The sequence below is a fragment of the Saccostrea cucullata genome, unplaced genomic scaffold (assembly GCF_032062105.1).
Source record: "Saccostrea cucullata isolate Sc308-1 unplaced genomic scaffold, CSIRO_AGI_Scuc_v1 ctg1381, whole genome shotgun sequence".
NCBI lineage: Eukaryota > Metazoa > Mollusca > Bivalvia > Ostreida > Ostreidae > Saccostrea > Saccostrea cuccullata.
This window is the reverse complement of record NW_026923903.1, coordinates 47,675-119,763: the sequence shown is the minus strand read 5'-3', so window position 1 is coordinate 119,763 and position 72,089 is coordinate 47,675. Positions and strand designations below refer to the sequence as shown.

The 72,089-nt window shown below is 34.1% G+C and overlaps 1 protein-coding gene and 1 long non-coding RNA gene across 2 annotated transcripts; one reads left to right on the top strand and one right to left on the bottom strand.

Moving 5' to 3' along the window:
* The first annotated feature begins 31,728 nt into the window (after positions 1-31,728).
* On the top strand, positions 31,729-38,822 carry LOC134265223 (uncharacterized). The gene is made up of 3 exons (XM_062747474.1): positions 31,729-31,938; positions 36,459-36,678; positions 36,765-38,822. Exon 3 carries the CDS (start codon positions 36,840-36,842, stop codon positions 37,893-37,895), a length of 1,056 nt encoding a protein of 351 aa, XP_062603458.1. The 5' UTR covers positions 31,729-31,938; positions 36,459-36,678; positions 36,765-36,839; the 3' UTR covers positions 37,896-38,822.
* Positions 32,944-33,680, bottom strand: LOC134265221 (uncharacterized). Its single transcript, XR_009991701.1, has 3 exons — positions 33,528-33,680; positions 33,120-33,221; positions 32,944-32,990 (listed from the first exon to the last, which is right to left on the bottom strand). It is a non-coding gene; the product is annotated as an uncharacterized LOC134265221 (long non-coding RNA).
* Positions 38,823-72,089: the final 33,267 nt, after the last annotated feature.

The following is a 72,089-nucleotide window of genomic DNA, read 5'->3' as shown; positions in this document are numbered from 1 at the left end:
GTACCAAAGTTTTCGACAAAGTTCCAAAGTTTTCGCCATAGTAAATCAAAGTTCCAAAGTTTTCGCCAAAGTAAATCAAAGTTCTAAAGTTTTCGCCATAGTAAATCAAAGTACCAAAGTTTTCGACAAAGTTCCAAAGTTTTCGCCATAGTTAATCAAAGTTCCAAAGTTTTCGCCAAAGTAAATCAAAGATACAAAGTTTTTACTTTGGTACTATAGTAAACTATAGTTAACTATAGTTAACTTCAGTTTACTATAGTATTTTTTTGTAAGGGACAATGGAATCAAAAATTTAACGAAGTGTATAGTGTTAAGTATGACTGCGTTTCATAATCGGGAAAAGGTATGTTTTATGCCAAGTGTATGGCTTGTGGGATCGACTTCAATATTTCCCATGGGGGAGAAAACGACATAAAGAAACATTTAAAGACTAATAAACATCAACAGGCATGTAAAAGCGCATGTTCATCTAAAAAAAATGGACATTTTTTTCGTTAAAAAATTGGATTCTTCTGCAACATTGAAATCGGAATGTTTATTTACGTCCTTTATTAATGAACACATCTTCCAATAAATATTGCAGACCATGCTACAAAACGTTTTCCCAAGATGTTTCCCGACTCTGATATGGCGAAAAAGTACAGTTGCGGCCGCACACAAACAACATCAATCATAAACGAAATTGCAACAGATGTCAGGCAAGGCATGGTATTAGATTTACAGGAAAAACCTACACTGTATCAACAGACGGGAGTAACGATGTTGACATGAAACTATATCCAATCGTGTTAACTTATTTAGATGAAGAGCTTTCATAAATAGTTAATTGCCTTTTATCTGTTTCAAAATTGGAAGGGAAATATACTGGTGAAAATATAGCGAATTTGTTGTGTAGTGAACTTGAATTAAATGGACTTGATATAAAAAAAACTGTGTTTCACTTGGAGTGGACAATGCCAATGTTATGATTGGAAAGAAAAAAGGAGTAACAGGATGTTTGCTTAAAAAATACAGCAAAATGATTAATCGTGGTTGCCCATGTCATCTAATTCATCTGGCAGCTGAAAAAGCTGCAAAAACTTTGCCATATCAATTCGATGAAATTTTGGTTGTTTTATTTTATTATCTTGAAAAATCAGCAAATAGGAAACAAGAACTTACTCAATTTCAAAGCATGAATGATACAGAAACACAAAGAATATTAAAACGTGTGCACAAGATGGTTGTCAATGGGTCTAAGTCTAATTAGACTTATTGAACAATGGGTTCCATTGAGAAAATAATTTGAATCCAAAATGAAGGAGGACGACAAACCCAAAATGAAAGAGGACGAAAAACAAAAAGGTGGTACACAACCAAAAAGGACAAAAAAAAGTTAAGTGAACCAGATGTAGTTGGCAAACAAAATGGTGATGGCAAACAGAAGACTTGTACTAAACAAAAAAAGTCAGAAAGTAAAGAAAAATCTTCAGTGCTTAAACAACAGACTGTTCTCAGTTTTGCTAGTCAAACAAGCTCAACATCTGTTAAAAAACAGATAAAACAATTCCCAAATCTGATGTTGGTAAAGGAACTGGATTACCAGAAGAAAATAAATCTTATATACGGGAACAAAGGCTATACAAACTATTGACCTTTAGACGTTGTGCCGTGTATGCTGTGTTTTTGCAGAATTGCGTACAGATGTTCGACAAATTTAATACCATGCTTCAGATTGAGGAGCCTCTAATACACAAATTGCAGCGGATACTATTGTCTCTTTACAAAGAAATATTGCAAAGACTAGTTTAGCCTTGCTGTATTGCTAAAGAAGAAAATATCTTACGGGTAGATTACAAGAATATAAGGATGAACAATTTCAAAATGAAAGCCTAGTAGTAGGATATGAGGTGAAACGTTTCCTTGAAAAACTTAAACAAATTGGAAAAGATGAATTTTATGAACATGTTCGCGATTTTACCATTGAAATCAATTTAATTTTACACCGTTGATATTATTATTTATCAGTTCTTAAATTACTAATTATTCGGAACTGGTCAAAATCCGGAACTGGGCAAACGACTGTATAACTAATCTTGTTGATATTTTGTGGTTTGCCATCGTTCAACATCAAACACCGATCTTGGTTGTCGAGCACAATCAATAAGTAGTTTTCAAGAAAGAGACAGCAATTTCTTTGAAATGTACGACATTTGTTTGTAGGAAAGTGGCAAATAGGTTGCCCCTGCTTTAAAAAGCAAATTATTTTTTTTGACAACTCAGGTCATACAATTTTTTTTACACACCGATTATCATAAGCAACCAACGAAAACACTGCATCTGTCCTTTAAGAACATTCATCCTTTGAATACAAGATATTTCGGTTATTTTTCCAGAATCTTTTAACAGGTCGGAGAGAAAACTCGAAATCGGGTATTATCCGTGAAATCACGTATAATACCCGATATTAGGGCATCGTTGAATCCGCGAAATCGGGTATAGGAGGTGAAATTGCCTATTGAATCTTAATCAATGGGATGGCGCATGTTGCCGAGTTAAATTTCATCAAGATACACATGTTTTCTAAAGGTATCACTAGCCAAGTAAGAATTTCGGCGTCAAAATTAATGCGCTCAGGACAAAAAATATCTGTGGAGCTCAGTTTACTTCATGATCTGTGTACAAAAAGGCGTTCGATTTGCTTTATATTTTTCATAATATTGTAAGTATATGAATCTTTTTCATGTTTATTCTCAAAACAACAGAATTGTAAAGTATCAGAATTCGGGAATTTATAATTCCACATCTACACAACAAACATGAACAATTTGTTAATAAATCAAATTATACGGAAACACATTTCACACACAAGATATGATGCCATGTATAAACAAGGGATTGTCTATCGTATTTAATTACTTTTACATTCATCTTGTGCATAAAATCTTTATTTATGAATGTATAAATAATAATCAAATTTCGGCTAAAAACCTCTCTTTTTTGAAAATCTTTTTTTTATCATTCATCCATATTTGCAGAATATGTCCTCTATGAGAACAACCTGTTATTTTCTAACACAATATGAAAATACAAGTAACTAGAAACTCTTGTTGCTACAGCAACAAATAAGGTCTTCCGTTCTTCTCTATTTATCTATAAGAAGGATATTTTGTCTATTTGATAAAAATAAAAACAAAATGCAAAAAAAAAAATTCCTCCATCTGGGCTCGATCCCAAAACCATTAGAATGATAGTCGGACACGCTAACCACTGAGCCACCACATTCCACAACATTAAAGGTATTTTGTAAGCTTATTATTTTAAGGTTGAAGGAAATAGTTTCGAAGTGAAAGAAATAGTTTTGTAGTAAAGTCCCGGTCAAATTTCTTAAAAAACTGAGATATTGGCTGTTTCTTGTGATATTGTGTGTACGAAAATGATTAGAATAATTATGGGACACATTTGCAGTGAAGCAATGACACTTATATATACAGAGCATATACAGAGTTGTAAAAGCGAAAGTAATACACGTGGTCAGTTGCACAAGAAATTCAAAATCCCGGGAAAACAGTGACTGAGTCATGGGCATTTTTTCAACACCAAAAACACCGTATAAGCGGGGTAACTGCAATTGACCTATCTCAATTGCGTGGAAATTTGATTGATATGAAAAATCGTCATTTCCGAGTTTCAGCCGATTCATATTTAAATCTAAATAAAATTAAAATTAATTCCATACACTTAAGAAAGCAAGAATACTTGGTATTAAAATGTCGTAATAGAGCAGGAGAATCGAATGATATTAACAATAATTGCAGAAATAGCCAATACGAGTTTTAATTAATTTTTATGCTCAGCAACAACTAAATTTCAGACAGAAAAAAATTGCAGATTTTTCCGATATTCACTAGAATTTCAAAATACTTCAGAGACTCACCTTAAAACTTTCAGGACACTTTCTTTCAGGTCTTTTCTTTCTTTTATTCCGAATCTTATGCCGATATTTCGTTTCGTTTGACTTGTAGACATTTTCTCTAAGTTGGTGTTGATTTTTTTTTTTAGAGAAGGGAGGGGATATTTTATAAGCATTTGTTAGAGTAAGAGTTGCAAATACCTCCACGACCTTCAGCTTGATTGTAACCTTTGGGTCAATGGGGCCAAAGGACAAGGTCATTTATCAAGGTCAAAGGTCAAGGTCATCAAAGAGAGAGAGAGGTAAACTTGAGATAAACACTTGAAGCTGAATCTAGATAAAGGTTATGAATATTTCTTTATTACTTTTTGAGTAAGGGTCAAAGGTCTCATTCTGAGGTTTCTCTAGACATTAGCAGTCTGAATAACATGTCCCAAAATCATTTCAAATACTCTTTTTATAAAAGATATTTATGGGATAGTAAGAAACTCAATTTATGAAGTTTATCTCATAACCGGAATTCGTCGTTTTTGTTTCCAATGGGACCGGCATATTTCTAAACTACTAGTAAGATGCTATAAGGTAATACTAAGAAAGATTCCATAAAGAAAAGTTTAAATTTTTGATTTATTTGATCACTTCCTGTGACAACCGGAAGTAACGGTGGATGATCTTAAACTCAAAGGATTTGTCTATTCATCAAGGTCTACTACTCCTAGTAGTTTGGTTTCTTAATCTCTTGCCGTTAACGAGATCTAGCAATGATAACTTCTGATTTTGAGGACAGAAAGTCACGCGACCGGAAGTGAATTTTACTGAGATATTAAATATTACTGTAGACTTTTGCAGTCTGAATAACATATCCAAATATCATTACAAATACTTTAACAACAAAACGTATTTATGGGAAAGAAAAATACTCAAATTACCGGGCATGTAGTTTTTCTCTTTTAACCGGAATTTGTCGATTTTGTTTCCGGTGATACTATCATATTTCAAAACTACAAATAAGATGCTATAATGTGATGCAAAAAGTTTCTATAAAGAAAACTTGAATTTTCCGATTACTTTGATCACTTCCTGTGACAACCGGAAGTGACGACGGACAATGTTATCCCAACTGGTTTTGCCTACTCATCAAGATCTACCACTTGAAACAGTTTGGTGTCTTAATCTCTTATCGTTTACGAGATCTAGCTATGATAACTTCTTAATTTGAGGACAGAAAATCACGCGACCGGAAGTGAATTTAACAAAGATATTTGACGTTACTGTAGACAGTTGCAGTCTAAATAACATATCAAAAAATCATTACAAATACTTTATCTATAAAAAATATTTATGGGAAAGAATATAATACTGAAAATATGCAGTTTTTCTATCATAACCGAAAGTTGTCGTTTTTGCTTCCGGTGAGACTGATATATTTCGAAACTACAAATAAGATGTTGTTATCTGATGCAAAAAAAAGTTTCATAAAAGAAAAGTTGAAATTTTCGAATTCTTTGATCACTTCCTGTGACGACCGGAAGTGACTGCGGACAATGTTAACCCAAATGGACTTGCCTACTAATCAAGATCTATCACTTCTATAAGTTTGGTGTCTTAATCTTTTACCGTTTCTGAGATATGACTCAGACAAAATTATTTTGAAAAAAGCGAAAATCGGACATAACTGACGACCGGAAGTGAATTTTGAAAAAATGAAAAAAAAACGCCTGGGCGTATTCTTATTCTCTACCATCCCTGAAGATTTCAAGAAAATCCGTCCAGCCATCTCTGAGAAATCTGATTTACAAGAAAAGGGTAAAAAAAAATAATAAAAAGAAACAGTAGAATCACTATAAGGTCTTCCGTCTGAAACGGAAGACCTTAACTAGAATTAATGTTTATTTTTAACACTTTTTTATTATACATGACTATTAAGAAAAGTTATTGCCATGGGTAACAAGTATAAGATAAATAAGTAAAAGAAAATTGTGACATATTGTCTAGAACCAATCAGATAGTGCGTTTTTTTAGCATATTATAATGAGGTTAGGAATAAGGTAAAGAAGTCTATCTTTTTAAAAAGTATAGTAAAGAAAGGAAGTGGCTACAAGATTTTTTGAAATTTTCATGTCCGATGAAGAATTATATTCCCTAAGTGTAAAATAAGAGTTTCTAAGGCAATTGAACACTCCATTTTTTCGGTTTGTTCATTAACATTTTGATAAACGTAAAACTATGAGAAATGTGAAAACATGACTATGAAATTCATATATCAATATGACTGTACCTCGATCTTTATTGTGAAATTCAATGTATCATAAGCTCATGAAAAGATGTACACATTTGACTTTTATTAACCCCCCACAAGAAACAAGAATATCCTGTTCATATGTCTTTTCGCTCTCAATTTTTAAACAAATGCATAAAAAAAGGTAAAATAGCATTTATTGTATCGATTTAAATGCAACCAAAAAATGTACGCGGTGTCTTTAATTAAAATTTTCCATGCTTAATTGACATAAAAAAGATACCCCCCTTCAATTAGCCATTTTCAACCTGTTTTCCCGTGGGAATTTAATCTTATTTTATTTTCTTCTTTATAATAAAGTTGGTATTCTACTTTGGCAGAGATATACAATTATGACTCACTTATACTGTGTTGTCTGTTAGGAATGATTTATGATTCGCGTAAAAGGGACGCCATCCATTTTTCATCAAAAATACATAAGACGGGGTTTATTATTTTTTTAATACAAAGTTGCTCGGAATACCCGATTTCGCGGATACAACAATACCCATATCGGGTATTGTAAGCGATTTCACAGATAATACCCGATTTCGAGTATTCTTTCCTGTTTAACTGTGCATCTTTCACAAGCATAATAACAAACGTGCCCGTTGATCCCTTTTAATAAGGCTTTAGCTGGTACATCACAAATACATGCTTTAATATAAAGTTTGATATGAACTCTAGGCTCATCAAGCTGTAATCCATTTTTGTAATTCATATTCCTCTAAAGAAGAGCCCGTACAAGACGGTAATCACAATATACATCTAAAAGACGTGTTAACTACATCGGACCGGTTAGTCCGAAAAATCTGAAGTTTTCCTGGCTATTTACGATTTTGATATTTTACATGCCAGGAAAAGTTTCCTGGCATGTAAAATATCAAAATCGTAAAAAAAGCCAGGAAAACGTCAGATTTTTCGGACTACGGACCGGTGTAATCATTAATTAATTAAATTGACCAAGTTATAAATCGCCACATCAATTAATGTACATACATTCTAATTCACGTTCGTAAATGTTCGAACACAGAAAAAAATTACTTTAAAGAAATAAAGACGTTGATAAGACGTGAATCAACGTTGGATTTTTTGACACTGGAAAGGGCAACAAAAAATGTTTCAACCACCCTCCTCCCTTACATACGTCTTTTAAACGTCATCATGTCTGATAAATATATGTAATCTTTGTTTGAAATTACGTCTTTTACGTTTTTATGTATATTAAGGTAACTGAAAGGTTCCATCTCAAGTAAGCGTCCACACAAGGTCACCCACGACCTTATTAAATATCTTTGTTTGAGAGATTAACAATCTTAAACTTTTGAAAAATTTAAAGGAAGGAATGCTTTGTTTCATGTTTCAATGATTTTTTTTTTTCAATAAACGAGAGAGATTGATACTTAAGTTTCAGCTAGTCAGAGTGGTTCGTACGTTCATGCGCGTTAGATCTTGCTGTTTTGAACATGTCATCATGTCTATACAAGTAATATATCCTTATAATATGAGTTTTCAAAGCATTCCATGAAACAAATATAAAAAAGTTCCGGCTATGTCAATTGTATTGGTCATGTCGGGCAATCAAGTGCGCACAAAATGACCTTCGTTCCGCAAATATACATATGTCTATTGACCCTAAAGAGGTTTTACTTAAATCAGATTAGTAGTTTACGAGATCACTAGCGGACTAAAAAGAAGGAAAATCAGAAGAAATTAAAATCAATGTGTTCCCAAACTTTAATAACTGAATAAAATTCCATCTAACATCATGATATACATGTATACAGGTGTCTCATTATATCGCGGTACTTAAATCTTTTGCATAAAAAAGTGTTATTTGATTTTTTAAATTTAACTTTCATCAAATGATATTCCTTAAAAAAACTATGGCCTAACTTTTAAGCATCAAATTATTTTTCAAGCTTGCATCGTCTAAGTTTTAGTCTATTTTTAAAACAGAAAGTCTCATTTACCTCCTAAATTGGAGAGTTTCATTGTATCGCGGTATGGGAAAACATTGAACCTTGACGTTGACATGGACTTCAATTCTTATTTTTTATTTTACCATGTAATTTTACATAAGGAATAAACAATTAGACAAACTAAAGACTTTCAAAACATGAACTTATATGGATTTTACTAGATTATAAACTCAGTGGGCTAAAAATAATAAAAACGGAGATCGATTTCTATAAAATTACGTTTTATTTGAATTTCTTTTCTGACGCATTTTTCATACTATTTAATCATCACAAAGATTTACATTTAGATGACAGACTGATATTTTTTCAACAAAAAGCATATGAGTTATGTATCTGATTTTTTGGAATATACCGCGATACAATGAAACCCGCGATATAATGAGAATCGAGAATACTTTCACAAATAACTTCAGTTGTCTGTCATCTTTAGTGTTCGATGGAACTTCTATTGAGAACAATTCCTCAATTAAATTCTTTGACTGCAATAAGCTCCAGTAGGTTGAAGGCAATATCCTTCGCCATCTGTTTATAATATTTTTGTGTCCTTTGAGATGCTTCTTGGAAGGATGTTGTTATTTGAGACCAGAAAAAGATTATAAGAATCAGTTATATTTACTCAAGATGAATACACACTATATATATTGTAATCTTCATCTGTGACTAACTGAACATGTCCATAATGTTAACAATGAAGTGGCTCAGGCCCTTCTTTCTTAAAATTATTTTGTGAACCCCAAATTAAGCCATATTATAACTCATATTTTTAAAAGCTAAAAAGAGCTTATATTGTCATACGGAAACCACTTCATGCAAATGATGTATTCAAATAGCTCAGTAGAGCACTTCAGAGAATAAGATAGCCCCGGGGTGTGTGTGAAATTTTTATTACTTGCGAATGTCACTATATCAATAAAGCATACATGTATAATGTTGCCATAATTGAAAGAAAAGTTTTTAAAAAATCCTATACATTCTTAAGTAAAGATTTGACTGCCTATTATGACCCAAACTCACCCCAAGGGGTCATGATATGAACATAGTTGAATAAACTCTAATTGAGGATGTTTTCATATCAATATCACCAATCATAGCTTTGCTGATATTGAGAAGATTTTGCAAAGATTTTCCTATGTAAAACTTGGACTAGCCATTGAGGCCCAACCCTACCCCACTGGGGTCATGATATGAACAAACTTGAATCTACACTACCTGAGGATGCTACCACGTTAATTTCATCTTTCCGTACAGCGTCTCCATATGAGTGAAAAATTCTCGTTAAACAATATACTATCAATCAAACTTTCCGCACACAGTGGTTCTTGAGAATAAGATTTTTTTAATTATATCCCCTTGAATACGGGCGTGGCCCTTAATTTGAACAAACCTTGAATCCCCTTCACCCAAAAATATTTTTTGGCAATTTTGGTTAAAATCGGCCCAGTGGTTTTTTTATGATCTCAAAGCTAATAATGAGGTATATTAAAGTGCTAGGCTTAAAAAGGAAAACAACAGGAAATTGATTTACTCATTTTTCTTTAATATTGACTAGCATTTGCAGTGGAAGGAATAAAGGAAACTTTTTGTTGCAGAATATTGAAATTAAGGTATTTCCATCCTCATCATTTTAATGATTCAAAGAAGAAATATTTACTGTGTGCAGAATAAAAACTTTTTAAATATTTTTCTAAAAGTTCTTCAGTAACCAAAAGTACAGATTTTGCATGTAATAAATGATTGCCATGGCGGGCAAAAGAACATGCATCCATCGATCATTTCCGAATAAACTTCGACCGATTACTTGTGTTCGATTTGCATCTTTTCAATGTTATTCTTTCCGACCGTTCACGGTAGCGCAGTCGGTAGAGCACTTGCTCAGTGTTCGGGAGGTCGCGAGTTCGTATCTCGGTGGCGACTGACCTAGTCGTTAAAATGGGTAGCAACTGTTCCTTCGCCATGCGCTCGGCACTTTGAAGTGAAAGTTGCGGATCCTTCGGATGAGAGCTTAGAAACCGATCCCCGTGTCAGCGGCAGGCGCTGGCACGATAAAGATCTTTCATTGCTCAATGGCCCTGAATGCCGAGTATAGGTCAAAATTTGAAGCCCTTCAACGACTTAAGTTGACTTCTCCATATGAGGGAAAATTCTCGAGAGGGATGTTAAACAATATACAATCCAAATCTGACAGAGATCTGTTGTTGGTTAAGTAGGAAATTAAGTCTAGTGCCAAGTCTTCTTAGTTGTTAACAATGAGGAATTTCACGATTTCAAAATGTACCATGAAGAGCTTTCTTTTTTTTTTTACATCAAAAGGTTGCCGAAAAGTGAACTACGTATATCCAAAGGTTGCAGAAAAGTGAACTAAGTGTATCCGTAATCTTCTGTGTTATGCTGCAAGATGGACATCTGAAAACTGAATCCGATGAATTTCTTTTTTGTAGCTGCCACAGGCAATGTTTCTTGTAATCGCTACTTGCGTTACTCTTCCGTTAAGTTTGGATAATGTTTCACTATGAGGCAAGGTAGGAACAGATTCCATTGCAGTTGTTTTCATGATTTGTGATGTGTTGGTAGCTGTTAGCAATTTTATTTCGGTAAAGATTCTGGTGGACACATTTTGAAAGTGATATGTGATATCTTTGTTCGATGTGTTTTCTAGACTATCCCAAAGGGTAACTTTAATTGTTCCGGTGGAATCTTTAACGACGACATCTTGTTTGCTTATAAGCTGCCCTCTTATTTCAGCACTTGCAGCATGGTCAACTTGCAACACTTTTGCAACTACATTCACCTGTAAAATATTTAAATATATTTAAGGGCACTATTTTTGTAAAATGATTGCGATTTTGATGATTACCGGCCGCCAGGAGGCGGTCGGTTATATGATATGAAAGTTCTAAGTGGCCGTGCGTTTCTGCGGAGTTAGAACAATTTGAATGAAAAATATTTTACATTCATGTAATAGAATATTAAGAAAGATTTTTTAAATGTTAAACAAATAACGCACAATAATTATAAAATTAAAATTGTATAAACAAGTTTATTCTGCATTATGAGAACCAAGTCTAAGAATAATTTATCAAGTTGCAATGCTTGACGATGTTCAATAGAAAATTTAATCCATAAAGACATTACTGCAAAGGATGAGATAATTTTGAGATAAATACAAGAAATCTGTGAGCCAATGCTCACTAGTAATACCCCCGCTCTGATGTAAATAAGCACTTTCATGTTAATATACACAAGTTCAGTTACAGGCAGATGCACAGAAAAATATGAAGTTGACATCAGATTCATATCAAAACTAATCCACCATATGGCATGCCTAAACAAAGAAAGTAATAAAATTTGAAGAATCCGCTATGAATAGCTAATGAGAAAACTGCGACAAAAATTTGTTAATTGTGAAACAGACAGATGCACAAACAAACAGGAAGTTGATATCCGATTTGAAAAAAATGTATCCTAATATATGGCATGCCATAGAGAAGATTGTGTCAAAATTTCAAGCATCTACAATGAGTAGTTGCAGATAAAACTGCGACAAAATTTGTTGTGTATGAAACAGACAGATGCACAGACAAACAGGAAGTTGATATCAGATTTGAACGAAAATGTATCTCACCACATGGCATGCCTCAGAGAAGATTGTGTTAAAACTTAAGCATCTACGATGAATAGTTGCTGAGTAAACTGCGACAAAAATTTGTGATGTATGAAACGTACAGCTGCACAGACAAACAGGAAGTTGACATCAGATTAAAATGAAAATGTATCCCACCATATGGCATGTCTCAGAAAAAATTGTGTTAAAATTTCGAGCATCTACAATGAGTAGCTGCTGAGAAAACTGCGACGAAAATTTGTGATGTATGAAACGCACAGACAAACATGAAGTTGATATCGGATTTAAACGAAAATGTATCCCACCATATGGCATGCCTCAGAGAAGATTGTGTTAAAATTTCAAGCATCTACCATGAGTGGTTGCTGTGAAAACTGCGATGAAAATTTGTTTCGGACGGACACACAGACAGACAGACGGACGGACAGACACACAAGGGTAAAACAGTATACCCCCCTCTCCTTCGGAGCGGGGGTATAATAATGGGTTAAATGTTTCATCCAATCCTGATTGACAAACTCCGACGTAACCGTAGTGCGGAGAAATAAGCACACATGTTGGGCATATTCTAAAGCAAGGGCCGCGTTATATACATGTATAAACAAATTTACTTTCTTTACTTCAGCAGGATTTGTTGTATATATAATTTAAAATGACGTGTAAATATGAATAAACAATGTACTTTTAAGTTTTCAAAAATATGACTTAATCTTATAGTTTATTATCAGACAGAATATTTGGAGATATTTATACAACAGACAAGGACAAAGCGCGTTTTACAATATGCCAAGCGTGTTCTCGCCACGTCTCACACCAAAACAAGATAGAGAAAAAAATGTAGTGGCGGATCTTGAGGGAATTTGGGGGTTTCAACATCTTCTGAGCGAGCGAGGAGTCCCACATAGTTGTTACGTTTTATTTAAAATTAAACTATTCTATAGTTAGATAAGTTTAAACGTTATTATTGATGGTTAAGTGTTAAAACATCAATCTTCTGTCAGATCAAGTTCGTTTGTACAAATGAAACTGAGTGCGGGGAAGCAGAGTACTATGAGTAATTTGCTTAAATACATTGTACATGTAGCAATGTACCGGTATTGTGTACTGAAGAAAACCCTCGAATGTTGCATTCAAATGTTTAATGTCAAAGGGATATAAATTAACAGATAAATATAAGAATTAAGCTTCTTATTGTATTATGAAAGAATTAATTGGATTGCCTCCGATTTTTGACGCTTGCGTCAATATGTTTCTTGTTCATATTGTCATAGAACGATTGATTGATTGTATACTGTTTAATCTCCCTCTCCAAAATATTTTACTGATATGGAGACGTTACCGTTGCCGGTGAAGGGCTGCAAATTTAGGCGTATGCTCGCGTACGCTTACGGCTTTTGAGCAGGGAGGTATCCTTATTGTGCCACACCTGCTGTGACTTGGAACCTGGGTTTATATTGTCATATAAAAAAATAACCAAGAATCCATGTGGAGTAAACTTTATCTTTCGCTTTGCAATATTTAGGTTTAAAGTCTCAAATTGCTAAGAAATTAAGAATTTTCCCACAGGCAGCACTTTTTTAAATTGGAAACTGCACATATAAAGGAAAGATAATGATAAGAATTTGTTAACTATTGGATCTTTTTGAGGTTGACAACTGTTCAAAATCACTGGACCAGGATCAAATTCAAACTTAACCTTTACTGTATACAGGGTTATTTTCGTCCAGTGTTTTTTTCACATACGGAAACAAGTTTGCCCCGTTTTAAATTCGCCCAGAGAGAGTTTTTATTAAGCTGGATGTTATACGGTTTACTTTGAATTCGCCCTGTTTTAAACTCGCCCACTTCCAACAAGGGCAAAAGGGGCGAAAATTAAACGGGGATGAAAATTTCCCAGTATACAAGTATTTTCTGATAATATACCTGCATATTATGTATTATACATTTCTGCAAAAGTGAAAAGTAAGCAAAAAATTAAAAATGAGAATTCTCTAAATTCAAGAGGGACAATCGTCAAAAATCATCGAACCATGCAAAAAATTTCAAGATGACATGCGTATTCATGCATGATTTGCCAAATCTGATCTACGGCCCTTATTTTCTACAATGACTTAATAAAATTATTTATTTAAAAAGATAATAATAAACTAAAAAACTGAACAGTCAGCAAGGGCCCCGCTGAGGGGTATGAATATAAGGGTAAAGCTCATGAAAGAGGATTTTACATGTTTACATTAAAAAAATACATGTATGAAGAATATAAGCAACTAATGTATTTTTAAAATTTCAACGTAATTCTTAAATATCAAAAAAAAAACCTAAAAAAAAAAATAACTTGTATTTGCAAAATAAGAGAAAACCTCATTTCTATATAAAAACGCAATTAAGGCTTTTCGTGCTACTTTGAGACGCCAACAAATTTGAGGCGCTGACGATAGATCACGGAAGTGTATTATACCAAGAGAACAAGTTCAGGAAGTCAAAGTCGGATATGAATAGACGATAAGGTCAAGGTCATGACACACCATAACGTCATAGGCAATCCCACCAAGTTTATCCATAAGAAAGATAAGGACCGGACACAAATTATAACAATTTTTTCTTCCAGTGACCTTGAAGTTCCCTAAATGACCTTGAGTCAAGGTCCTGACATACCCTTAGGTCAGGGGCAATCTTTGTGTGGAGAAGTAAATTCCAATGTCCCTCCGTAAGAAAGATATGGACCAGACATATTTGAACAGACAGAGAGAAGGACGGACAGTAAGACAGACGGACAAGGTGATTCCCCAACTTCGTTTGCGGGGGGTATGAATATCCAACAATGGAAAACTTTAAACTTAGTGTTTTGCATATAATTAACAATTAGGTTTGCAATGGATCTTTTGTATTCTGTAAAGTCAGTTTAAACAATGCCCCCCCCCCCCCCCCCCCAAGAGACACTGTCCCCCACAAGTATCATTTTAAGGAAGTTCTTCCTTTCATTTCACTAGGTTCCTGCCAACTTCTCATCACACCAACTATATTTATCTCCTTTTATTTCACATGTAAATATAAATTCTGATAAAAAAGAACTTTTCGCTCTTTTTATTTTTTTATATATGCAACATTTAGAGTACATGTATTCTCAACTACGGTGCAAATCATTAGATTTACGTGACAAATTCTACTGTTTCTGCTGCTCTGAAAAACTTGTCTCTGATTTTTCAATTTTAGAGTTTTTGTTGGTCAGGCATGTACCAGTAATGCCCTACATTGACATACGCAAGTAACACTGATAATTAGTTAATGAGAATTATGCTGAGTTGAGTTTTTTAGCACGGTACAGGATAAAGCTTGATAAGTTCTAAAACATATTGTTATACAGCATAAGATTTGAGGATGCCATCACATAATATGATATACATGTTCCTATTATATTTGAACTTGGACATCTCAAACACTGATATCTTGAAGACAGTGGGTACAAGATGTTGGAAAAGGTTGGAATTCAGCTTTCAATTGCCTGGTTTCAAACCTAAAATACGGCATCCCTTCTCAGCCTGCAATGGTAAATCCTGAACTTTCCAATGTACACTGATTTCAAGCTAATTAAATGTGTATGTAATCCTTTAGAAAGTTGTCACCTTTATTCTAGTATAATAATTCATCTGTTACTGGACAGTTATTAAATTTTGTAAAAAAAAAAAAAAAAAAAAAAAAAATAAAGAAATTTATATACAAGATTTAAATTTAGATATAAAACTGAATTTTTTTTTTACAATTTAAGGACAGATGATACAAACAAACTTTTGTCAAAGAATTTGAAAATAACAATTGGGGTCATGTTTAAATCAGTAAAACTAATAACTTTCTTCAAGTACTTTTTAATTCATATTTGCATAAAAATGGAAATTGAAGTGAAAAATATTTGTAAAGATTAATAAGGATAGTTTCAAGAGGGCAGACTTTTGAACATCACACAGGAGGTTTACAATTTCTTAATACCGGTATTCTAGAAATTTATTAATAGCATGATAATAACATCATTAATTTGCAATTAAATTATGCCAAAAAATATATACCAATCCAGGCATCCATTTTTTGTTTGTATCATCTGTCTTTCATTTACTTTCATATTTTAAGAATGGTTACCTTGAAAAGAACAAAATCTAGGCTGTCCACTTTCTTGCAGAATGCACTTGAACTTCAGTCATGGCCTATTTAGTCCTGTTTTGGTTTACTGGTCTTACTTTTTAGCTCTACTGGTCAGAGACCAGAAGAGCTTATGCGATAGTAATGCGTCCGGCGTCCGTCCGTCTGTCCGTCTGTCTGTCCGTCTGTCTGTAAACAATTTTTCAAAATGCTACTCCTCCTACAGTTTTGGTCTAATTTCAATATAACTTGGCACACAAGTAGACTACACTAAGATACATAATTCTGTGTATCGGTTTTTGATTTCGATGAACGGTGTTGCCGTGGTTACTAAAAATAGAAATTTCTGTGATATTCTTTCAAAATGCTACTCCTCCTACAGTTTTGGTCTGATTTCAGTATAACTTGGCACACAAGTAGACTACACTAAGATACATAATTCTGTGTATCGGTTTTTGATTTCGATGAACGGTGTTGCCATGGTTACTAAAAATAGAAATTTCTGTAAAATTGTTTCAAAATGCTACTCCTCCTACAGTTTTGGTCTGATTTCAGTATAACTTGGCACACAAGTAGACTACACTAAGATACATAATTCTGTGTATCGGTTTTTGATTTCAATGAACGGTGTTGCCATGGTTACTAAAAATAGAAATTTCTGTAAAATTGTTTCAAAATGCTACTCCTCCTACAGTTTTGGTCTGATTTCAGTATAACTTGGCACACAAGTAGACTACACTAAGATACATAATTCTGTGTATCGGTTTTTGATTTCGATGAACGGTGTTGCAGTGGTTACTAAAAATAGAAATTTCTGTGAAATTGTTTCAAAATGCTACTCCTCCTACAGTTTTGGTCTGATTTCAGTATAACTTGGCACACAAGTAGACTACACTAAGATACATAATTCTGTGTATCGGTTTTTGATTTCGATGAACGGTGTTGCCGTGGTTACTAAAAATAGAAATTTCTGTGAAATTTTTTCAAAATGCTACTCCTCCTACAGTTTTGATCTGATTTCAGTATAAGTTGGCAAACAAGTAGAATACACTAAGATACATAATTCTGTGTATTGGTTTTTTATTTCGATGAACGGTGTTCCCGTGGTTACTAAAAATAGAAATTTCTGTGAAATTCTTTCAAAATGCTACTCCTCCTACAGTTTTGGTCTGATTTCAGTATAACTTGGCACACATGTAGACTACACTAAGATACATAATTCTGTGTATCGGTTTTTGATTTCGATGAACGGTGTTGCCATGGTTACTAAAAATAGAAATTTCTGTAAAATTGTTTCAAAATGCTACTCCTCCTACAGTTTTGGTCTGATTTCAGTATAACTTGGCACACAAGTAGAATACACTAAGATACATAACACTTTGTATCGGTTTTTGATTTCGATGAATGGTGTTACAGTGGTTACTAAAAATAGAAATATCTGTAAAATTGTTTCAAAATGCTACTCCTCCTACAGTTTTGGTCTGATTTCAATATAACTTGGCACACAAGTAGAATACACTAAGATACATAATTCTGTTTATCGAATTTTAATTTTGATGAACGGTGTTGCCGTGGTTACTAAAAATAGAAATGTCTGTAAAATTGTTTCAAAATGCTACTCCTCCTACAGTTTTGGTCTGATTTCAGTATAACTTGGCACACAAGTAGACTACACTAAGAACATAAAGAGACTTTATCAACGATCATTATTCTATTTAATGCTGTTTATAAAGTTTCAAATCCCAGCTGCTTAAGTACTTTCTCTTCCTTTGCTATAAGTTCAAACCAGTAAAGCTTCAGTCTCGACAGAGACTTCTGGTTCTTTATTCATCTTATATGGTTAATCCTTTGATGAAAAAATGATGAAAATAATTATTTTCCTAGGAACATGATCAAAAGAAAAATTCATTTCATTCATAAACAGACATGTTCATGTGTGTTATCGTCTTACCAGTAGTGAATATTTGCCTGAGTATCAAGTAAATTGTTTAGAATATTACAAAACATGGTCAGTGTGTATAAAACAAATATCATTATAAATCAGAGGTGAACATTCTACATGTACATATATATACTGTAGACGTACTTTTTTCACGGGGTCATAATCCCGCGGAATCTCGATTTATGTTTAATCCATGGGTAGAAAATTACGCGGATTTCTTAGACTGTCACTATATGCCTTACATTTAAATTAAATACGCACTTGGACAAATTTCCGCGGAAAATTTGTGACCGTGTACGTAGCATAAAATAATACCACGCGGAAAAAAGTACTTCTACAGTAGTTTTATTATACCCTCTGCTTTAAAAGTGGTAGGGTATACTGTAATCAGGCATGTCCGTCTAGCTGTGCATCCATCTGTCCGTCTGTCTGTTACGCTTTAGGGTACCCATCTCTTAATAATCCGCTACTCCTCTTATACCACTGCAGTGAATGAAATTTACTGAACCTTTCACAGAATCTTTATTACATATTGCCATTGTGCACCTCCTATTTTACCTTTTGATTCGACACATATTTTGGGTTTCCCGGCCACAGTAAAACATGGATTTGTCATCAGTTATAACCATATAGGAGGCAGGGGGTATCACTTAGTGAGCAATGAGCTCCTTGCTTACAGTACCTCTAGTTAAATTTGGTTTAACACTAATACATATGTACAAGTGTACATATATATTTTTTTATGTTTGCTATTTGAAAAGATTATTATTATTCACACAAAATTGAACTATAGATTATACAGTACTGGTACTCAACAGGCGAATAAGAGTCTATATAAACAAAAATAACTCAATATTTCCAGTGCATTCTTAACCTAGATCTACTTTGTAAATACATATAGTACAGTTTTTGGATATATATAATAAATTTAAAGTTTAAAAGATAGAAGCTATTAGATAAAACAATGACATCAGAACAAACATGCTGTTTTCCTATTTTCTGCTTATGAACTTCACATGACTATATTTGGCTGATATATATAATACTATTTTAAAAAAAAACTTAGCTACTTTATGCTTGTGCTCACACATTATAAACGTTTGATGCTCTTTTTTTTATAGAAACAAACTTGCTCTGGTTAAATATTTTAACAACACAAGTCTGTAAAATATGTGCCTAATGCCAATAAAGATTTGAAATATTAGGATAAACAATGAATGAAAACTGACAGAAGTGAAAATTTATATTACAAAGATTAATGATGTTCACTTAAAAGTCTCTCTCTGCTCATCATCAAAAGTAAACCCACTGAAGGCACAGATTTTATCAGTTATACAATCTCTATACAAAGATTTATATTTCAGGGAAGGGGATGGGGGTTCAGCTGTATCAGCAAGTGATGTTTTTATGCTTCAAATTCACATTTAATAATAAAAATAATTAATTCATTGGCCAGAAAGTCAAACTGTCATTGGTCAGAAAGTCAAACTGTCAAAAGGTATAGTTCGCTTGATCTGATAAGGACCACTGACCACTACTGGTAAAACAACTGTGTATTGTAAGGCAAATATGCATGTGTTAATCATGATATTTTCGTAAAGCTCAGTATATACATGAATTTACCTTCTGTCTTCATTGTTTAAGATGTCTAGCCTTCTTTTCTTCTTCCATACTGTAAAACTTTGATGAGATTTTTCGCCAGAAATGTTCATTGCTGTTTACTAAATACACATTGTACCTCCAAACGCTAGAGAGTAGTACAAGGCAAGTAATTAGGAAACAAAAAATGCTTCAAAATGTAGAAAAAAGTAATCTTTACCTTTGAATTCCTTTTACAACCTCTGAGTCTCCCACCAATATTTTACATATTTTGATATTATCAAATATCAGCCTTTCATAATTAACTAGAAAAATGACCAGTCAGCAAGGGCCCTGCCATAAGGTAGAATTAAAAGGGTGCAGCTTACGGAATGATTAAAAAAATGTACGAAGAATAAGCAACAGCAACTGTATTCTTAAAATTTCAAGATAATTAATTCCTGGATATTCAAAAACCTGAAAATATTTACATTAGGCAGTAAAGAACAATTTAACATTGAATGTATTAAACAATTATGAAGCTTGTGTTATATAGAATGCCAGCCTTCAATGAATGCAAATATCATAAAGGCTTGACCTTAACTTCAAACAAACAGCAGTTGCAGACAATCTTAAAGATAAAGAAAAACCTACTAAATTTTTGCAGCAGGCTAGATAATTGATCCCAAAGGATTAATTGTACCTCTGTCATCATTTTCTTCTAAAGTTACAATAAGAACTTTTTCAGTATTAATGATAGAATGGGGTTTTTAAATAACTACCTTAAAAATTAATTCACATAAAGTGAAAAAAGTAATTCAAAAAATCTTCTTTAATCTATTTCTTGTTTTTAGAATTCAATGAAATAACTTTTAAACAAAAATAAATTAAAAAATTTATATCTAAATCCACATTTTACAGTGTTTATAGCATTCCAAATTGACTTAACTTCAAAACAAACTTCATTTGCAAACAGAGGTGGTATTTCATCTAAATGTGACAGATAAAGATAATGCTCTGGATTTTCCTCAGGAGGAAACTTAATTAATCCCAAGGGACTCATAGCCAGCATTCATTTTACAATGGGAACATCTTCAGCAGTTATCTCTCTTTGCCAATGCATTCTAAAGTTAAGGAATCTACCCCACCACCCCAGCTCCAAACCAGGGGACATAGAGAACCAAACTTAGCATCAAAATATGTATTTCTGCCTACTGAACTACCATACCAAATTTGAACTTGATTGGGCAACCATAAAAAAAGTTATTAGAAAAAAACAGAAAATTTGTGGACGGAAGAGAGACAGACGGACAGACAGAGTGATTACTATAGGGCACCCGCAAATCCTTGCGGGGCCCTAATTATTACTAAATTTGTAATCAGCGTGCCTTATCTGTTTTAAGCCTCCAAAAACTCCACTAAACCAATCACATATCTGATATGTTATAATATTAAAATTGACCGTTTACTATTGAGAGATTAAATTAAAACTACAGATGTAATTACTTTAATCTGTAGTATCAAATTTAAGTAATGAAAACATATTAAGTTATCCCTTATAAATTCTGGACACAGTTTTTCTTGATAAGTTCACGTATTTCAAAATTAACGAAATTGAGAATTTTGCACCCTGTTTCTATGGCAACCAAGGGTCTATTTCATAAACCCACTTTAGATTTTACAATTGATGACATAGCTGTTTAAATTTATTATTAAAAAATCAAAATGTTTTTCTTTGCGTGGCCAACCAATTTTGATAATTACAGAGAATTGATATTAAAAACCATTTAGTTTAATATAAATTAAGATATTCGAGTAATGTTTAATGATGAAACAATAGTAAAACTATGTAAAATAAATCAGAATAGACCTACGTTTTCTATTAAACATATTATACATTTAAAATACGTGTTAGATTAAAATTATTGTAAGGGTGTGTATCAATGCAATAAACATAAACCGGAAATGTTTAACTTTATATGAATAGTTGTATCTTATTATTTCATATCCTTGTTCAAATAAACCAAATGTAACTAGTGCTAATTGTAACGGGGACCGTTACAGATGTTCCCCAAACGCTCCCCAACTCCCTTTTGGTGCCATATTCCTTGTAAGCTTCATTAAATAAGACAAACTCTATGCATCTGAGATTTTAACAACATTTACAAAGAAGTGTACAAAAATCATTTAAACTTTAGCATTGCACGCGTGCACATGTGAATGCGTTTGCGTCATGACCATATCATCTTGTCTACATAATCTATATTTCTAATACACTGAATATTAAAGTATTTAATCCAAAATTATTAAAAAAATACTCTCATTCAAGTGTATGTTTGATTTTACTCATTTCACGTGCACGCACGTGCATACATGAGCATGGTGACCATACCTTCTTGTAGAAGTCCATAACATCTATCTATGTTCTAAATTCCACCCCGTTTGGGTGAAAACTAAGGGAGTTATAGCTGTTTAAAGTTTCAGCCAATCAGATTGCAGCACATATACACGCACGTGTTTGCATGTGCATGGTCACCATACTTACTTGTAGAAGTCCATTATATCTATCTATGTTCCAAATCCCATCCTGTTTGGTTGAAAACCAAGGGAGTTATAGCTGTTTAAAGTTTCAGCCAATCAGATTGCAGCACATGTACACGCACGTGTTTGCATGTGCATGGTGACCGTACCTAATTGTAGAAGTCCATTATATCTATCTATGTTCCAAATTCCGTCCTGTTTGGGTGAAAACCAAGGGAGTTATAGCTGTTTGAAGTTTCAGCCAATCAGATTGCAGAGCACGTGCATGCACGTGTTTTCATCATAATTGCTTTATTTCAAGTTGTAGGATATCCTAATACATGGCTATGTTCAAAATTTCATAGGATTTTGTCAAAAAACAAGAAAGATATTGAGACTTTAGTTGCAGCCAATCAGAGCGAAGTGCACGTGCATGCGCGTGAGATCTTGCTATTTTCACCATGTCGTCATGTCTATACTTCTAATTTATCCTCACATTATGAGTCTCAAAGCATTTCATCTAAAAATAGAACAGTTGTAGCTATATCTATTATATTGGTCATTTCACGTGTTGCACGTGCACGCTCTTGCAAGCACGTGCACGCAAAATGACCTTGATTCCGCAAATCTACATAACATGTCTACTTACCCTAAAAAGGTTTTACCTACATCGGACGAACAGTTTACAAGATCATACCCGGACAAAAAAGTTCCAGGAAGAAGAAGAAGAAAAAAAATAATAATAACTAGTGCTAATTGTAACGGGGACCGTTACAGATGTTCCCCAAACGCTCCCCAACTCCCTTTTGGTGCCATATTCCCTGTAAGCTTCATTAAATAAGACAAATTCTATGCATCTGAGATTTTAACAACATTTACAAAGAAGTGTAAAAAAATCATTTAAACTTTAGCATTGCACGCGTGCACATGTGAATGCATTTGCGTCATGACCATATCATCTTGTCTACACAATCTATATTTTTAATACACTGAATATTAAAGTATTTAATCAAAAATTATTTTAAAAAATACGCTCATTCAAGTGTATGTTTGATTTTACTCATTTCACGTGCACGCACGTGCATACATGAGCATGGTGACCATACCTTCTTGTAGAAGTCCATTACATCTATCTATGTTCTAAATTCCACCCCGTTTGGGTGAAAACTAAGGGAGATATAGCTGTTTAAAGTTTCAGCCAATCAGATTGCAGCACATGTACACGCACGTGTTTGCATGTGCATGTTGACCATACCTACTTGTAGAAGTCCATTATATCTATCTATGTTCCAAATCCCATCCTGTTTGGTTGAAAACCAAGGGAGTTATAGCTGTTTAAAGTTTCAGCCAATCAGATTGCAGCACATGTACACGCACGTGTATGCATGTGCATGTTGACCATACCTACTTGTAGAAGTCCATTATATCTATCTATGTTCCAAATCCCATCCTGTTTGGTTGAAAACCAAGGGAGTTATAGCTGTTTAAAGTTTCAGCCAATCAGATTGCAGCGCACGTGCATGCACGTGTTTTCATGATAAATGCTTTATTTCATGTAGGATATCCTAATGCATGGCTATGTTCAAAATTTCAAAGGATTTCGTCAAAAAACAAGAAAGATATTGAGACTTTAGTTGCAGCCAATCAGAGCGAAGTGCACGGGCATGCGCGTGAGATCTTGCTATTTTCACCATGTCGTCATGTCTATACTACTAATATATCCTCACATTATGAGTTTCAAAGCATTTCATCTAAAAATAGAACAGTTGTGGCTATATCTATTATATTGGTCATTTCACGTGTTGCACGTGCACGCTCTTGCAAGCACGTGCGCGCAAAATGACCTTGATTCCGCAAATCTACATAACATGTCTACTAACCCTAAAAAGGTTTTACCTACATCGGACGAACAGTTTACAAGATCATTCCCGGACAAAAAAGTTCCAGGAAGAAGAAGAAGAAGAAAAATAATAATAACTAGTGCTAATTGTAACGGGAACCGTTACAGATGTTCCCCAAACGCTCCCCAACTCCCTTTCGGTGCCATATCCCCTGTAAGCTTCATTAAATAAGACAAACTCTGTGCATTTTTGACTTTAACAATGTTTTCCCAGAAGGATATCAATTATATTCAATTTTAAGCATTGCACCAAAGCGCATGTGAATGCATGTGCGTTATGACCATATCATCTTGTCTACATTATTTATATATTTCAATATACTATATATTAGAGCATTCAGTCCAAAAGTAATAAAAATCACTCATTCAAGAGTATTTTTAAATATACTCGTTTCAAATGCACGCACGTGCGTGCACGTGCATTATGATAATACCTTCTTGTAGGAGTCCCTTACATCTATCTATGTTCTAAATCCCATCCTGTTTGGTTGAAAAACAAGGGAGTTATAGCCATTTAAAGTTTCAGCCAATCAGATTGCAGCACACGTGCATGCGCGTAATTTCATGATTTTTTATATCATTTCGTAGGATATCCTAATGCATGACTATATTCTAGATTTCAAAGAATTACGTCGGAAAACAAAGGATAAATAGTTATTTAAAGTTTCAGCCAATCAGATTGCAGCACACGTGCATGCGCGTGATTTCATGATTTTTTTTCTATATCATTTGTAGGATATCCTAATGCATGACTATATTATAAATTTCAAAGAATTTCGTCAAAAAACAAAGGAGAAATAGCCATTTAAAGTTTCAGCCAATCAGATTGCAGCACACGTGCATGCGTGTGATTTCATGATTTTTTTTTCTATATCATTTTGTAGGATATCCTAATGCATACCTATATTTTAAATTTCAAAGAATGTCGTCAAAAAACAAAGGAGATATTGCCATTTAAAGTTTCAGCCAATCAGCTTGCAGCACGCGCACATGCGCATGTTTTCATGAAAATTCTTATATATCATGTGGTAGATCTTCATAATGTAGGACTATGTTCAAAATTTCAAAGGATTATGAAAGAAACAAGAAAGTTACTGAGACTTTAATTTCAGCCAATCAGAGCAAAGCGCACGTGCATGCGCGTGGGATCTTGCTATTTTGACCATGCTATCTTGTCTATACTACTAATGTATCCTTACATTATGAGTTTCAAAAAAATTCATCAAAAAATAGAAAAGTTACGGCAATATCCATTATATTGGTAATTTCACATGTTGCACGTGCGCGCTCTTGCAAGCACGTGCGCGCAAAATTACCTTTGTTTGGCAACTCTACAGAACATGCCTACTGACCCTAAAAAGGTTTCACCTAAGTCGGATGTGTAGTTTACAAGATCACTCGTGGACAAAATTTTCCCAGGAAGAAGAAAAATAATAATAATAATAATAAGAAACAGAGTAAAAACAATATGTTCCCCAACTTCGTTTGGGGAACATAACTAGAGCAAAGCTCGTTGCAAAGCAACGAGTAGGTCTTCCGTCCTGTTTGACCGGAAGTAGCTTTCATTTTTAACAAAAATGAGAAATAACGTCTAAAACGGTTTGAATCCTCTAAAGCTATGTTAATTAATGCAAAAATAAGCAATTTTTTACTACTTCCGGTTTGACCGGAAGTGATGACGACGGACGGAAAATTAATTTTTAAGCTCCCAGAGACACATGTTACCCAAAAACCTGTTAAGAACGGTTAAAATACGCGTTTTTCGACTACTTCCGGTTTGGCCGGAAATGACGATGCCAGACGTATTTTGATGTACCCAGCAGATAAAGCTTGACATTTTGAACAACTTTGCTTCTTTGACGTATTACAAATTCTCAATACTTTTTGAGATATGAAGAAAAAACTTTCGGCCCCTCTGGACCCCTAATTTTAGGGGCCAGCCCCTTTTTCGAGATATCATCTGAAAGATCTTGAAATTCTACACTTCTTTTGTTCTATATGTTTTAACAAAATATTTCCAGGTAAAAAGATATTGTAGAAAAGGTGTTCAAAAATTTGAAATTCGCGGTAGGACTTTTATCGGGCAGAAGTGAGCGCCGACGTGCGGCACTTCAGATAAAAATGAAATACATTCCGCAAATCTACAGACATAGGTCTACCATACCTGAAAGTATCAAGCGTCTATCTAAAGCCGTTTAGGAGAAATCGTGCGGACAAACCGACCCTCAAAAAACCATTAAAATGCTTATAACTGCGCACCGGAAGTGACGTCATCAAAACAGAAAAAAACGCATAAGGTTCAAGTGATGTAACATAAGTTCTGAAAGTTTCATGGAAATCCATCGAGCCGTTTTCGAGAAATCGCGTGCACAAAATCGGTAAGAAAAAAAAACAATAATAATAAAAGTGAAAAAGAAACCGAAGAATAACAAGAAGGTCTTCCGCTGAAGACGGAAGACCTTAATAATAATAATAAGAAACAGAGTAAAAACAATATGTTCCCCAACTTCGTTTGGGGAACATAACTAGTGCTAATTGTAACGGGAACCGTTACAGATGTTCCCCAAACGCTCCCCAACTCCTTTTTGGTGCCATATTCCCTGTAAGCTTCATTAAATAAGACAAACTCTGTGCATTTTGACTTTAACAACGTTTTCTCAGAAGGATACCAATTATATTCAAATTTTAGCATTGCACCCGTGCGCGTGTGAATGCATGTGCGTTATGATCATATCATCTTGTCTACACTATCTACATATTTTAATATATACAATATATTAAAGCATTCAGTCCAAAAGTATGAAAAATCACTCTTTAAAGTGTATTTTTCATTTCACTCGCTCTAAATGCACGCACGTGCGTGCACGTGCATGATGACCATACCTTCTTGTAGGAGTCCCTTACATCTATCTATATTCTAAATCCCATCCTGTTTGGTTGAAAAACAAGGGAGTTAAAGCCATTTAAAGTATAAGCCAATCAGATTGCAGAACACGTGCATGCGCGTGATTTCATGATTTTTTTTCTATGTCATATTGTAGGATATCCTAATGCATGACAATATTTTAAATTTCAAAGCATTTCGTCAAAAAACAAAGTAGATATAGCCATTTAAAGTTTCAGTCAATCAGATTGCAGCACGCGGGCATGCGCATGCTTTCATGAAAATTCTTATATATCACGCTGTAGATCTTCATAATGCAGGTCTATGTTCAAAATTTCAAAGGATTATGACAAGAAACAAGAAATATATTGAGACTTTAGTTTCAGCCAATCAGAGAGAAGCGCACGTGCATGCGCGTGAGATCTTACTTTTTTGACCATGTCATTTTGTCTATGCTTCTAATATATACTTATAAAATGAGTTTCAAAGCATTTCATAAATAATTTTAATAGTTACGTCTGTATCAATTATATTGGACATTTCTCGTGTTGCACGTGCGAGCTCTTGCAAGCACATGTACATGCACATGCTTTCATGATAAATCTTATATTACAGGCTGTAGATCTCCCTAATGTATGACTATGTTCAAAATTTCAAATGATTTTATCAAAAAACAAAAAAGATATTGAGACTTTAGTTTCAGCCAATCAGAGCGAAGCACACGTGCATGCGCGTGCAATCTTGCTATTTTGACCTTGTCATCTTGTGCATACTACTAATATATCTTTACATTATAAGTTTCAAAACATTTCGTCACAAAATAGAAAAGTTACGGTTATATCCATTATATATTGGTCATTTTAAGTTTTGCACGTGTGCGCTCTTGCAAGCACGCGCGCGCAAAATGACCTTGATTCCGCAAATCTACATTACATGCCTACTTACCCTAAAAAGGTTTCACCTAAGTCAGATGTGTAGTTTACAAGATTACTCGCGGACAAAATTTTCCAAGGAAGAAAAATAATAAGAATAATAATAATAATAAGAAACAGAGTAAAAACAATATGTTCCCCAACTTCGTTTGGGGAACATAACTAGTGCTAATTGTAACGGGAACCGTTACAGATGTTCCCCAAACGCTCCCCAACTCCCTTTCAGTGCCATATTCCCTGTAAGCTTCATTAAATAAGACAAACTCTGTGCATTTTTTACTTTAACAACGTTTTCCCAGAAGGATACCAATTATATTCAATTTTTAGCATTGCACCCAAGCGCATGTGAATGCATGTGCGTTATGACCATATCATCTTGTCTACACTATTTGTATATTTTAATATACATGTATTATATATAAAAGCATTCAGTTCAAAAGTAATAAAAATCACTCATTCAAGTGTATTTTTAAATATACTCTTTTTAAATGCACGCACGTGCGTGTACGTGCATGATGATCATACCTTCTTGTAGGAGTCCCTTACATCTATCTATGTTCTAAATCCCATCCCGTTTGGTTGAAAAACAAGGGAGTTATAGCTATTTAAAGTTTCAGCCAATCAGATTGCAGCACACGTGCATGCGCCTTATTTCATGTTTTTTTAATATCATTTTGTACGATATCCTAATGCATGACTATATTTTAAATTTCAAAGAATTTCGTCAAAAAAAAGGAGAAATAGCCATTAAAGTTTCAGCCAATCAGATTGCAGCACACGTGCATGCGCCTTATTTCATGATTTTTTTTACATCATTTTGTAGGATATCCTAATGCATGACTATATTTTAAATTTCAAAGAATTTCGTCAAAAAACAAAGGAGAAATAGCCATTTAAAGTTTCAGCCAATCAGACTGCAGCACACGTGCATGCGCGTGATTTCATGATATTTTTCTATATCATTTTGTAGGATTTCCTAATGCATGACTATATTTTAAATTTCAAAGAATTTCGTCAAAAAACAAAGGAGATATTGCCACTTAAAGTTTCAGCCAATCAGCTTGCAGCACGCGCACATGCGCATGCTTTCATGAAAATTCTTATATATCTTGCGGTAGATCTTCATTATGTAGGACTATGTTCAAAATTTCAAAGGATTATGACAAGAAACAAGAAAGATATTGAGACTTTAGTTTCAGCCAATCAGAGCGAAGCGCACGTGCATGCGCGTGAGATCTTGCTATTTTGACCATGCTATCTTGTCTATACTACTAATGTATCCTTACATTATGAGTTTAAAAAAAAATTTCATTAAAAATAGAAAAGTTACGGCAATATCCATTATATTGGTCATTTCACGTGTTGCACGTGCGCGCTCTTGCAAGCACGTGCGCGCAAAATGACCTTGATTCCGCAAATCTACATAACATGCCTACTTACCCTAAAAAGGTTTCACCTAAGTCGGATGTGTAGTTTACAAGATCACTCGCGTACAAAATTTTCCCAGGAAGAAAAATAATAAGAATAATAATAATAAGAAACAGAGTAAAAACAATATGTTCCCCAACTTCGTTTGGGGAACATAATAATAAGAAACAGAGTAAAAACAATATGTTCCCAAACTCCGTTTGGGGAACATAATTATTATAGTAAACAAATTTCCGTTTGATGTGGTATTATTTTATATAAGATGAAATCATTTAAATGCTTTACATTCATTCAGTTAAAAGATACTGAATCCGACAACATGTCTACTACCCAGTGCAGTCTAGAATTAGGAAACGAGTGATACATTCAAGCATGTACATTGGACAATGGTGAAAGTAGATTCAACATACGGGAATGGAAATCAACGAAAAATCACCAGTTTCCAACTAAGAGAAGCATCAATTTAAACTTGCAGCTTGTTAAAACCCTGAAGATCTCCACTGATTTGATCGACACAGCTTTAGCCAAGAAAGACGATCTTTACTATCATGTCGTTGCTAATATTTTCTTATCGTTCAAAGGCGACAGTCCTTGTGTTAACATAAGAAAATATTGGAAACTAGAGAATGAAGAGAACCTCGTACCCACCAAGAAGGGGATTTGTCTCCGTCCTCTCGAATATTTAAATCTTAAAACACATCTGAGTAGCATTGATTGATTGATTAATTGTATATTGTTTAACGTCCCTCTTGAGAATTTTTCACTCATATGGAGACGTCACCGATACCGGTGAAGGGCTTCAAATTTAGACCTATACTCGGCACTCAGGGCCATTGAGCAGTGAGGGTTCTTTATCGTGCCAACGCCTACCGTGACACGGGACCTACGTTTTTGAGGTCATATCCGAAAGACCCGTGACTTTCACTTCTAGTGCCGAGCGCTTGGCGAAGGAACAGTCACTACCTTTGTTTACGTCTTAGGTATGACGCGGCGCCGCGATCGAGAATCGAACCCGGGCCTCCCGATCACTAAGCGAACGCTCTACCACTAGGCTACCATGACTGGTGAGTAGCATTGAAAAAGCCGTTCCGGAACTGGAAAACATTATACCCTGTTTTGTACAGGACGACTCAAAACCAACTAAGGATGCTTTGATGTGCAATGTGTAATCCCTTAAAATACATTTTTTATCACCAAAATAAAAATAAATAATATATTCATTAATTTATTTTTTTTAAGGAGACCCAAACCCAAGGATCCATATCAGAAACGACAACAACCTCCCCGGCACCTACCACCACTTTAACCGAAATTGCTGCCTTGCCCTTCAGTAAGTATATACTTTCAATTTACATTATCATTTAAAAATAATAAGAAAATGAATTAAAATAATTTACTGTTTAATTTTCACATGATAAACATGGTCTTATGCCACCGGTATTGCTTCCAGTTTACGGGGTTTGATCACCCTTGTCCTGTGCATTGTTTGTGTAAAGAAGTTGACTATGTTAGTTCCATAACTGAGTTTGACTCTTCAGTAATGAGAGAAATTAAAATTGACTAATTGTTGCAGTGTTGTACGTGATATTCAAAGTGGTGAGGTTGATGATGACCGGCGAGAGACAACTCCCTCAACAAATTGTTCAGCCGCCTCCTGTTGTGGATGATGCCCCACCCCCACTACGACGATCACAGCGACAGAGACGTCAACCCAATCGTCTTACATATTAAATATAGATTGTAAAATAGACTCATTTGTGATGTAAATAGTTTATTGTACATTTTGTTGTAAACTTTAACTGTACTTCAATTGATCTTATAACAAAAGATTTTTTTTCTTACATATAAAGTATAAATGTTTAAGAAAAAGGTATTTGTTTCATTATATACGAAAGTGTTTAGAGTTTCCTAAGAATTCTCCTAGGGGCTAATTCACTTTTCAATGTGTTCAGCTCCCTCTCTAATTTCTCCTCCAGGTATTGCTCCCACGTCTGAACAGTCTGAAAAAGTTTAATACACATAAAATTTACTAATATTAAAAGTTTGGGGAGATATGTGGATAACATATGACGGAAGTGGTGAGCTGACAGTAGTTTACGGAAATGCATAATACCGGAAATACGATTGTTAAGAAAAATCTATAATATTTTATAAGAAAGAGTAGTGATTTGTTGAAAAATGACGATTTAAATTTCCGGAAAAGTAAATGTTACACGTAGAAATATCCTAGAAAGACGGATATACAAAGGTGTAATGAGTGTGTTTACGGAAAAGAAATGTATAACGAAGCATAACACTGGGAACATGACTTTAATGAAAATCTAAATTTTATATAAGAAAGCGTAGAAATTTATTGAAAATTGCGATTTAAGTTTCCGGAAAAGTAAAAGTTACACGTAGAAATATCCTAGAAAGACGGATATACGAAGGTGTAATAAGTTTGAAAGTAAATGAATAAATACTTCCTATTCTAAATACAAATCGGTATACATTATTCTTAATTTGAAACCATGGCGTTCGCATGTTCCCGATGTGATAAAAATTAAAAAAAAAAATATTCAAAAGACCGAGATCGTCATATGAAAACCGTGCATCTTGGTTTATGCGAAAGAGAATGTCTATCTTGTGGGAAGAAAATTAACAGGAAAGATACTTTTGAACGTCACATACGAACATGTAATAGTTCAACAAAGTGTCGGCACTGCGGAAAAGAATTCAAATTGTCTTCTCAATGTCGATTTCATATGCAGAATGAACACAAGGACAAATTATTTAAATGTGATAAATGCAGAAGGGAGTATTTAACCTTACAATCATTTAAACAACACAATGGAAGATGCAAGGAACAAGTGAGTATTTTAAACAAAACTTACATTATTGTGAGTTGAAGCACAGGAGTCTGAAGTTTTTATCGTCAAAAAAAAAAAAAAAAAAAAAATCCGGAAAAAAATTTTCCTACCCTTAACTAAAAAAACCCCAGGATGGCAAAGTGTTTTAGGGGGACCCACCTAAACAAATAGATCTGGGCTTGATCGGAAAAATCTCGCAACTAATTCAGTATCCGGAGTGTTTGTGCTATTTATTCAAGTTAAGAAATCAAATCTGCTTGACGACTACGGGCTGTTCATGGCCTTTTTTCCAGTTTGACAGCTCATCCTGGACTCCATGCCACTAAACCGGAAGTGAACTCCGGGGTGAATATATGACGTAATTGAAGAAAAGAACCAAAAAAAAAATGCATGTAAAACTTCATGTACAATTTTTTGTTACCATACGTGATCAATAAAAAGATATATTTTTCAAACAAAATAATGCTTTATAAGGGCGCTTAGTCTTACTGTTTGGCTCTTTGTCGACATGGCTTTTCATTGATTTAAATTTGGCGCTTGTAAAAACTGAATTATCTGTCCCTGGTACACATCGTCGTACAAGTAATAAAAAGAATAAATAATTTTTGAAAGTTCTCTTAAATATATTTAAAATAACTGAATAAAATTACGTTGAACAATTATTTATTTTATTTCAATTGAACAAGTTTTTATAAACGTCAAATATACACTGCGAGATTCTCTTCCGGTTTAGTGGCATGGAGTCCAGGATGAGTTGTCAAAGTGGGAAAAGGGCTAGGAACGACCCGTAGTCGTCAAGCAGATTGAATTTTTCACATTAAATAAATAACAAAAACTCTCCGGAAACTGAATTAGTCGCGAGATTTTTCTGGCCAAGCTCAGATCTATTTGTTTAGGTGGGTCCCCCCAAAACACGTTGCCATCCTGGGGTTTTTTTAGTTAAGGGTAGGAAAAATTTTTTCCGGATTTTTTTTTTTTTGACGATTAAAACTTCAGACTCCTGTGGTTGAAGAATCTAATACAATGATTTTACGTGTCGGACTCTCTGCAGTCTTCAAATCAATTGAATAAAATAAATTTATACTGACACATAAACTAAAATTTTGATTCTTTTTAAGTGAATTCTGTTTAATAAACAATATCTAATGAATGATAAAGTATGTATATATACAAATACTTACTTTCCCGCTTCCAAACTCTAATCTTTTTTTGATGCGTCCAAACACAGGTCTTTTAGAGGTTGACGCCACCAGGGGTCTTGCCATAAGCCACAAATCATTAGTCTACAATATTAAAAAAAATAATGAATGTGAGATATTGCCTAAAAATAAATCAATTGCTGAATATATATAAAATAATTTTAAAATTATTGAGTTTTAGTAATAATATTTTAATTTGGAATACCCAAAAATTTGATTTCTATTCAAAAAACGTTAATGAAATAAATAAATAAGTTATAATTTAGGTTTGGTTTTTTTTTTTTTGGGGGGGGGGGTGTTAATAAAGATGTATTTCATATACAGAATTATCAAAAAAAATAAAACAGTATTAGTTTAAATAAATAATAATGATAATCACTTACCGGGTACGTTTGAAGCCATGATGGAACTCGTCCAGAGGTTGAGTATTTTATGTCGACACGGTTGTTCATTTATATTAACATAATTATAAACAGTTACATGTATTTTCAAAGAATATTCTTCCTGCTACATAATATGACAAGGATCTTGTAATACATTCAATCTTCAAGTTCAAGTTCAAGTTCAATTTATTCTCCCGAACCAAAATATTGGTACATGGGGTACAGTAAAACATATATACATATTAAACAAACTGGTCAGAGGTACAAAACATATCATATATACAATACAAAATATGTTACAAAATGACAAAATATGAAAAGGGGGAAGAAACAGACAGTCAGTATCATATTAAGGAGGGCAGGTAGCGTCATAAATTTTTGGAATAAACATACATAATTTTTTCAGAATTTGTTCGTTTTGAGTTGACATAAGTTCTGTAAATTTAATAATATTCGGTCTAGTAGAATAATATTTACCTAGGTATTTTCTCCTTTCATTTTCCAAAGCTTTGCATTCTAGAATATAGTGAAATTCATCAGCAATTTGACCTTTACTACAAAGTGTACAGAGTCTTTCAGAAAGTGGTATACCACACCACCTTCCAATTTCTACTGGTAGATGATGATTTGTAGTGCGAAATTTTATTAGAATTTTTCTAAATTTAGGCGATAATTTACAAAGATAGTTTTCGAATCCAAAGTTTTGTTTAAAGATTCTGTAATTTTGTCCTTTTGAGGAATTATTTATATCACTGAACCAATTTTGAATAAATTGATCTTGTAGTATTTGCTTAACAGTAGCACTTATCCATTCATAGTTAATACTAACACCTTGTAGGTTCCATACATTTGGTAAGCCACACATGTTACAGATTTTTTGTATACAGTTCAACCAAGGATTTGTTAAATTTCCATCACAATAAAGTTTTAGTGTATATTTGTACAACACATTTACAATTTTATTTTGAGGGCCGGAAAAAAGTTTTGCCCAGTAAGAAATCATTCTACTGTATATTGAAATATAAAGAGGAAAACGACCTGTTTCACCATAAATGATGGCTTAGAGCTTTTTAAATTAAATACATGCTTTAAGAATTTCAAATGTAAACGTTCAATAACATCTAGATTTTCATAACCCCACATTTCTGAGCCATATAATAATACTGGCACAACAACTTTATCGTAGAGATCAAATTGGCAGTCGACTGATAATTTAAATTGTCTGATTTTTCTGATAATACCGTACATAGCTTTTTGTGCTTGTTCATACAGATGTTTCTTTGTTTTACAAAAGGAACCAGTACGTGAGAATACAACGCCTAAATATTTAAATTCTTTCACATTTTCTATAACTAAGTTGTCATAAAAAAAATTTCTTTTCAACATTGGCCCTTTCGAGAAAACAAGAATCTTTGTTTTTTCGACATTTACATGCAATTTCCATTGTAAGCGATATGTATGAAATTCATTTAGTGCAAGTTGTAGTTAATCAGCTGATTCAGTCAAAATTACTGTGTCGTCTGCATAAAAGAGTACCAACAGTTTAAAATACATTAGCAGTTCATTCTCAATATCATTTGTAATACTTTTTAAGCCTACAATATTCTTATTCGCTAAAAAAATCTTCAAGATCATTTATATACATAGAAAATATAAAAGGTGAAAGATTTTCTCCCTGCCTTACACCGATATTACAACTGAAAAAATCTGTCGACATGCCATTTAATTTAACCATGGATTTTACACCTTTGTACATATTTTGTATATATCGAAAACACTTGCCGTGTATTTCACTGATATGTAATTTGATCCAGAGCCCATTTCGCCACACAGTATCAAAGGCTTGTTTAAAATCAATGAAAGCACAAAACATTTTTTTCTTTGTTTGCATTAGAATGTTCGATAAAAATTGTAATTTTAAGATATGATCTAGTGTAGAATAACCTTACCTAAAACCTGCTTGATTTTCTTGTAGTAGATTTATCTCATTTGCATAATCTTCCAATCTCCTATTTAAAATGCATGTAAACACTTTTCCTAAGCAACTGAGTAGAGTGATAGGGCGATAATTTTCAGGCTTTGTAGGATCACCTTTGTTTTTGAATATCGGCTTTATTATACCAATCAACCATTCTTCCGGAACAATTCCATTTTCATATATCATATTAAAAAATTTCAAATAAACTGGCATGAATAAAGATAATGTCGCTGAAATGTGTTCATTCAAGATATTATCATATCCTGGTGATTTGCCATTTTTAATTTTTTTAACGGCCTGTAGTATTTCATCTTCTCGTATTGCAGTATTTAGGAACTCATCAGATATATTGTTAATATCATTTATGACAGGATCTGAATTATCACAAAACGAGTTTTGCTCTTCGTGATCACTCTCGTTAACATCTTTCAAAAACTTGAGCATATCAATAATATTAACAGCACACTTTTTCTCTTTATCAGAAGCGTTTAGGATTTTCCAATAATCTTTCGAATTTGTTGAGCGTAGTTTTTTAAGTTTATTTGATATATCATTTCTATATTTTTGTATGCATTTATCCATCGTCTTTTTATAAGTATCACGTTTAAATCCTTTAAGTAGTTAAACGACTTTATTTGTTGACTTTATCTATAATATATCATAAACAATCAGGATCTGTAGAGATAAACGGCTACGATAATTACGGATCAATACTGAGCATGTCACTTACTTGTCAATAAAATTTATCAGTTGGCATTTATACTACCGTAACATGTACAATTGTACATAATACATACTCATTAAACACTTAAAACGATGATTCTCTATTAATAGCTTGTTCCTTATGACTAGGGAGTTGTTTACATGTAATTTTCTAATATTTGAAACGTGATAAATTTCACAATTAATTTTAAGAAATCCATCTTAAAATTTTAATCCTTATCTTACTTATTTTTTCAGCAGGCTAAAAAAAACAGATGATTTGCCATCAACAAGTCGTCCAGACAATCAAAATGAGGTCGGGAAAATATGAATTCATTTATAGCGTAATAAAAAACACAAATGAATACATTATCAAATTCCAACGTTTCTTTAAATATTAAAATATTTATGTTTCAATAGCAGGTTTGAAAACAGAGATGATTTACCATCAACAAGTCGTCCAGACCATGCAAATGAGGTATGAGGAAATTTCAATTCATATCATTGATACGGTTACGAGAAACTTACAATGTATGTTATTTTTCATCTCTTTTCTTTTTACAGGATTTGAATCGTGTATTAACCTGCCGCACTTGTCAACAAACCTTTGACTGTAGAAGAACTCTTTATCTTCATCAAATGAATGAACACTTCCAAGTGGGGGCAGGGCAATTACAACCCAGACCGTGGGGTAACGGGTCCCCGCCATGGGAACAAGGGGGAAATATTGATAATCAATTGAAACACGTGTATGAAGCAAATAGTTCTATTATTTTAAGAAGACACCAGGAGGGAAATGTTTGTAGTGTTTATAATTTTCCTATTGATAATCAATTTTCGGTCTCTGAAATCATGCAAGCAGCAAATGAGATTTATGATCGTCAAAACAAAGCATTTCGATTAAATTTAGAATTCGGTTTTATCTTGGTTAATACCGAAACGGGTGAGTATCGTTATTTCAAACCTCATCACAATCAAGAATTATTTCATAGACCTATTTACGTGTCAAAGCGAACACATTTACACCTTTTATACTTACGCATGAGACAATTAAATATTACTGATTACATTTTACGACAACGACCTGACACGAAGTGGAAACCATACTTGATTACCAATTTACGAATCGTTATATATCACTTATATTTCGTCTTGGGAAAAGGCGAAAACATTTTACCAGAGCCCATTCAAAAATCTGCTAATATGTTTTCCTTATCAAAAGACAGAAAAGGGCAGTTTTACAAAGATAATCTGTGTGCGTTCCGTTGTTTAGCTGTACACGAAGGTCACAATACTTCGAGTTTAGAATCTCGCACTAGAATCCTATTTGAAAAATGGGTGAAATATAACCGATCCCGTCAAACAGAAATAAATTCTGATTGTAAATCTTTTCCTGGAGTTACATTAGAACAGATTGTCTATTTCGAAAAATGTTTTGAAATAAGTGTAAATATATTTTCGTTAAACGAAGATCAGTCGGTTCTGTCTGTCTATCAATCCAAAGGAAATTTTTCAAATACGTATTTAAATCTTTTCGAAAACCACTTGTCGTACATCTCCAACTTCAATGCATATGCAAGAAAATTTCAATGTAAAACTTGTCAGCGTCATTTCAGTAATACCAGAAATTTTAAACGTCATCAAAGGACGTGTACCAGAAAAACAAATGGAAATTTCCCGGAGGTTTTATTCTAATCCGCAATCGGTCTTTGATAAATTAGAACAACTAGGAATTTACGTGGAAGAGAAAGATCGATTATATGAGTGGTTTTTAGTATATGATTTCGAATCTATGCTAGTACCTATGAAAATTAAAAATACCGACAATTTAGAATACACTGAGCATCACGTACCCATATCGGTAAGTATCTGTTCTAATGTAAACGAACACACCGAACCACACTGTATCATTGAACCGAACACCGACGATCTCATCAAGAAAATGGTTACATATATGTCAACCATAGCCCAGAAAGCAGCCGAATTAGCAAAAACGAAATTTAGTGATGTGTTCGAGGCACTCGAGGGTTCTTTTATCGATGACGGAATAACCGACGAAATGGCAGAGTACCTCGAACACGATACAGAAATAGAGAAATTGATAAAGGAAGAACAAAAATATGCTGAAAAACTAAAAGAGGAATTCGAGAAATATTGTCAACAGTTAATATGCATTGGTTTTAATTCGGCTAGATACGACATTAATTTAATTAAGAGTTATCTGGTCAAACATCTCATCCCGGAAACAGGAAATGAAACTTTTACAGTTAAACGAAACAACAGTTACGCGTGTATTAGCACCCCATAATTTAAATTTTTAGATGTTACACAGTATCTGAGTCCCGGCATCAATTATTCAGGGTTCTTGCGCGCTTTCGATGTACAAGAATGTAAAGGGTTTTTTCCTTACCAATTTCTAGACTCTGTCGAAAAATTAAATTACCCCGAACTTCCACCTCACGATGCATTCCATTCAACACTTAAAAATGTTAATATCAGCGAAGATGATTACGCGTTTTGTCAAAGAGTGTGGAAGGAAAAAGAAATGACAACCTTTCGAGATTTTCTAGTGTGGTACAACAACCTTGACGTCGGGCCTTTCGTACAAGCTGTAAATTATTTCGAACGAAACATTGATATATTTAAATGTAGCATTTCGGTACCGGGTCTAGCGCGACAAATGTTGTTCGAAAGTGGTAGAAAAGAAGGGGCTGTTTTCTCCTTGTTTGATAAGTCAAACGAAGACTTGTATGACACGGTGAAACAAAATATCATTGGGGGGCCTAGTATTATTTTCAAGCGCTACCACGAGGCGGGGAAATCATTCATTCGCGGAAATTCCCAGAAACCTTGTGGTAAGATCATTGGTTTCGATGCTAATGCTCTCTATCTACACTGTTTAGGAAAAGACATGCCTGTGGGTGCTTTTGTGCGTCGTAAGATAGACGACGGGTTTAAGACACAAAGACGTGATAAATACATGCTTGCATATGATTGGTTAGAGTGGCTGAATCATAATGGTCAGTACAATATTAAACATAAGTTAAACTTTGGAAAGGAAAAGAAAATAGGTCGTTTTCCGGTCGATGGTTATGACGAATCTTCCAACACCGTGTTTCAATTTCAAGGTTGTTACTGGCACGGTCATCGTTGTTGGTGGACTCGTCATGTTCAAGATGACCAGTTAATTAAAAATCGCGAAAAAAAAGACGCGCAAAATAACTGCCTTTTTGAAGGCAAAGGTTACAAAGTTATAGAGATGCGAGAATGTATTTTTCATAATAATATGCGCACTAATTTACGACTGAAAAATTTTACAGATTCTCGCAAGCCCAAAATGAGTCAAGGTCAAATGTCCCCGGAAGACATTGTTGCTGTGACAATAATTGATGACTTAAAACGCCATCAGAGGACGGAAATCTCCCGGTACACCCGTGGAATACTTTAGTAAATCAGAGTAATAACAAACTATACAGATTTCTTTTAAAAAGCCCATTCACGCCCCGGAAATTAGAAAAATTTCCACGATAATGAACCAAGAAAAATGTATTTAAACTCGACCAGTACAGAACCCTTACTCTATTTCGAACCCCCTCAAAACATCATGAGCCATAGAATGAATGAACAGACCGGAGAGGTGAGGTGGGGTTATATGTACGCCAGATTTCCAATAACATATTTTGAATGCAGACTTTGCTGTGAGGAGCAGAATGTATGCTATATATGCTACACGTGCAAGAAAATAGCTTGTTGCGCGCCATGTTTCCAGCGATTAAGGAAGTCCCTTTGGCTGTCCTCTTTGCAGGAGCACAACATCACCTGGTTAATTATTATGATTGTTAATTGGTGTACAGTAGCGTGAAATAAATTTTTCAATTTTAAATATTATTTCGAAAGACTGAATAAAGATTCAATTTTAATACTACCAAAAAAAGCATGAGTTTACTTTCATAAATTTAAAAACAATCCCTTTGTCGAATATAAGATTCATTTTTGCTGGTTGCATGATAAAAAAAAATGATCGTAGGTGTAAATATTTATTTGTTTAAGTTTACTTTATTTATTGTATCAAGGCATTATTTTTTGTGTCACATTGATAAAAAGAAGAGTAACATATTTTCCTTTCTTTTGTGTTTTAAATAAACACTACTTTAAAGATAAACGTACTTTTTAAAACCTATTTATGATAAAAATTGTTACAGATTTGTAAACAATAAGACATTACACGTATTTATGTACCATTTGTTATAAACACATGATATAATACTTTGTCAATAAATATATTTTAAAAGAGTCATAACTGTCTCATTACTTATCTCACGAGAAGGTATTACTGTTGCATGTAATCCTTCTAACAAGGTCTTTAACGGATTGTGATAACTTCTTGATTAATAGATTTGACACACAAATGAGTCAATGGGGTTCGATTTACATCATTTTGATTGGTTGTGCTTGTAAAGTGATTTGCTCCGCCTTCTTGTAATATATATCGGGTTCTGTAAATATTTCTTTATTCATCAAGATGAGCGATCAAGAAGCATATTTAGCCTGGTTACGAGAAAATGAAGTAAGATTACGAATGATATTTAGACACCGCGGCGTCTCCCCAGTTCTTTGGAGACAAAGCATCATCATAGTTACCGAACTCGGTGACGGAGAGACCTGGTTCACTGACACTTCAGATAGGGTTTATCGATCTCCGTCGATGTTAATTCGTCAGGAGGATCTAACCCTTAATCATGGTAACGGCGGATTGAATTTGCCGCCAGGAACTGAGGTAGTTCCAAGTTGGGCCATCCGGGCGGCAAGCGTGCTACTTAGAAGTTGTCCTGTGTGTTTAGAGACAGAGCGTCTCCGCGTCTATATATGTGGACGCTGCAGACAACGTCCAGCCTGCAGCCATTGTACCCTGCAGTTAATACAAGGGGACACCTGGCGACCATGTTCCGTGAGCAGATTTTCAGATCTAGCGGATCGGGAAGAACCACGAAGAGAACTCGAGGAGAGCAACCCCCCTCAACCACCTCAGCAACAATTCGTTGGTCTTGGGAGAGGAGTGGGAAGAGGAATGGGGAGAGGAATAGGAAGAGGACAGGCCATCCTTGAAGCCATTCGACTTTATCGACAAAATAGTCGTTGAAAAACAAACAAACAAACAAACGGCCCTTTTCAGGGCCACCAAATTCTTAGAAAAGATACCACTATTACTAACGAGATGAGAAACACCAGATCACTTAAAAAATTACTTTGAATAAACAACATAGGTAATCAGAGATTACAGAGCACACCTCAACATGTGTTGTCTTTAAGTAAGGCAAATTAAGTTACACAATTAACCATCAAAAAGTGTACATCCAAAAATGCAAAATTTATGCAAATTTGATACTTTGGAATAGACCGATATTAAAATCCAGCATCTGAAGCAAAATTGAGAGTATTCATCCCTTGATGCATCATTTGTGCAACTGGTTTATATAAGCCTTATAGTTTCTTGGTGATAGACTTGCACCCATAACTTTTACGAGGTCTATTATCTGGAAAATGTTTGTCGAATTCAGCATCTGAAGCAAGTCCATTAGTGTGCATCCTAAGATGTATCATCCATGCAAGTTTGGTCAACATAGGGCTTAAAGTTACTGCAAATGAAACCTGTATAAAAAAAATTAACCTTTCCACTAATCCAGAAAATGTGGGTCAGATTGAGCATCCGAAGCCAGCCTAGTAGAATGCACCCTTAGATGTACCATCCATGCAAGTTTGGTCATTATAGGGCTCAAAGTTACTTGAAAATGAATCCTGCACCATAAACTTTAACATATTTACTCGTCAAGAAAATGTAGGTCAGATTCAGCATCCGAAGCAAGTCTGGTAGTATGCATCCTAAGATGTACCATCCATGCAATTTAGTCGTTATAGGGTTCATAGTACTGTACCTTGGAAATGAAACCTGCACCCAAAATTTTAACCTGTTCACTCAACCGGAAAATGTAGGTCAGATTCAGCATCCGAAGCAAGTTTATATGATATATATCCAAGATATATGGAAAACATATGAAGGAAACAAGCGGAAGTGGTGAGCTGGCAGTAGTTTACGGAAATTTATAATACCCGGAATACAATTGTAAAAAAAAATCTTAGATTTTATAAGCAAGAGTATAGATTTGGTGAAAGATGACGAATCAAAACTTCCGGAAAAGTAAATGTTACACGAAGAAATATCCAACAAAGACAGATATGCATAGGTGTAATAAGTTTGAAAGACGTATTTATATAGCTGTGATAAGTGTGTTTCAGAAAAAGACTTCAATGAAAATCGAAATGTTTTATAAGAAAGGGTAGAGATTTATTGAAAAATTATTGAAACTTCCGGAAAAGTAAAAGTTACACGTAGAAATATCCAAGAAGGACGGATTTACGTAAGTGTAATAAGTTTGAAAGTAAATGAAAAAATACTTCCTATACAATTTGAAACCATGGAGTTCGTATGTTCCCGATGCCTTAAAAAATTTAAATGTTAGAAAGACATGTTCGGAAAGAATCCGAAAGGTATTGAACGATATAAAGACGTCTTATGAAAACCGTGCAACTTGGTTTATGCGAAAGAGAATGTCCATCTTGTGGGAAGAAAATTAACAGGAAAGATAATTTTGAACTTCACATACGGATATGCAAAAAGTATACAAAGTGTCGGCACTGCGAAACAGAATTCAAATTGTCTTCTCAATGTAGATTTCATGTACATAATGAGCACAAAGACAAATTATTTAAATGTGACAAAAGCAAAAGGGAGTACTTAACCTTACAATCATTTAAACAGCACAATAGGGAAGATGCAAGGAACAGATTTTTAGGCAATATCTCACATTCATTATCTTTTTAATATTATAGACAAATGATTTGTGGCTCTCGGCAAGACCCCTGGTGGCTTCCACCCCTAAAAGACATGTGTTTGGACGCATAAAAAAAAAAGATTACAGTTTGGAATCGGGAAAGTAAGTATATATATATTTGTAAATATACATACATGTACATACTTGATCATTCATTAAATATTGTTTGTTAGTTAGAATATACTAAACAGAATCAAAATTTTAGTTTTTGTCACAGTATAAATTAATTTATTTTCTTCAATTATTTTACAGACTGCGAAGACCCCGATTCGCAAAATCATTATATTAGATACGTCGACTTCAACTCACAATAATGTAAGTTTTGTTAAAAATACTCACCGATGAAATTGTTGAATATATATATAAAATAATTTTTAGAATAAATGTACGTGTTGAAACGAACACATTTACAGTTTATACTTACGCATAAGACAATTAAATATTACTGATTACATTTTACGACAACGACCTGACACGAAGTGGAAACCATACTTGATTACCAATTTACGAATCTTTATATATCACTTAAATTTCGTGTTGGGTAAAGGCGAAATAATTTTACCCGACCACATTCAAAAATCTGCTAATATAGTTTCCTTATCAAAAGACAGAAAAGGGCAGTTTTACAAAGATAATCTGTGTGCGTTCCGTTGTTTAGCTGTACACGAAGGTCACAATACTTCGAGTTTAGAATCTCGCACTAGAATCCTATTCGAAAAATGGGTGAAATATAACCGATCCCGTCAAACCGAAATAAATTCTGATTGTAAATCTTTCCCTGGAGTTACATTAGAACAGATTGTCTATTTCGAAAAATGTTTTGAAATAAGTGTAAATATATTTTCGTTAAACGAAGATCAGTCGGTTCTGTCTGTCTATCAATCCAAAGGAAAATTTTCAAACATTATGTATTTAAATCTTTTCGAAAACCACTTGTCGTACATCTCCAACTTCAATGCATATTCAAGAAAATTTCAATGTAAAACTTGTCAGCGTCATTTCAGTAATACCAGACATTTGAAACGTCATCAAAGGACGTGTACCGGAAAAACAAAACGGAAATTTCCCGGTGGGTTTTATTCTAATCCGCAATCGGTCTTTGATAAATTAGAACAGCTAGGAATTTACGTGGAAGAGAAAAATCGATTATATGAGTGGTTTTTATGCCCCCCTTCGAAGAAGGGAGGGCATATTGCTTTGCTGCTGTCTGTCGGTCGGTCGGTCGGTCGGTCTGTCGGTCTGTCGGTCCATCTAGTTTCCGTTCATTTTCTTCATAACCCTTGCACATACTGAAATGAAATTTGGTTTACAGGTATATCATATGAATATCTAGGTCAAGTTCTGTTTTGGGTCCGATTGCACCATAATTGACAGAGTTATGCCCCTTGGACGTAGAAAAATTCCAATTATTTGCAGTTTCCGTTCATTTTCTTTGGAGAGGTTGCATATATTGAAATGGAATTTAGTATACAAATTAGTCAGATGAATATCTAGGTCAAGTTCTGTTTTGGGTACGATCGCACCATAATTGACAGAGTTATGCCCCTTGGACTTAGAAAAATTCCAAATATTTGCAGTTTCCGATCATTTTCTTTGGAGAGGTTGCACATATTGAAATGGAATTAAGTATACAGATTATTCAGATGAATATCTAGGTCAAGTTCTGTTTTGGGTACAATCGCACCATAATTGACAGAGTTATGCCCCTTGGACTTAGAAAAATTCCAAATATTTGCAGTTTCCGTTCATTTTTCTTTGGAGAGGTTGCACATATTGAAATGGAATTTAAAATACAAATTAGTCAGATGAATATCTAGGTCAAGTTCTGTTTTGGGTATGATCAACAATTTTTGACAGAGTTATGCCCTTTTGGACTTAGAAAAATTCCAATGGGGGGGGCATAAGTGTTTTACAAACATCTCTTGTTAGTATATGATTTTGAATCTGTGCTTGTACCTATGAAAATTAACAAGCAAATTCAAAGAATTGTGGTCCCCCGCTTTCGGTACCTTTGTGGGCAAGATATCATTTTTAGGGTAAAGGTCAATATATCGTTTCAGCTCGAAAGCAAGTGTCGCTTTCAAGCGCCGTGATAACGGCAAAGCGCTTACTTAAACGAGCTAAGAAATGTAAAACACTGAACAGGCGGAAAAATATCAAACAAAGAGATATCATCCATTGTAAATTTTCATGTAAAGGTGTTTCGAAGAAAAGAGTAAAAGCACCCCTGACCACTTTTAGAAATGTTTTAAAAACCCAAAAACATGCTTTTGGAAAAAATATGGGTTTTAAACTTCATAAAACCCAAATTTGCACTTATCGTCAGGTGAGGAATGGTTTTTCCTACTTTTACTGTAAAAGAAAAGTACTAGCAGACGGTGTTAGTACAGAGCCCTTAGACACAGAATTATGTCCAGTTAGAAGTAAACGCGACTATGAAATTGAAATTGACGACTACGATTCAGAACTCATACATTTGCTCTCCGAAATGGACAATACCGATTGATAAGTTAAATTTTTTATATTAAAGTGTAAATTGATTCATTATACAACTCTCGTAAAAAAAATATATGAACTTTAAATACTAAATGGTTATTTTATCTATTTATTTCGAAAGACTGAATAAAGATTCAATTTTAATATTACCCCCAAAAAAGCATGAGTTTACTTTCTTAAATTTGAAAACAATCCTTTTGTCGAATATAAGATTCATTTTTGCTGGTTGCATGATAAAAAAAATTATCGTAAGTGTAAATACCGGTATTTATTTGTTTAAGTTTACTTTATTTATTGTATCAAGGCGTTATTTATTTGTGTCACATTGATAAAAAGAAGAGTAACATATTTTCCTTTCTTTTGTGTTTTAAATGAACACTACTTTAAAGATAAACGTATTTTTGTATTTTTTAAAACCTATTTATTCTACAAATTGTTACAGATTTGTAAACAATAAGACATTACACGTATTTATGTACCATTTGTTATAAACACATGATATAATACTTTGTCAATAAATATATTTTAAAAGAGTCATAACTGTCTCATTACTTATCTCACGAGAAAGTATTACTGTTAATCCTTCTAACAAGGTCTTTAACGGATTATGATAACTTCTTGATTAATAGATTTGACACACAAATGAGTAAACGGGTTCGATTTACATCATTTTGATTGGTTGTGCTTGTTAAGTGATTTGCTCCACCTTCTTGTAATATATATCGGGTTCTGTAAATATATCTTTATTCATAAGCGATCAAGAAGCATATTTAGCTTGGTTACCAGAAAATGAAGTAAGGTTACGAATGATATTTAGACACCGCGGCGTCTCCCGAGTTCTTTGGAGACAAAGCATCATCATAGTTACCGAACTCGGTGACGGAGAGACCTGGTTCACTGACACTTTAGATAGGGTTTATCGATCTCCGTCGATGTTAATTCGTCAGGAGGATCTAACCCTTAATCATGGTAACGGCGGATTGAATTTGCCGCCAGGAACTGAGGTAGTTCCAAGTTGGGCCATCCGGGCGGCAAGCGTCCTACTCAGAAGCTGTCCAGTGTGTTTGGAGACAGATCGTCTCAGCGTATATATATGTGGACGCTGTAGACAACGTCCAGCCTGCAGCCAGTGTACCCTGCAGTTAATACACGGGGACACCTGGCGACCATGTCCCGTGTGCAGATTTTCAGATCTAGCAGATCGGGAACGAGGAGAGCAACCCCCCTAAACCACCTCAGCAACGATTCGTTGGTCTTGGGAGAGGAGTGGGATGAGGAATAGGAAGAGGACAGGCCATCCTTGAAGCCATTCGACTTTATCGAGAAAATAGTCGTTGAAAAAAAAACAACCAAACAAACGGCCCTTTTCAGGGCCACCAAATTTTTGTAAAGATACCACTATTACTAACGAGATGAGAAACACCACATCACTTAAAAATTACTTTGATTAAAAAAAAAAAGGGGGGGGGGGTAAAATCTTCACAACTTGTTCACAAGTATTTTTGTATTAAACGATTATAATTCCAAATATATAATGCTCGTCACATGATCATTACTGATAACTAAAATTATAAGAAAGAAGTAGTGATTTTTTAAGAGATATCATCCATTGTAAATTTTCATGTAAAGGTGTTTCGAAGAAAAGAGTAAAGGCACCCCTGACCACTTTTAGAAATGTTTTAAAAACCCAAAAACATGCTTTTGGAATAAATATGGGTTTTAAACTTCACAATAACCAAATTTGCACTTATCGTCAAGTGAGGAACGGTTTTTCCTACTTTTACTGTAAAAGAAAAGTACTAGCAGACGGTGTTAGTACAGAGCCCTTAGACATAGAATTTTGTCCAGTTAGAAGTAAACGCGACTATGAAATTGAAATTGACGACTACGATTCAAAACTCATACATTTCCTCTCCGAAATGGACAATACCGATTGATAAGTTAAATTTTTTATATAAAAGTGTAAATTGATTCATTATACAACTCTCGTAAAAAAAATATATGAAATTTAAATACTAAATGATTATTTTGTCTATTTATTTCGAAAGACTGAATAAAGATTCAATTTTAATATTACCCCCCCCCCCCAAAAAAAAGCATGAGTTTACTTTCTTAAATTTCTTTAAGGCGTTATTTATTTGTGTCACATTGATAAAAAGAAGAGTAACATATTTTCGTTTCTTTTGTGTTTTAAATAACACTACTTTAAAGATAAACGTATTTTATGTATTTTTAAAACCTATTTATGATAAAAATTGTTACAGATTTGTAAACAATAAGACGTTACACGTATTTATGTACCATTTGTTATAAACACGAGATATAATACTTTGTCAATAAATATATTTTAAAAGAGTCATAACTGTCTCATTACTTATCTCACGAGAAGGTCTTACTGTTAATCCTTCTAACAAGGTCTTTAACGGATTAAGATACCTTCTTGATTAATAGATTTGACACACAAATGAGTCAATGGGGGTTCGATTTACATCTTTTGATTGATTTGCTTGTAAAGTGATTTGCTCCGCCTTCTTGTAATATATATCGGGTTTTGTAAATATTTCTTTATACATCAAGATGAGCGATCAAGAAGCATATTTCGCCTGGTTACGAGAAAATGAAGTAAGGTTACGAATGATATTTAGACACCGCGGCGTCTCCCGAGTTCTTTGGAGACAAAGCATCATCATAGTTACCGAACTCAATGACGGAGAGACCTGGTTCACTGACACTTCAGATAGGGTTTATCGATCTCCGTCGATGTTAACTCGTCAGGAGGATCTAACCCTTAATCATGGTAACGGCGGATTGAATTTGCCGCCAGGAACTGAGGTAGTTCCAAGTTGGGCCATCCGGGCGGCAAGCGTGCTACTTAGAAGTTATCCTGTGTGTTTAGAGACAGAGCGTCTCAGCGTCTATATATGTGGACGCTGCAGACAACGTCCAGCCTGCAGCCAGTGTACCCTGCAGTTAATACACGGGGTCACCTGGCGACCATGTCCCGTGTGCAGATTTTCGGATCTAGCGGATCGGGAAGAACCACGAAGAGAACTCGAGGAGAGCAACCCCCCTAAACCACCTCAGCAACAATTCGTTGGTCTTGGGAGAGGAGTGGGAAGAGGAATAGGAAGAGGACAGGCCATCCTTGAAGCCATTCGACTTTATCGAGAAAATAGTCGTTGAAAAAAACCAACCAAACAAACAAACGGCCCTTTTCAGGGCCACCAAATTTTTAGAAAAGATACCACTATTACTAACGAGATGAGAAACACCACATCACTTAAAAAATTACTTTGAATAAGAAAAGGGGGGGGGGGTAAAATCTTCATCACAACTTGTTCACCACTATTTTTGTATTAAACGATTATAATTCAAAATATATAATGCTTGTCACATGATCATTACTGATAACTAAAATTATAAGAAAGAAGTAGTGATTTTTATAATTAAAAAGATGGACAGACCTAACAGTTCTTCAACAGAACCTTGGAGTTTCATGGGAAATAAAATTCCAAAATCAGAAATCGTTTGAAAGTAAATGAAAAAATACCTCCTATACAATTTTAAACCATGGAGTTCGCATGTTCCCGATGCCTTAGAAAATTTAAATGTTTGAAAGACATGTTCGGAAAGAATCCGAAAGGTATTGAACGATATAAAGACGTCATATGAAAACCGTGCAACTTGGTTTATGCGAAAGAGAATGTCCATCTTGTGGGAAAAAAATTAACAGGAAAGATAATTTTGAACGTCACATACGGATATGCAAAAAGTAAACAAAGTGTCGGCACTGCGAAACAGAATTCAAATGTCTTCTCAATGTAGATTTCATGTACATAATGAGCACAAAGACAAATTATTTAAATGTGACAAAAGCAAAAGGGAGTACTTAACCTTGCAATCATTTAAACAGCACAATAGGGAAGATGCAAGGAACAGATTTTTAGGCAATATCTCACATTCATTATCTTTTTAATATTATAGACAAATGATTTGTGGCTCTCGGCAAGACCCCTGGTGGCGTCCACCCCTAAAAGACATGTGTTTGGACGCATTAAAAAAAGATTAAAGTTTGGAAGCGGGAAAGTAAGTATATATATTTGTATATATACATACATGTACATACTTGATCATTCATTAGATATTGTTTGTTAGTTAGAATATACTTAACAGAATCAAAACTTTAGTTTTTGTGTCAGTATAAATTAATTTATTTTCTTCAATTATTTTGCAGACTGCGAAGAGCCCGATTCGCAAAATCATTATATTAGATACGTCGACTTCAACTCACAATAATTTAAGTTTTGTTAAAAATACTCACCAATGAAATTGTTGAATATATATATAAAATAATTTTTAGAAAAAATTTACGTGTCGAAGCGAACACATTTACAGTTTATACTTACGCATAAGACGATTAAATATTACTGATTACATTTTACGACAACGACCTGACACGGAATGGAAACCATACTTGATTACCAATTTACGAATCTTTATATATCACTTAAATTTTGTGTTGGGTAAAGGCGAAATAATTTTAACCGACCACATTCAACAATCTGATAATATAGTTTCCTTATTAAAAGACAGAAAAGGGCAGTTTTACAAAGATAATCTGTGTGCGTTCCGTTCTTTAGCTGTACACGAAGGTCACAATACTTCGAGTTTAGAATCTAGGACTAGAATCCTATTCGAAAAACGGGTGAATAATAACTAATAAGTGTAAATATATTTTCGTTAAACGAAGATCATTCAGTTCTGTCTGTCTATCAATCAAAATGAAAATTTTCAAACATTATGTATTTAACTTAAATCTTTTCGAAAACCACTTGTCGTACATATCCAACTTCAATGCATATGCAAGAAAATCTTAGTGTTAAACTTGTCAGCGTCATATCAGTAATACCAGACACTTAAAACGCCATCAGAGGACGGAAATTTCCCGGTACACCTGTGGAGTACTTTAGTAAATCAGAGTAATAACAAACTATACAGATTTCTTTTAAAAAGCCCTGTATTTAAACTCGACCAGTACAGAACCCTTACTCTCTTTCGAACCCCCTCAAAACATCATGAGCCAGATAATGAATGAACAGACCGGAGAGATGAGGTGGGGTTTTATGTACGCCAGATTTCCAATAACATATTTTGAATGCAGACTTTGCTGTGGGGAGCAAATTGTATGCTATATATGCTACACGTGCAAGAAAATAGCTTGTTGCATGCCATGTTTCCAGCGATTAAAGAAGTCCCTTGGCTGTCCTCTCTGCAGGAGCACAACAACACCTGGTAAATTATTATGATTGTTAATTGGTTAACAGTAGCGTGAAATATATTTTTCCATTTTAAATATTTATATTTTTTTTCTCTTTCAGACCCTGCTTCAATTTAAATTTATTATAACAACTTGGGGGGGGGGGGGGTCATTCTACCTTTTACTTATTTTAAGAGTAAATTTATTACACTTTATTTACATATATATAAAATATTTTTTACTTCTTCTTGACCACTGGAGGTGTCTAATATGTTTATTTTAACTCGCGTTTTATCATACTGAATGGGGGGGACACAAGAAAAACTTACAATTCATTAATCTCTTCTTTCACTGTGTTTATCTCTCGATGTCTGCATATTCAGGGGAAATAAAAGTCAGGTAAATATATATCGTCAAGAATCTTTAACTGAATCGATGTTATTTTAAAAATATATAAAAAGTAAATAAAATTGAAATTCATGTTTCTCTCTTTTTTATAAAACGGCCAGCACAGCAGTGGGGTCACAGACAGTGTTGCAACAACCACCCTCACGACCATTGAAATGACAGCCATTACATTCAGTAAGTTTTGAAATAAAATATATAAATGGTTATTTTGTGTATTGATTTCAAAAGATTGAATAAAGATTCAATTTTACTATTAACACAAAAAACAGTATGAGTTTACTTTCTTACATTAAAAAGCACTACTTTTGTCTGACAAATATAGGATTCATTATGCTGGTTGCATGATAAAAAAAAGAACATAGGTGTAAATATTTATTTGTTTAACATTACTTCACTTATTGTGTTGAGATGGTATATATTAATGTCACATTGATAATAAAAAAAAGTCACATATTTTTTATTCTTTTGTGTTTTAAATCAACACTACTTAAAACATAAACGTATTTAATGTTTTTTTAAGTCTATTTATGTTAAAAAGTGTTACAGATTTGTAAACAATAATCCTCCAAAAAACATTACACGTATTTATCTATCATTTGTTATAAACACAAAATATATTCCCTTGTCAATAAATATACTGTAAACCAACTTTTATTCGCGTGCGAGAAATTTTCGCGAAGTTCGCGAGAGCCTTGTCATCGCGAATATTTCTCGCCGTGAACCGGTCTTTAAAGTCTCTTTGTCCATTAATAACAGATCCAAAATCGGCTTGATCGCGAAAATTAATCGCCGCGAACTAGTTTACCCCTGGTAAATCGCGAAATAAAGTCGTCGCGAATAAAAGTTGGTTTACAGTATTTAAAAAGAGTCATTAGTGTCTCATTAGTTATTACATGAGAAGGTATTAATGTTTACCATTCAAACAAGGTCTTCAATGGATTATGATAACTTCTTGATAAATAGATTTAACACACAAATGAGTCTATGTGGTTCGATTTACATCATTTTGATTTGTTGTTCTTGTCAAGTGATTTACTCCACCTAAACGGGTTCTGTAAATATTTCTTTATTCTTCAAGATGAGCAAGCGTGAAGCATACTTAGCCCGGTTAAGAGAAAACGAAGTAAGGTTACGGATGATCATAGTAACCGAACTCAGCGACGGAGAGACCTGGTTTACAGACACTACAGACAGGGTTTGTCGATCTCCGTTAATGTCAACTCGTCAGGAGGATTTAGCCCTTAACCCTGTTTACGACGGTTTAAGTTTACCGACAGGAACTGAAGTAGTTCCAAGTTGGGCCATCCGGGTGGCAAGCGTCCTCCTGAGAAGCTGTCCAGTCTGTTTGGAGATAGAGCATCTCAGCGTCTATATATGTGGACGCTGAAGACAACGTCCAGCCTGTAGCCAGTGCACTTTGCTATTGGCGAATGTAGGAAACCGGCGGCCGTGTCCCATTTGCAGATTTACGGATCTAGCGGATCGAGAAGAGCCACAAAGAGAGCTCGAGGAGAGCAACCCCACTCAACCACTTTAGCCTCCCCAGCAACAATTCGTCGGTCTAGGGAGAGGAGTGGGTAGAGGAATGGGAAGAGGATCGGCCCTCCTTGAGGCTATTCGGCTATATACACTACTAAGTCAGAAACGTACTGACATTCCCATTTTTTACTGACAAACTTAGAAAATTACTGACAATGTGCTGTCGTTACTGTAAAACTTAGACAATTACTGACCCTTTTACTGCCGGTGCTGATAAACTTAGAAAAGTGCTGACAATCTTAGTCGGTGCTGAAAAACTTAGACAATTACTGACCCGTTTACTGTCCCTGCTGAAAAACTTAGACAAGTGCTGACATTTACTGATAATTACTGTCCCTATTGTTCTCGCTCTCGGGGAGGCTGCAGTGGTGTGAAAATGACTGTGTGTTATACTTTGTATTTAAAACAGTCTTATTTTAATTTTTGATGAAAAAAAATCCCTGGCATTTATTATTTTTTTAAATCTAAATATTTTTGTTATCTGTAAAATAATTCAGAATATGAATTGAAATTAACTATGCGTGAATCAAGTTTAAATTTATGTGTTGAATATATCTATCCCTGTTCAATTAAAGAATTAAAATTAATTAATCATCAAGTTAATTTTCATCTATTTATTTCTTTGCAGACAGATATCTGACTTTAATGTAAAGCCCCCCCCCCCCCGTTTTCACGATCGGAAAGTTGTATCAATTTTCTTTTCATAAACAGGACAGATGTCTCTTGCTAAAAAAGGAAATCTTCTAAATATTGAATAATTACTGTTAGGTAATTCAGTTTCCTAATGTTCTCGGACATATCTGTACAAGTCATATAATTAATGTAACGTGAAGCGGTCACCCATCCAAGGGTTAAACAGGCTCGCCGTTGCTTAACTTGCCTGAAATAGAGGGAGACTCTACCGCATTACCAGAAAAGCTAGCTCAGTATAAGTTCCCTATATACTGTCCGCTACAATTATATACCCCTGTTTAAGATTTCTGGTTTCATTTGCTCATACGGGAGTTCCCCTATTGAACAGTGCAGTGTTCAATATCTAAACTTGTACTATGCCTTGTTAATTTTGTCACTTAAAACATTATTTCTAAATGAATGGTTGGTTGATCGATTACGCAGGGTTCATAAGTACTCAATATCTGTAAGTCCGAGACTAATAAATAATTATCAGACTAGTAATAAAAATTCATGTACTAGCAATTATAGTAATCTTACGGAAAATATTTATATTTACTAGGTCAGCGGTAAGACTAATATTAGCAGTAGCACCATTTTTCTCCAATATTTTTCTTGTCTCTCTCCCTCCCTCTCTCTTTCTCTTAAAGATACAAACAGTATTGACACTTTAAGTTACTTAAATACTTGACAAGTGCTCCGTTTATTCACATTGCCGAGGGGGTTAGATCACTATTTAGTTTTTGAACTTAATTTTTAAGTATTTTTTAATCATGATTCAATTTTAACAAAAATATTAGTATACATGTTTCATAACTTCCAATTTCCTCCTGTAGCTATCGGTGAATTGGAATTAATTTAATTTTATGTGCTGAAATTAAATTTCATCTCATTAAAGTAGGTAGGCATAAGGTGTTATGATGTTAACGTAATAAAAAGGCAGAGGGCGGACTTGTCTAGTAAACTATTTTACGAAGTAGTGAAATTGGAAGTCATTAGTCCGTCGAACCAGTGCTCACAAATATTTATTCCGAACCCTCTAGCATACATGTATAACACCCCCCCCCCCTACACACACGTTACATGAAAAAGTATCTAGTACACCGGTACTTGAATATGAATTTTATAAAAATGTGCAAGTTTTGTGAATGATGCAAATTTCTTTGTCCATTTCATCAATTTATACCCGTAATCAGTATTTATTTGATTCATGTTTCATTAACATCTTTCCTTTTCATAAGAGTAAGATTATTCGCTAACTGTAGGTGCCCATTATCTTCCGTGTTGAGTAACCATTCATCTCTCTCTTTCTCTCCCTCCTCTCTCTCTCTCTCTCTCCAAAAAATCAATATCGACCCAGGCAAAGTTTAAAATATATTTAAACTCCGGCTGTTTTTTTTTTTTTTACTGTCATAATATTCTGCATATAAATTGTGTTTGATTTTTAATTATTCTTAATTACTGATAAAAAGTTGAGGAAATATACTATGAACTATTTTTTTACTTGATTTGATAATCAAACAAGTTCCTCACTCAACTGTCCCACACACACACTAACACGACTTAACAAAAAATATTAGGAACCAGTAATTTTTACAAAACTTTGGATGTAATGTATCCCTTCTCATATTTATTTTTGCTTACATCTTTAAACAATATGTGCCTTTCCCCGGTTGGTTTTTACATGAATCTTCTTTTTTTCATTAATCGTTAATTTTTTCTTACTTCGGTATATTAAAATAAATATTTATTTAATCTAAGAAGAGGTTGAAGGTTTGTAGATTGCATATTACGTATGTGTTGGTGTTGAATTTCTCAAAATATTAATTCAGACTGTCTTGAAGAAGAGTCTACCTGTCGCCGTAATGTTGCGTAACTAACTTCCAGTGAAATCCGGCGAGTGGTCTTCTGTATAATGCTGCAGTGACACCTATTGTCTTCTTTACCCGCTACCGTACACACTCGGATCGCCTCAGGCGATTTCTTTTACACACAGGTGCTTCACCAAGTTTCCGATTGTATGTTGAATGATTATGTAATTCGGCTGGATACCAGCTAAACGACTTGAATAATTTTTGACGAATAAAAAGCACAGTGTTACTGTAAAATCATGATACTGGTTTCGGTACCGAACAAAGCTATGAAACGTCGATTTATTAAGTTAATTTATTATGTTTACTTTAATTAAATTTATTAATTTTTTTTTTACCTAAACAGATAAAAATGAGTACAAACTAAACACGACAGTATTAATTGTGTGTTCTACTTAAGTAAAATAAATAAGTACATGTTCATCATTCTACATTTTGTTCGCACGTGCCCCCCCCCCCCTTTTAATTTGAAATGTGAACGTCTACCGACACTCTAATTGGAAAGAACATTGATATTAATTTCTATCAAAGTTTTGTTTCAGGAGTATGCATTAGACGAATGATGATAATATAAAATGTCATAGTTTTACATGTATTTGAATTAAAATAACACTTTCAGGTGGGGTTCCAGAAAATCCAGATTCGAGAATCAGCTAAAAGATGTACATTATTTCAAAAGAATAGTGCAGACAGTAACTAAATCAATGAATGTCAAAGGATCAATGATCAATCCAGGCACCCCTCCCCCTGCCCAATAAATAAAAAAAATATTTAAATCCCCCGTCTGTCTTTTAATTGTCCAGTGGTTTCTTCTTGCAAATGCTTGGATTCGGGTACTATGTTTGACTGCACAAAAAAAATGTGGGCGCCCCCCACATAATTAAAAATTTTACATAATATGAAAACTTTAACAAACGCCTTTCCTCAAAAGAGGGCACCCACGGCCTCACCGTGCGCTATGAGTTTATTAAAATTATTCAAACTAATTTAAATAAATCAAATTAAAATTGAATAAAACACATCTAGCCTAACAGTTTAATTCTTTAAATTAATATTAAAGAAAGTCAGGGAGTTAATGTTAATTTTAAAAAAAATAATATAAAATGCAAGTCATGTAATAACATTGTTTTATTATAAAAAGGAAAAGACCTCCTTAAAATTTCATATCTCACTACTTAACGAAGATTTTTATTATTTTTTTTTAATTGCTTATCTTTTTGAAGGTTTTGAAATTTTATCCCTTCTCTTGAAAATATTTTTTTACAAATCAATTTTCTATAAATCGATCAAATAAGCTTTTTTTTTTTTCAAAGACATCACCTGGACATAGTTTAAAATTATATGAAAAAACAAATAAATAAAATAATAATCTATGTTAAAAAAAAATCGATTCAATCAATTCCACACCACTGCAGCCTCCCGAAGAGCGAGAACAATAGGGACAGTAATTATCAGTAAATGTCAGCACTTGTCTAAGTTTTTCAGCAGGGACAGTAAACGGGTCAGTAATTGTCTAAGTTTTTCAGCACCGACTAAGATTGTCAGCACTTTTCTAAGTTTATCAGTACCGACAGTAAAAAGGTCAGTAATTGTCTAAGTTTTACAGTAACGACAGCACATTGTCAGTAATTTTCTAAGTTTGTCAGTAAAAAATGGGAATGTCAGTACGTTTTTGACTTAGTAGTGATAGGGAAATAGTCAATAAAAAACCAGACGGCCCTTTTCAGGGCCAACAAATTCTAAGAAAAGATACCACTATTACTAAGATGAGAAACACCAGATCTCTTAAAAAAATCAAATTAAACAAAAAAGGGCTTAGGGGTGGTTGGATGGGTCGGGTTAAAATTTTTCATCATAAGCATTTTTGTATTGAACGATTATAATTCCAAATATATAATGCTCGTCACATGATATCAGTAATACCAGACACTTAAAACGCCATCAGAGGACGGAAATTTCCCAGTACACCCGTGGAGTACTTTAGTAAGGAAGGATATAGAAATAACGAACAGTATTCAATCTCAACGTCCATTAAACAAATGTACAAAATAAGAGCAGAGCAAACACGGACCTCCAAAACATCAGAGTAATAACAAACTATACAGATTTCTTTTAAAAAGCCCTGTATTTAAACTCGACCAGTACAGAATCCTTACTCTCTTTCGAACCCCCTCAAAACATCAAGAGCCAGATAATGAATGAACAGACCGAAGAGGTGAGGTGGGGTTATATGAACGCCAGATTTCCAATAACATATTTTGAATGCAGACTTTGCTGTGAGGAGCAAAATGTATGCTATATATGCTACACGTGCAAGAAAATAGCTTGTTGCATGCCATGTTTCCAGCGATTAAAGAAGTCCCTTGGCTGTCCTCTCTGCAGGAGCACAACAACACCTGGTAAATTATTATGATTGTTAATTGGTTTACAGTAGCGTGAAATATATTTTTCCATTTTAAATATTTATTTTTTTCTCTCTTTCAGACCCTGCTTCAATTTAAATTTACTATAATAACTTTGGGGGGGGAGGGGTCATTCTACCTTTTACTTATTTTAAGAGCAAATTTATTACGCTTTATTTACATATATATAAAATATTTTTTACTTCTTCTTGACCACTGGAGGTGTCTAATATGTTTATTTTAACTCGCGTTTTATCATACTGAATGGGGGGGGGGGGGGGGCACAAGAAAAACTTACAATTCATTAATATCTTCTTTAACTGTGTTTATCTCTCGATATTTGCATATTCAGGGGAAATAAAAGTCAGGTAAATATATATCGTCAAGAATCTTTAACTGAATCGATGTTATTTTTAAAAATATATAAAAAGTATATAAAATTGAAATTCATTTTTCTCTCTTTTTTATAAAACGGCCAGCACAGCAGTGGGGTCACAGACAGTGTTGCAACAACCACCCTCACGACCATTGAAATGACAGCCATTACATTCAGTAAGTTTTGAAATAAAATATATAAATGGTTATTTTGTGTATTGATTTCAAAAGATTGAATAAAGATTCAATTTTACTATTAACACAAAAAACAGTATGAGTTTACTTTCTTAAATTAAAAAACACTACTTTTGTCTGTAAAATATAAGATTCATTTTGCTGGTTGCATGATAAAAAAAAGAACATAGGTGTAAATATTTGTTTAACATTACTTCATTTATTGTGTTGAGATTGTATATATTAATGTCACATTGATAATTAAAAAAAAGAGCCACATATTTTCTATTGTTTTGTGTTTTAAATAAACAATTTTAAAGATAAACGAATTCATCAGATGATAAAGAACAATCACCATTACAAAGACCGGTAAGTCAAAAGCGAGTTGAACGCGAAAATTCATATGATGAAAACGATATTCTATTACAAGAGCTTAGAAGAGGAATTCGCGAGCGTGCTTTGCGTGACAAATCGGATAATAAAAAACACAATAGAAAAGCAAAATAATACCGAAATCCGCCATTACCTAATGTAAATAACAGAGTTGCAAACCAAAATAGAATATAATTTTGACTTTTCTATTGATATAGATCATCAGCAGGAGCCTAATGGGTAGATATTAATCCTGAAATTATTGATTCACCAAAACAATTAGAAATTGAACAAGAAATGGAAATTGATGAAGTTAAATATGTTAGTGAAAATAATAAAGTACCAACACCAGGCTTCAATAAAAAAAGTTAGACCACCTATTACACCAAGAACAGGTGTAAAGATAGCCAATAAGGGATGTAATGAAAGCATTAAACACAGGCATAAACCAGAAGTAACACCTAGGAAATCTAAGAAACATAAAGTAAATAATGGGGATCCATATAAAAAATATGAATGATTTTGCCCAGCTTTTTACGGTCATGGGGAAATTATTTAAAGTGTAAAGTAGAATATTTATATACTACAGAACCAACCAACCTGTGTACAGATTTCGAACATCTCTCCCACAATGGATACTGAACAAGTGGTCGATCATATATGAGGTGATCAGAAATTGAATCGGGAATTTATTAATGCCGTACGGATCTGTCAAAGATTTCACAGAGTGAAAGAAGGGGGGAATCTACTACGTTATTTTATTAAGAACACAAGTTTTTTTGGGCGCCTCAGTGAGCAGGGATGTGATCAGGTATGGCCTGATCTGCCGAGTATTACCAGGGCATTTAAGGAAATTAAAAAAAGATTGGAATAATTTCGAAAGGTACATATATTAATGTTTTTCAGTATATACGAGTTAGAAATAAGTGGTTATTTTTTTTTTTAAAGTATATACGAGTTAGAAATAAGTGGTTATTTTTTTTTTTAAACGTTTCTAATTTTTCTAATTCAGATGGCACCCAATCTGGCGGAATATCTGCAACTTGTATATTTAGATTAAACTGCATCTGAGTTTCACTCGAGAACTCTGTCAACAGATACAAAGTATAAGGGAGTGCCGCAGAAGGCACCGATACCATCAAATGATCGGACCCATCCCTGATATATAACGGTCCTGCGTTACTGGTGAAGAAGTCCCTATGTAGAATGGGTCAGGTTATATAAAGCACAACGACAACTCTCTTTTCAAGATTCGGGGGTTGTCCGAGAAAGAGGCTCGGGAAGCGACTATCCGCCTTAGACACTTGTGAAACCAAATATAAGCTAAAATATAACTTGAAACAATGCTTTTTTATCCCTTCTACTAATTTCAACATTTTGTGAAAACTCCAAAAACAATCAATCGGGATTTAAACGCATTAATTACTCAAGACAAATTTAAATTCGCATCCTACGTCTCCAAATGTTTGAAGATCAAGGTTAACACCATTTAGAGTCTTTAGTGGAACAGCCACGAGAGTATTCATGATGTTAACCAAAGTAGCTCGATTAGAAGGATAATACAGTTTAAATTTTTGGAAAAATATCATTTGAAGCCGACACCTGTTCAGGTGTGTAATTGTTGTCCTAAGAAGAAATGGAAAATCACACGTAGAAATTTTTGCAGGGTGTTTGATTCTCTTTATTCTGTCTGTCTCTCTAATTTTCTGGTCCAGCGTGGAGAATATTCAGCCTTAACCCCCCTTTCCCGCAGTCACGCATTTTAACGCATATACCATTTCCTATATCTAACGTAAAATCACGCATTTACCGTTTCCCCGCAATCACGCATTTACACGCACATTAAAAAATTCATTAAATCTTTAATTTCCAACTTTTTTTAATACCTTTAAAAAAATGAATTATGGAGGTTACGAACAGTACTTCCCTACAAATGGTGAATTTTAATTAATGAAAGACAATATAGCATCCCCTTTTCTTATCTCTTTACAAAATACATTGTACTGAGAATTTCACGCAAAAGACAACTTTTTCCCTAACATGTTTCTCAGCCCTTCAGAAATACAATATTTCACTCTCTTTCCAACCAGAAGCAAACGAATAAAATGCAATTAAATATGCCCCGATGCATTATTTCAAACCAATTAAGAGTACCTTAAGTGACGAGATAAGAGTGTAAGCAAGTTGACACCATATTAATATTTACATGACCGCAAAAAAGTTATTACTATTAGAATTCTTTCGTTTTATGTTCTTCCAGTTTCAATTAAATGCAATTTATGAAACACTATCAAATTTTTTTCAACAAGACAAAATGAGAGGAAATGAAGCCGAGGAGAATTCTGTGTAAATTGTAATACTGTTTTACACGTAATATATATTACAATAATACAACCATATCTATGTCTGACTGTATCGGATCTAGTAAAACTTCATTGGTAAAAAGCAATTTTCAACAGCTGTTTCTTAACTCTGTTTTGGTTATATTGTTTTACTTATTAAAATAATTGTAAAACCTTTTGCTTATTTAATTGGAATATGTTTATCGTCCCTCTCGAGTCCTTCCTCTCATATGGAGACGCTATAATAATTCCCAGGTTTTTGAAAATTAGTCCCTTAGAAGTAATTGCAATTGAGCAGTGAGGGGTATTTTTCGTGCCATCATCTGCTGCGACATGTGGCCTCGGTTAATACGACCTAATCTGAATGACCGGTCTCCACGTCACACGGTTGGATTCCAAGCCACGACGTAAGGATACACTTCTTACGTCGCAACTCTGGGGCTTACGCTCAACCACTGCGCCACGCTGTAGACTTTTCAACAACATGCAGTAAACGTGAAAACAAAGGAACTTGGGAGTTTTTTATCCATGCTTATTTGCAATTTCAAAACTTCATACCCCTCCTTACTCGATAGCTTATTATTTAGAAGTCCTGTTCAAGTATTTTCTCTTAACTGAGACGGCATCACTAGCCCCTCGATGAAAATGTTACACCCATTCTCTACGATGAACATAGGGCTGAGGTTCATTTACACTTAAAATTATTATACTGCTGAATAAAATAACATTCTTTTTTATCCATGGGCACAAGAATTAATTGTTTTAAATTTATCAATAAATTCCAACAGGGACAAAGGAAGTTCTTCCGAGACTTAAAAACAACATTAGAAGAAAGACAAAACGGTTTTCCGATACTAATTAAAGCTCTGTTTTCACAGTCTTTATATTACGAATGGTAAATATATCAGTTGTACACCAAAACATTGCCCAAAGTAGCTACTTTTATAATAGATGGGCATCTTTATATAAACTTTGTCTCTTAACTGAAACAAATAAGGAATAAATTGACATAGTGTATAACTTAAAAAAATGAATTATGGAGGTTACGAACAGTACTTCCCTTTAAATGGTGAAACTTAATTAATGAAAGACAATATAGTATCCTCTTCACACACCCCGCTTCCTATCTCTGTACAAAATACATTGTACTAAGAATATGACGCAAACGACAACTTTTTCCCTTACATGTTTCTCAGCCCTTCAGAAATACAATATTTCACTCTTTTCCCAACCCCGTTCCCTTTCCCCGTTTCTTTAGCAGAAACCCACCCTCCCGGTTTTTCAATTACTGAGATAATGTAGCGAAGCTCTGTACACTTTCCGGTAAATAGAGTGCGACATTTCCCGTCACGTGATTAATCCGATTTACTCTTGAGGGCAGTTTCCTCTTTAATCGTGTCCAAACAAGGATCTTAATCTTCTTAAACCATGTCGGCAATAAACTTTGTTTTTTGTTTAGATTATTTTTGTCGCTTCAGTTTATTTTAAAAAAGAATTTTAGAGTTGCAAATCTGGTAATATACATTTTATTAAGATAATTCATATAGACTATGTAACATTATAAGAATTAAACATATTGCATCGAAATTAATCAAATAATTTTCCTGTAATATAAGACAATAATAACTGCGTACGAAAACCTCTCTCTAGTTTGAACCAACGTTCCGTTAAATGTAACGCGTGTTTATTATTTTCATAAGTCATTTACTGCGACTTTCTTTTTATTTAAATTTGAACGTTGTGTCCAGAAAAAAAATATGTTGTTACATGTTAGGTTTATTCAAACAAGGGTATAGGCGGTGAAAATACGAATTTTCCTTTTATCAATTTATTTCAATTGAAAAAAAATAGATGACATTCATAACTCAGCCACGGTGACTTTCTGTGTTCCATTGAAATTTTCAAACCTATTATAATAAACCTTTCTGTAGTGATCTACTTCGTTAGAAAGGTGTTATTGAATAGTTAAATAAGGTTTGGAGCAAGCTTGTTCTTCATAATAATTTCTTATCGTTATAAAATTTTATAGTTTAATTGCATTTCCTTGGATTTGCATTTATGTTCTTTTCATATACATGTCTATTGTACACGGGACATCATGTACTAACCAATCAATCAATCGAGTAATCGTAATTATCAAATGCAGTGTCAAAATGATCAAAGAGGCAATTAACTCTAGATTCAATTAATGGTATCATTAGTAAAGTGTTCAGGGAGTGGCGTTAATGTTCCATCTTTTAATTTAAAAAAAAAATGAGAATATCAAAAGGAATTTTTCCAATTTATTATTAGGCCTATATGTGACTTTTTTAAATGCACTCCACATTTAAGAACACTTCTGTTTAGGTTAAAGATAAATAATTTTTCCAGTGTAATTTTCTCTTTTTTAAGATACTTTCCTACAAACAATTTGGCTTTTACACTACTTGCACTTTCTTAAAACAAGTAATTAGTGTCAATTCGTTAGATAACCATTGAGTAATGGAACTTATCTCTCACGATAAGCAATATCACCTTAAACCAGGTGGAAAGCGCATCAATTAAATCCGAATGGAATTAATAATAAAAACTTAGTACATTGTAATTCGATTATGTATATTTAAAAAAGACAATGAAAGCCTTAAGGTAACTTAAATTTTGTATATAAAGTTCTGTCTCTTCATCATGTCCATAGAAACTCAAAAACCTATTTCATTAATTAAGTTATTTATCATTTAACCAGCTCCAATATGTCAGCTCGACCACCGACAAAAATTATTTCATAGGTTGAATTAGGAAATTACTTAAAATTTACTCTACTTCGTGGGTACTTTTTCACCTGTTGTTCCCTCGAGTTTGAACAGATTAAATCACCCTATACTTTATTTTGATTAGATTAAACACGCTTCAAAAAATTCCCATCCACATGTACTTTCTCTGATATATGTTTCCAATAAACTGTCATTTAGAACACTTGTTTGCCAGTTAGAAAGTATCATTGCTTCATTTGCTCCCTTTAACCTATATCAGTTTGTGGCAATTAGTTTTTTACAATGAAATTCACTATCTATCAGTCTATCTCGTGTGAATGTAGCAAAACAAAAATAAAACAAGTGTTAACTGTTTAGGGTCACTGTAGTTTTGGAATTTTATTCAATTCTTTAAATTTATTTCTCTTGCCAAAGCTCGCTTTCTTTCTCAGTCAGTGGATTAATTCACACGTTTTTAAACTGTAATTCACTAAACTTAGGTATCTTGTTGCGCGAACGACAATGTTTTTCACACTGTTTACGTATAAACAATATTTGTAGTACTACTTATCTATTACTACTTCACAGACCAAAAAGTAAGTCGTACACAAGAAAGTCGACAAATCTTCACTTTTGTTAAGATAAAACTGATATAAAACATAGAGATTCATTAATTCATTGGAACAATATTAACCTCTTAGCACCCCTAGAAAAAGAAAAAAACAAAATATTCTTCAAAATCTTCATTTTAAGAAATAGAGATTGATTAATTCATTTACCTACTAGCCCCGTGGGGATTCGGTTCAGAATAGGTCCTCAGTACCCCCTTGCTTGTAGTAAGAGGCAACTAAACTGGGCTGTCCTTCGGATGAGACCATATAAACGGATAAAAATCGCTTATATATACACTTTCTATATTACCGAATACGGATCTGTAAGTAGAAATTCCCACTTCGACAGTTGTGATATTGGATTCTAAGAGCTGTCTTGGTACACACTTGAGGGAACATGCATTTTTCTAACTTTCAAGGTTACCCGCGTGACACAGTGGTTTAGGAGTTGATCCTTAAGTCGCATGTTAGAATTCCAATATATATGGTGAAAACGGATCCTTCAGCGGACTGTATAAATCAGTGAAGAGATCCCGTGTCAGAGTAGGTACTGGCACGAAAAAATCCCTTAATCCTCGATAAGGGTAAGTCACCACACCAGAATTCACAGCATTCCACCGGCAAGTTGTTTGCATCTCAATGGGCGTAGTTTATATAAACATTATCTGCATTTTTAGTCTTTTCGATTCAACATCACAATATCCAAGAGATCACATCCAATAAAAAAGCAAAATCTCAGCGTTGGGATCCAGGGGTCGTTAAGGCAAGTCTTGAATATGTGCATGATCGTTTACTTCATTGAAAGTAGGTAGTCCATGCTTCTCATCAGAAATCTCATTACATTTGGTGACGGTTGGCAGCTTCATGACAACAGATTAATCTGTTGTTGCAACCATCAGACAAGATATTCTACGTCCACTCGTCTGTATTCGTCCTGCCCATAATGTGAATGTAAAGAAATGTGTGTGAGAATTATGTACACTCCTGTAGTCGAAAGGTTCTGATCTCGCAAAGGTATTTCTCTGCCTGTAAACGTGCGCCTGAAGTCAAACAGTTGTTTGGTTAGTCCATAGGGTAGACATTTAATAATACTGCCTTCGCACATGAACGTCCTGTGAAGTTCTTTCCACATACAGCAGTGCATTTCGAAAGTGCCCCTGCCCTTTCTCCAAGATCAAGCATTTCGTTTAAGTCTGTGCTCTTTCTCTAAGATGACGTTCCCTGACATGTTACTCAAAGGTTGGCTTGTTGTCTGTGGAGGGCTGTAGACTGTTGAATACTTCTACACTGTACACTTAACTCTCACATAACAGGTTTTAAATGCATGAGTGTCAGATTAGCAGACCTTTTCCATAACATATAAACTAAACCTGGAAAATCGTAGCCAAACTTTAAAATGGAGGACTGTTTTCCCAATTTGACAAAAAAAAATGTATGTAAAAATAAAAGTCTGTTTATAACAGTCTGGCAGCATGAAAATGGCTTGCAAGGTACATATGAACATACACAACCACATCCGTAGTGTCCGATTTTTTTTATACGCCCTTCTTAAGACGGGACGTATTATATTATAGGCTTCATGTCCGTCTGTCTGTCCGTCCGTCCGTCTGTTAGCTTTTCTCGTGTCCGGCTCATAACTTGAATACTATAAGGCCTAGAGTTATCAAACTTTGTCAGCTGATACATCTTGGGAAGAAGGTGTGTCGCGCACAAAAAGTAGGTCGCTTTGACCTATAATTAAAAAGTTATAGCCAAATATGGAAAAATCCTGTCCGGTCCATAACTTGAAAACTATTAGACTTAGAATCATCAAACTTGGCCACTTCATGCATCTTAGGTAGAGGGTGTGTCGCGACCTATTTCAAGGTCACTGTGACCTTTAATTTAAGTGAAATTTAAAAAAAAAAATGTCTTTTTTTCTCTTCATTTACTCACTCCAAAAAATGTAAAAGTATTGCACTATCCTTATTAGAAAAATGTTAAATCAAGAAAAATACTAATTTTTTTAGCATATACTTGACAGCAATCTATAACAAATGTAATGTATGTTTAAGAAATTCCACCACTCCCATGAGTTTAATTATCAAGCACTGGTCAAGAAGAATTTTTATAACAGAAAATTGCATGTCAAATTAGAGAGAGAAATTAATGAGTTTAGTGTGAGGAAGAGCATCGGTGCTATCTATATCCCTTGAGTATTAGACCAAATGGGTAATCCTGTTGGATTAAAAATGGCTCTTGTTGGCTAGCATGTTTTAAAATGAATTTAATGAGAAGTAAATTAAACTAATTTGATTTTGAATAATAAACTGTTTTGATATTACATAATATTATGAACTTTAAGAAAAACTAATTTCATGGGGGTGGGGTGGAATCAGTATGTCTATATGAATTGCATATTAAAACCTGTCTGCCATTCAATCTGATAAAATAAATCATTAAGGTTTTATATGTTAAAAAAATGCTGTATGGTAGATAGTGCAGATCCAATAATCTCTTGGGAGTAATGAGTAGACAAGCATCCAGTTAAAGATTAATGAATGTGTTCAATGTAGCAAGGCTATAGCTGTCTCAATTATTTCTTCAGAGCTTTATCTTAACTGACAGTGTATCCTTTGGGAATAGACAGAAGAACTGTTGGTCATTTTATATTTGATGGCCAGCCTTTCATTTTCAAAATTAATTAGGTATAGATTAAGTTGTTAAGCCTAATTTGATAACGTTTAATATGATAGACATTTTGCAAGGTCTAACACAACCAGTATAGAAATCTATGAATGATGCAATACATGTATATGTTATAATTAATGCCTACACCACAGGAGATGGATATATAAACAAATTTTTTAAGGAGTTGAAAAATCATGGAAATCTAAAATCAAGGTTGTCATGATTTTCTTGCACTTTTGATTGTTTAAGATAATTGTAATTTTTTGACGGGCGTATCATGCTGTGGCGTGGCACTTTATTTTAACTGGGTTTGAAACTGTTATCTCATTTTGCCACAAAGGGCTTCTGTTTGAAGGTAGGTGTATACATGTAAATCTGAATTTTGTAAACTTGCATAATTCGAGGCCTCATCTTCACCTGATCCCTGGCACCTGATCCCACCTCTGATGTTTCGGAGGTCCGTGTTTGCTCTGCTCTTATATTGTATATTGTTTAATGGACGTTGAGATTGAATACTGTTCGTTATTTCCATATCCTTTTTCACTCTCAGACTCGGCGTCACAGTTATTTTTTAGATTTTTTCTCAACATATCATTGAAAAGCATCGTGTAATCTTTGAGAAGAAAGCTTTTCATCTGGTCCCGAGGTTATAAAATTTTTACCGTACTCATATCCCAACTCAAACACCAAACTCCGAGTATGGACGTCGCCAAGTACGTTTCTAAATTTGAGGTAATAAAAGAATGATTACGATCTCCACTGAGTCAAACTCAACGGATCTGGAGTACAAACTCAAACTCTGGAAAAGGATTTTTGTTGCAGTTCCATCCCTTGGGTTAACTGCTATGTATTCACTTTGTTTCCTTGAAGCCCGCTAATAAAAATCGATTTTTTAATGTGATATGTCTTTTACACGGAAATTCTGAGCTTTTGGAGGAAAAAAATATGTACTAGTAAACTTAAATATCAAAATGAGTTTAACTTTGAATTGAAGTATACTGCTAACCAATTGAACAAGAATCCTTTTAAAACTTAAAAAAAAAATTACATTTCTTTCTACGTTTTATAACTTGAATACAATGGTTTATAAATCTTAATAGCTTTTTCCCGTTTCATCCTCCGATGCTTTGCGCAGTTTGACTGTATCCCTGTTCCCGTCCCTCAAAAAATTCTTTCGCTGTTTTGAAAGTGGTCATCTTTACTACGAGTTTTATTTGGAATCATTCTCGTTCTGTGATGTGACTTCCCTTTCCGTCTCTTCTAAAACTGAGTATTTCTCCTCAGGTCTTTCTCTTCGGGAAAATAAATTATTGAAATATTAATTTTGAACAAGTGCAACTTTGTAAGTGTATACAAGTTCTGTATATAAAACCAAAGGGATTATCTCTTCATAATACACAATGTCAACAATATACTATGCAATTTATATCAAATAAGAAGGCGAAACCCAAAAAGCATTTACTGCAGGTTCGCCTGCAATCTGGATCAGATACCGCAATCCTTTGGATGAGTATCGTTGACCTAAGATTTTCTGGATTCCTGGAAACCCAGCACTGTCAGAAGATGCCGTGTATGTGACAATATTTCGTGGGTCTTCATAGTTGTCATCCCGGAAACGAAGTGGTTCTCTGATTGTCCGTTGAGGGCGCTTTGGATACGTAATCTCTGGATCGTCCCGTTGTGTGGTAACCACGTCAGTTTGACAGCTTTTATCTTTCTGTGTGACTTTTCTCGCAGACGCAACACAGTAAAAGTCATCAGGAGTAGGCTCCCGGCCACAAGCTTTCTTAACACGATTGATGTGAACATGTTAGCACTTTGTTGGTGACTAGGTCCTTGAGTAACACAGTGTGTGCACTTTGTATATTGTGTACAACATAAGGTCTGGAAAATTGGTTCTAAAGCCTGTGTGTGTTTTCTTTTTGTACAAACACGTAGTCATTCTTCTGTAATATTCAAGGTGGAAGATAGGTATTGGTCAACATTGTGTCTTTGGCTTTCTGTACATTTTCCATTATTTCTGTACGAACAATGTTTATTTTACTTAACTTGTCTCTAAGAAAAGTAGCAATGTCCTTGGGTACTTCCGTTGGTTTGGTAAAATAGTTGTCTAGTGGAAATTTCGGTCGATACCAGGCTTTTTTTCATATTCTGTTTTGGTTAGGAGGTTCTGGTGTTAATGCAGGGCTCTATTGATTATACATGTAATGTAAAATTGCATTAATTCTTTGAAAATTTTCCTCTCTGCTCCTGGGTATTAAACACAGAAAGTATAAAGTTATAATGAGCGAGAATGCCTCTTCCAAAGTTTTGAATTCTATGGCCCGTGGGTCAGGGGTTCTGGTAGGGCGGGGTTCTATTAATTGTATAGTGAAAATGCATAAATTCTTTAAAAATTCCTCTCCTCTGCTCTTTGGTATGAAATCAATGAACTATATACATAATTATGATGAGGAAGGATGCTTATTCCACATTTTTGAATTTTATGGCCCCTGGGTTAGGAAGAATATCAAATGACACTCGATCCAGTGAAAAATCAATTCCTATTCTAGGTCAAAGAAGTCGAGCTACTGATAACACAAGTCGGCGGTGGTGGTAGGCGGATTAGATGTTTGTGGCACTGTAGACAGTTTTAGAAGAATTTATGTTTTTACCAAAATGTCCGACATTTCACGTTTTTTTCTGAATTTGGAACTATAGGACTTGATTGATGTTTCATTTTTATGTCCACTCACACTCATGATGTGTCTTGCTTCAATGCCCTGATGGTCTAATGTTGATATACCGGTATATGTTCATGCAGTGGTTAGTAGTGTTTATTAAGTTTAGCCTCTGAGCTTTGCCATAAAGGCATATAGATCGTTGTTCTCAGCTAGAGCATTGTCGTACCATGTTTTCTCAGATTCATCCGATTTTCATTTTTGCCCTCTACCAGAGGTTAATTTAGATGAAGCTTGCCCAGAAATTTCTTAAACGATGCTACAGCATAATTGGCGGTTTTGACAGGGTCACGTGAGCCAATGAAATAACACTGATTAATAATACTTTTTCGATTTCTCTCCAGTGCTTTTTGTCACCCAAAATTCTTTTTAGACATATTCTTATTATTGAAGCTCATTCTCTCTTTCAGAACGTTAAAGTTTGAAGTGAGGTAAACTCTGAGATGACATGTTACCTTCTCCAGCAACAACATTGAAGTAGCTTATCTATTAACCGGCTGACATCCCGGAAAGAAAAGATGATGACTGCTGGGAACAGATTGGCAATTTTCTGAACCAGGTTCCAGCAACTGGTATCCATGGTGGAGAGGCGTATTACCTTTTGTGGCCGTATTTTCGTTTTTCTTTTTCCTTTCGGCCACCAATACACTAAGAAAAATATATATGGAATATATATGGAAAACCAACAGCAAATAGGATAAAAATCATATCCAACTACAAATCATGGTAGATTTTTTTTTTATCCTTTGACCAATGTTTTACACAGTTTCTATATATGTAGGATTCCTTTTCATTTTCCTTCTGTTCATTACGCTGTCATGTTGTAATTTTGAACTTACATGGTGCATGTATATACAAAATTTACAACAAAACAAATCGTAAATTTTGTATGTACTGCCACCCGGTAAATTCAAAATTTTCAACATGACAACGCTTACAAAAAACCACTGTGACGTCACTACAATAGGATGCAAAAATATCCAATGAGTCATATCCGTGGGATAAAGGGGTAAACATGGGATGAATATTTTTAATATATTTTATATTATTATTTTATATATATGCAGTTGTTTGTTGAAAAGCAAACAACAAATAAATCTTACCAGGGCATTCAATAGCTGATATATATCATCTTGATATTTCCTTGAAAAACTTTCCTGCATATTTCTGAAATAACAGGTACCTCATAATTTTTAGTTCTTCTAGTTGGGGATGTCTTCCGACTAATTGTCGTTTCCTCATTTCTTGCTAACCCAAGATAGGACATGGCACCATTTCAGAGTTCTTTGTATATGATGGCTTTTGTAAAATATAAACAGAGAAATGTTGTAAATGTGTGCAAGATATTCTACTCTTCATTTACATCGTTTTCTTAATAAAGGCCTTTGTCGACTGTTTAAGTATGCATTTTGCGGTTCTTTGTACGAGAGCACTATTATGAATCGCTGAGATTATTACCTGGTTTTAAGTCTTCTCTCTTTCTCTGAATAAAGCTAAATCAGCTGTTTCATCACATGATGGGTATGATTAAATTCAATAAGCTCTACCTCCATATTGGCTCGAAATTCATCTTCAAAATTTTCAGCCGTTGCTGAAATTGAGTTGAAGTCCGTGTAATAATTTAGAATTGAAACTAGTATACAACTCGCCTTGATGTTCAACACTCTTACAGCCCTATTTTCTGCTGCAGACTTGATGTAACTCAGTGGCACGCCAAACTCCCCGAAAAGTTGTCTTTAGCCTCCGCTGCATTCGGATTTGGCGAAACCTAAAATGGAAAAAAATTTAAATTGTTTTCAATTGCATATGCTCGTTAACCTATTGAATAGTTTCTTTGAAGAATTTATATTGTTTTCAATCATACGCCTAACGTACGAACCTCACTCTCCTCAATAGTTCCATTCTGTGAATCACTGGTTGTATAAGCTTCATTATCCTCCAGTCTATAAATATTGAATCATACGTATATCACTGAGTATTACATTTGATGCATAAAAAAGGAAATTATTATACCCCTAGTGTTATTTATTTATACCATAACGCTGCCTTTATTACCTTTTTTCACACATCTACAGAAGTCAGAAGTGGATTTTGGTTTTCCAATCTCCTTTAATACTTAAGTCTGTTGCCCTGTCTCATAAATCCCTGACAGCCAGTGTAACCTTGTTATCGTTGTAAATTCCAACTTCCTAAAAATATAATTTAGACTTTAAAAATTAGCGATTTCTAGTATGATTACATAAATATACTTCTCCCTCATTTATTAAATAATATTACCTGGCTGGTTAGTAAAATCATACATGTTAACCTATTGTGATGAAAAAGAGGGAGATTCAGACCTCAAAAGCGGTAGCATTGCGC

Excerpts from the sequence above, each read along its gene's own strand:
- LOC134265223 (XM_062747474.1), top strand. The coding sequence starts at position 36,840 with ATGAATGAACACTTCCAAGTGGGGGCAGGGCAATTACAACCCAGACCG.